Genomic DNA, 60,948 nt, shown 5'->3' on the forward strand with positions numbered 1-60,948 from the left:
TAGCAGCAACCAGTCTCCCCTCAGGAGAACCTGGAACTTTCTCCTAAATACAGAGATTCCTGTCTCAACCATGCAGCATTGAAAGTGCAGAGATACAACAGAAGTGGGGAAAGTTACATGGGCATTACATGTTCACTTCAGCCCTAAGAAGCACTTCAAGCTCGGAGACAAAATGTCCCTTCCAAAATCCCATGCATCAAAAGGCATTTGTAAATCCAAGTCTCACACATTGTACTTTAGTTAGAAGACCTTTGTCCTCTAGTGCTAACTGGTCTGAGGGATTGGTCCAGTCAGTAAAGCCTTGCAAGTGTGAAGACCTAACCCCAAGCGACATAACAAAGCCAAGCATGGTGTCATGTGCCTGTGATTCTGATGCTAGAGATACAGAGACAAGGACAGTCCCTGGGCTCCCTAGCCAGCTTAGCCTAATTCACCAGCTCCAGGTCAATAAAAGACCTATCTCAAAAAAAAAAAAAAAAAAAAAAAAAAAAAAAAAAAAAAAAAGGTAGACAGAATTTCTGAAGTCTTCATCCAGTTGTCCTTCTGCACATGTACACACACATGCGTGCATACACATGACACATGAGCACACACAGGCATTAAAGACAGTACTATAAAACCTGATTCACAGAGAGCTCACATAAACTCAGGGACAGTATATTTCAGATTGATTGTTCCTCATGGCTTATACTATGATCAATGGCCAATGATCTGATTTCAGCTTTAACAATTCATAAACTATTTTATATATTGACCTAAGACCCTAAAGATGCACGGACATTAAGCACACTAAACTCCCAAGAGACTGCTCTTTAAGCTCGAACATCAAGTATAACAATATGGCACAAAGCTGCCCACAGAGGGGGAACCTATTTCCTCTGACTTCCCGGGCAACCCAAACAGCAGGGTGGATGTTTACCAAAGGAAAGTGTAGGCTGTGTGGTTTTCTCACAGGAGTCTTTATGAAGCAAGGCTGTCTTGCTGAGAGCATCCTTCTCCTTAGCCCTTGATGAGTCAAAGTCTTAGTCCAGATGATGAAGTCATTCTTACCCTATGACTGCTGGGGGGAAAAGGACTCCCCTTCCTTTGGGAAATAGAATTGCAACACAAACCTTTGCTCTTCAACTTCTATGTACTGATATCCACCAACTGCATCTTAAACCAGCACAGGGTGCTTTAAATCCGTTCTGATGGAACTGGATACCATCTGATAACTTGTAAATAACTAACCACTGCCATAGCTTCATAACAGAGACAGAGAAACAGATTCATTGTTTAAAAACAAAAACAAACAAACGAAAAAGCAATGCATGGGTCTTGAGCATGCCCCTTCCTGGTCTGATTACATTACTAACACTTGAGCACAGGTTATCTTTCACTCCAACCTTTTTAGAGTCTTTAATGCTTTGATGTCTTCATCATCTCACTGTGAACTGAGAACAGATATGTCAATAATCTCAGTGGTACTTATTACAGTTATTACAGTGCGGGGGGGGGGGGGGGGGGGATGGTACCTAAACACTGACTCCAAAGTACTCCACAACTAACAGCATTGCGTATAGCTGCAAGTCACTCCTGGCTACAGAAGCCACCCTGCTCTGTGGCGCAAAGAAGCAGAAGACTGGAAGGGCTCAGAAGTTCCGGCCTGAAGCAGGAGCTCTGCCTGGGGAGGTGAGGTGGTGCCCCTTCCTGAAAATGCCTTCACTACACTCAAGTGTCTGAAATCCTCTTTACTTTTGTGACTGACTAAATCGGCATTTTTATTGAACTGATTCAATCCCATATGTTATAGGCTAAGTGATCTCAAAGTTCAATGACTAATAAAGGCAGAGCTTCATTTTAATCCTGAGTAGGAAGTCCTGGGGACGACAATGAGAGGTTAATGAGGTGTCCCTGCCCTCCATACCATGCCCCTTTCATGACTGGGTCTTATACATCAGCTCCTGCACCCTCCACCTCATCTGCATGGTAGGCAGTATGCCCTAAGGGGAAGAAGTGTGTATTTCCCATTTCTTTCAAGAATGTGGATAGAGCTCACAAGGCATCTGCTGGTTATAAAGGTGCAGCTTGCTGCAAGTGAACCTGGGAAATATTGTCCAGTAGGAGCAAAGAGTGTGCAGCCATGAACAGGAGGTTGAAAATTGACGATGGAAAAGGAAGCAGGTGCCAGTTGTCATGACCTTGGTGTTTTTGACAATCACTCTGCCTAGCTGATGCATCAAGGGGTGGCCATGACTACTGTAAGACAGCAACTGCAGTTGGGGTGAGTATGACAGAGCTTACTGATATTTTTTTAAGCAGGAAATGCCAAGTGTCAGGAAGAATTGGAATCGCTGAGCATCATGGGTGTGAGTGTGAAAAGACTCAGCCATGGAGGCAAACGTTGCGATAATAGCTCAAAAAGTTAAAATGGAATCATTGTGTAGTGTACCTACTCCACTTCTGGACAAATAACCAAAATAACTGAAAACGAGTTCCTAAAATGTGTACATAGTGGAATATTCACAACTGCTTAAATTTGGTAACAACCCAAGGTGCCTTCAACAGATAAGCAGACAAGCAAAATGTGGGTATACGCATAAATGGGGCTATTAGCCTTAAAAAGATAGGGGATCCAGAAACTCTATGACCTGGATAAACCTTAAGGACACCGAGCTATCATCTTTATAAACTAAAAAAGGGGAAAATGTGCCCTTCCCCGAGCCTTGAGCAAGCCTGAGAGACCTTGCTTACCACAACAGACCAAGTGATAGGATCTAGGTGGAGTTACCCACCTTGGCTGCAGGGGACTTAGAAGAACTACCCCTGGGCTTGCCTTGAGATATCTTTGGCATAGTCCAAGAACAGATTATAGATTATCCCCGCCCATCTCTGGCTGAAACCTGGAGAGGTTTTGGGTTGGGCCTTCCCCTTTAAATTGAGAGCTGAACATTAAAGCTTTGAGCCTTGAGCAGAAAAAAAAAAAAAAGACACTGAACTATGAGATTAGCAACACACACAGAAAGACACACTCCGGTGCTTCTACATGAGGTGTATAGCATAGTCAAGACCACAGGGACTGGCGTGTGGGAAAGCATCACTGCTTACTACTTTATGAACCCTGAACAGCTGTTGGGGGTTCTACACTGTAATCTGTTAACTGTACACTTAAAAAAAAAATTGGGGAAATAAGACGGCACATTTTATGATATGGATATTTTGCCAGAATGAAAAGAAGAATCATGGGGGTTACCTTCTGTTGTTCACCTGCATGCACCAAGTCTCTCCTAAGTTTTAAATCTAAATATTCAACTGGAGACTCGTAAGAACTCTACATGGCAGAGCATTTGCCTCTTTGAAAAATAAGGAGGATGAACTATGAAGCCCTGCCTCAAAAAAAAAAAAAAAAAAAAAAAAAAAAAAAAAAAAAAACCAGGAAAATGAGGTGTCCTGCACCAAGATGTCTGGCAAGGAAGCAATAGGTCACGCCTGTGGTGCATGCAGTCTTCCTGTGACTACTGAATGGACATGTCATTTCAGCCCTTTCCACAAGAGGCTTTCCATGTGTATGGGTTTGCTTCATTCTCATAATAACCTTGTGGTACATTTACAGACAGGAAATTGGATTTTTAAAATTCAATAACTTTGTTTAAGTCATACAGTCAGTCAGTAGGGGACAGAGAGCAGTTTTTAACCCAGGCAGTCTTCAGCCTTTCCCACAGCCTAAAACAGAGTCAAGGCCCAGACCTATATAAACACAAAGTACTACAGACAGTGGGGAGCAGCATAAGCCAGCAAGATTCTGTTTCATCTTCTAACAATCTTTCTATTCTGCCTTCTAATTCAACAAAAGCACCCTGCAATATAAAATTAAAACAACTCAACCACCATGAACCATGGGATGGAGGTGGAGGGCTCTGGGGCGGGGGGGGGGGGGGCGGGGGAAGGCTGCAGAACTACATTTGTTCTGTCTGGTGAGTCATCTTTGTCCACTGTCTGGTATAAATGTTGTTTTGTCTCCATGTGACCCTGAGGGGTATTTAAGGTTGTACCTAGAGATATCCTGAGTCTGTCATCTTTGTCTGACTATAAAAATAAAACCCAATGGCATGCTACAGTAACGGCACACGGGATGAGTGTGTGGAGGTGGAAGGCATAAGAAATAAGGAGTAACAGGAAGTTTCTTAGCCAAACAACCACAATGCCTTCCTTTCTTCCCACCATGTATGTGATATGTACACACCCTCAACCCTACTTAGAAAGAGCTCCCGGTGTCCAGGAACATTCCCACACTTCGGACACTTGTAAGTGGGGCAAATCTTAGAAAAATATTATAAAGTGTATTCTTTACTGTCAACACCACCCCTGTGTCCTTTCTGAACCAGCTTGGAGGCATCGCCAAGCTTTCCTCTTCATGGCCGTCATCCTGTCTCAGTCTCTGCTGAAGCTCAGCCATCTCATTTGTTCATTCTGAATGCTTACCGTGACCTAGGCAGTATGTTAGGTTCTTAAGACATCAGAAAGGAGCTGGGCAGTGGTGGCACATGCCTTTAATCCCAGCACTTGGGAGGCAGAGGCAGGCGGATTTCTGAGTTCCAGGCCAGCCTGGTCTGCAGAGTGAGTTCCAGGACAGCCAGGATTACACAGAGAAACCCTGTCTCAAAAAACAACAACAAAAAAAAGACAACAGAAAGGAAACAGATGACAAGCCCTCATTTTGAGAAGTTTACACTCTAGTGGGGTCAGGCAGAAAGTAAGCAATACAGTACAAAAGATTCTAGTTTGTTAGAAGCTTGTTAGTACTATGTAGAGAGATGGGGTGGAGTTGGACACAGAATTTAGAATGAAGGAGATGAGGAGAGAAGGAACATTCACACTTCACAGGTGTGTCTTGAAGCTTTAATAGTGTGATCAGAAGGAATGACACTAAAAAAGCATTGGGGAAAATTGGGAGCTACTGAGCATGTGCCATGTGGCTGAGGGAAGAAATGAAGCAGAAGGGAGAGCTATTGAAGCCTTAGGCGAGGGATCGTGAAGAGTTTGAGATCTGGGAGGAAGGAGCAGGTGCATGAGAGTGAGTGGTGGAGATGTGAGAAATAAATAGTGGAAGATGAGGAGATGAGGTCAGCAAGATCCTGGACCACAACGTCCTGTAGGCCAGTAGAAGCCTGTGTGTGTGTGTGTGTGTGTATGCGCGTTTGTATGCATCAGTGTGTGGGGGTCAGTGTGTGTGGGTTAGTATATGTGTGTCAGTGTGTGAGGCTGTGTGTCAGTGTGTGTCTGAGTGTGTCTGAGTGTGTGTGTTATGTTGGGGTGGGGCACACACACACAGACTCAAGAGGAACATACAGTCGAAGCAATAACTTTGTGGGAGGGCCAATGATATCTAAAGTGTTTTCATCACACAGAATGTAAATGTCTCCCCTAAAATGGCTTCCTCACAGCTGAAGACTCTGCTCTAACGTCTCACCTCCCCTTACCTACTAGTCACCTATATAGAAGGGCATATGACTGCGCTATAAGATACAGCCAGGGTGAGATGGTGTTCACCACACAGTCTAACAAGATGAGCAGCCAACTCTTTGTGGTCATCAATCATATCTACCATTTATGTAGCAGCCATGTATACACATGTGCACATGCACGTACGAACACGAGCCCATACATACATCAGACCCATACACAGGCAAATACGTAGGTAATTTTAAAATTGGTTAATTAAAAGGTAGCTGATAGAACATTGAATGTAGTGAAATCTAGGGGTAAAAATATTCAGAGGATAAAACAGGGATTCTTTAAGAGGAAGTCAAGAGTGCTGGGTGATCACAAGCCACAGAGAGAAGCTGGCACACTCTAACAAAATGGCCAAGGGGAGGACAGGAACAGCCACCGTGCCACAGTGATTCCTGCAGCCTTGCGTTCTGAGACCCTCTATGAGGGACAGCCCTTATGGTGGACAGCTAACACACATGTGCTATGTGCGGCACTTAACAAGCACAACCTAGAAATCCAGCTGTGTGGTTTGTAGACACAGTTCCAAGTTGACAAACAGGGACAAGACTCTTCCACCAGCTGAGTAGTGCTTCAGAATCTCACAAGGCCCTGTGGTCAGTGTCTCTTCCCGTGAATTTTAGGTCACCTGTGATGACATCACATCAAGGCAAAGAGGGAGCAAGTAGCTGTAAAGGAAAGTGCTGGCTCCGTCACAGGGCAAAGTTTCTCAGCACAGGGCTGGGGAGGGAGATATGTGAGGGGGAACTCAACCCAGATAAATGTCTCTATCCGCAGAGATGCTAAGAGATCTTCCCAGGCAAACCAGCCCAAAATTCTCAAGACTTTAATACAAGTCGCCCTCACTGGGATCCTGCAGTCACAGACAACCCTGCTGTGTCACAGCACACTGGCCTTGGTTCATTCCCGCGCTGAGTCAATGGCTTCAGTTCCTTCACAATCTCAGAACTAGCTAGGGCTGGGAGCTGGCTCAGCGGTTAAGAGTACTCACTGCACAAGCAGGAGGATCCAAGAACAGATGACAGCACCCATATAACCAACAGGCTATGGCTCTGCGTGCCTGTAACTCCAGCAAAGACAGAAAGACTGGTGGAGCCTCCTGCCTGGCGATCTAGCTGAAAACAGCAAGCTCCATGTTCAGCAAGACTCTGCCTCCAAGTAATCAGGCAGAGGGTGATGGGGGAAGACACTGAGACACTGAACACCTTTCTCTGGCCTCTGCATTTGTATACAGGCATGTGCACCCACCTGTGTGTGTGTGTGTGTGTGTGTGTGTGTGTGTGTGTGTGTGTGTGTGTGTGTGTATGCATACACTACCCACATACACCACAATTATACATTCATAGACATAAAAATAAATATGTGATAATCAGATTTTAAACACTAACTCTGTGGAGAGTGACATATCTGTGCTTGTGAAATCACAACTAGACTAGCAATAAAATCTAGTGAACAAATAAGAGCTAAGTTTCAGAATTCTGATAAGTCACTCTCCACCTTCCACGCCTTTGCAGCGACCACATAAATGTTTTTTACACAGATGAGCAACCACGTAATATTAATCAGCCTTGTTAATGTGATTAAGAGCTCTCACCCCTATGGGACAGTTCTAACTGTGCAAATGGACTGGATGTCTCCCCTACCCTTAGACAAAAGGTAAGCTATTCCTTCCTGTGTCTTGTGAAATAGAGACAGAGTGTGGAAACACACCTGCCTATTTGGCTCAATAATTAAGTCTTGTCTGGCCGTAGTGTAAAAATAGGTATCCCTGTGTCTGAACATGAAAATAGACCTTTCCTAACAAAAGCCAGAAGTTGCACTGCTAAAAAGATGTTTACTTTTGTGAAAAAGTCCTTTCCTCTGGGGATAATTTTGGGACCATGTAGGTGTCTGGGGGAGGGGGGTTAAGCAGGTATATAAGGCTCAGAGACCAAGCTGTGACTGTGCTTCCTGCTGAGAGCGGGTGCGAGCAGTCACGTGTGAGTCACGTGTGGGGACAAGGATGTGTCCTGTGCATTTTCCCCCTTTTGAAAGTTTTAGCTGACATGACAGTGACTATAATTTTCAGCGTTTGTGGAGCTCTGGATGCTCACTCGGTCAACATCTATCCTTTCGGTGGATAAATCCTTTCGGAGGAGCTGGCATGGTTGCCCCCTGTAATATCCTCATGAATGAACAAAACCTCTGACCTTAAAGAAATCTTTAGTAAAAATAAGAAAGGCCAGGTGTAGCAGTACACTTCTGTAATCCCTACCCTTGGGACACAGAGGCAGGGGGTCTGGAGTTCAAGGCCAGCCTGAGGTACATAGTAAGTTTGAGGCTAGACTGGGATACATAAAACCGTCTCAAGAAATAAATAGGTAAGCGGATGGATGTGATTACAATTATAAATGTCTACAGCACACAGGGTCATGAGTGAAACAAAAAACGGAACAGGAAGACACTGGGAATATAAACGAAAAGTGGGAAATGTTTTAGACTTTGTAGACCAAACAGTCTTTCAACTCTGCAGTCATGTCAAGATGTAACAATGTAAGTGTGGCGTTGTTCCAGGAAACCGTTATGTGCAGATACAGGTGGCTTTAGGTCACAATTCGCTCACCCTTAAGATAAAGTAAGAGAAGAAAAAGCATGGGCTCAAGGAAATCATGGGTTTTAAATTGGGTTATTGGGACCTCATAGAAAAAAAGAATATTCTGCCCCAAGGTAGAACAAAAGATGGAAAAATCAGGGTGGTGTTCATACAGAGTACAGATAGTTCAAGAGGAAAGTCCTATGGCAGAGATGCCTCTGGTATGTTTACCACGCTACAAGGAAACATTGGCTGGCTGAAGTGAAACAAATGAGCAACTCTGCCCATCCCTTCCCACCTGGTATCTCCAGCTCATCTTCTGCTTTCCTCCTGTTTCCCTCTTTTAGTAAAAGAAACTTTTTCCCTCTTTCAGAAAGAGAAACTATGTTGCCATAGTGAGTAAGGGATCTTTCCTGACTTCAGAAAAGTAAGAGGCATCAACTCATTGTGAGTTGTTTCCACTGTGGCCTGGATTCAACTCAATAGAATAACAGCAGATGAAGGCCAGTGTAGGGAAAAAAAACTGATGGTTCTACTCGCTTGGCTTGAACAGCGCTTCCCGTGGCTGGAACGCAGGAACGCAGAGAAGTCCTCAGAGAAAGTGCCGGGTTCCAAGAGCTTTATTGACATGGCAGATGATAGATGGTCTATTTGTGCACCCCCCCACTTAGGCCAGGGCAGGCCTGACTTAAATAGGGAGGGAGAGAGGAGGGACTGGAAAAGAATTCTTAATTAGCTACGCCCTCTGGCCTTTAGGTAACTCATTAATATGGAAATCTGAGGCCTGTGGTCATGCCTTCCACCTGTGGAGAGTGATTGACTGTAAGGTGCAGGTCAAATGGAGGTCTTAGACAGCATGTCAGTACCCTGGTTCTGGGAGCATGGCTGAACATCTGCCATTGCCCCATTGGGGTCCGGGTTCAAAGCCTATGCCACACCAAAAACCAAGACACCCTTTCACGGCCCACAGGCCAGAACACGTGAGCCCAGACACACCTCCGGCCGCCCTTTACCAGCACATGCAAACCTCACAGCACAAAGTCTCATGACCCATAAGTGACCACAAAGTACCACCTCGCTGGCCCTGTGTCCTGTTCATTCCTGATGTGGTTTTTAAAGAGGCAGATGGCTTGAAGCATTCACAGACCAGAAGGCAGAGCTGTAGTTTTAAATGCCATTAAACTAGTCTCTTAAGAGACTCTCTTACGATGCTGATGCTATGGAGAAACAATCACCAGAGCAAACCCGGGCCACCTCAGGGGTTCATGGGCTTACTAGCATGAAACAGCACACCACACGTGCAGCCGTGAATGACACCCATGGGCCTGAGGGAACCTGGTGGTGGCTGTGGCGGCAGAGGCGGCGGCGGTGGTGTGTAAAATGTATCTTCATTTGGTTCCAGGTGCAATCTACATGTGCTGCAACTAGGAATAAGGAAGCTTCACTTACACCCTGTCTTGTCTCACAAAAAAGTTTCTGGATTGAGGAATGTCAAGTCAAAGTTCAGAATGAGGAATTCTAAGGTTTCAAAGGCAGATCTTCCTCGGGATTCTGGCTTAATGCAAATGGAAAATAACAGAGAAACTGGGACCACACGTCCTTCAAGCTCTTTGTAAATAAATGTTCTAGTCAGGATTCGGCTTGCTGGACAGTGAAGAATGGAAGGTCGTATTCTCCGTGAGCACAGTGAGTTCAGACCCTGCTCATCCTTAGCTGAAGAAGGTGGGATAAACGCAATGAACACTGTTTGTTGAGCTTCCCCCACTCACTCTGGTGAAACAATGCCAAGGTAGTCCAGCTCTCTCCTTAGGGCTGACAGAGGCTCATACCCCCCTCTTGTGGCTGCTTGAAAACAGTGTCCTGTACATGGGAGCAAATGAGAAAGCAAGTAGGTTTAGGTAAGTCAGGAGGCAGGGGAATTGTGCATTCTTCGTCCTTTTATGATTTCAGATCATTTCGAAAATTTCGTGATATATAATACATTGAACCAAAAGTCATGAACACTTGCATTAAACAGGAAGGAACAATGTGGGGGAAGAAGAAATCAATAGATTTAAGTGTTTGCCAATGCAAGAGGTCAGAATTCTGTTAGAAACAATCCCTGTTTGAAAGCACCTAGTATGACAGAGAGGCCCTCTGTACCTATGAACATGATATAGGACAGAAAGTGGGGAGCCAGGGGAAAAGGGAAATGGCATTCTGGGTGGGACGCCAAGGGGTCAATGGATAACCTGCTAACCCCTTATCTGAGATAAGGATTTGAACTTCCTCAGGGCAGCTTTCAACATGAGACAATTTTACCTGGCTCAGGTATATAGAACAAATATTCAGAAGTAGGGAGATGGATCATTCAGCAAAGTGCTTGCCAAATAAGCATTAAGATCTGAATTCATTTTCCCACATACAAAGCCAGGCAGAGACAGGAAGATCCCTGGGGCTTGGTGGCCAGCCAGCCTAGCCTAAATTGGTGAGCCCCGGATCTCAGTGGGATGCTTTGTCTTACAACACAAGGTAGATGGCTACTGGGGATCAAGACGTGAGGTTGATCAGACAGATGCACGCTCACACACCCACAAATATACACACAAAGTGTGCAAAAAAAAATGAACTAGCTATATTATTCAAACATTCAATATTAAATCATAAGAGAACATAAAATAATTTCTGACATACATATTTTACCATGTAGTAAAGATGAGATAATTTATACACTAATTAAATAGGATTGTTTTTTATGATACTCAAGTCAGCCACTGTAGCAGCAATGACCCCTTGCATGCTGAGGAATGAAGGCAGGAAAACTTAGCTTTTTTTTTTTTTTGTACTTGAGCCAGAGCAGAAAGCCCTGCATGTACAGGTGAAATGCTGCTGTCCATAACACACTTGAGTCTGGAGTCCAAGCTGAGGTTTTGTTCATTGATGCTACGTGGGGTGAGGGCAGGTGGGATGAACTCACTTTCTCTTATGTTCCAGAGCCACTGCTACTATGAAGCTAGCTATGTGACATAGCACCTACATTACATGCTTGACTCTGAGCTAATATTTAGTCCTGCACATTCAGAAACCTTGTATAGCTCCAAAACTTTAGGGACCCTCACATTTGATTTAAGAAGCTGTGGCTTAGCATACGTGAGGCCCTGGGTCCAGTTCCTAATCCTGCCTCACAGTCCTCTTGCATGCCCTCTCCGCCATGACAGCCTGCATCCAACTGTCAGTCCAGACAAACCTTCCTTCCTTCCTCAAGTGCCTTTTGTCAGACATCCTGCCTCATAAATGAGAAAAGCAGGTGACACACATGAGTGAGATCTGGAGCAGGGAAGAAAAACTGGAACTGAGGTCAAAACTCAATGTATAGTGGCCCAAACCAGCTCTTAGGTCCACCTTCTCTGGCCCACAGTGGATCTGCCCATGTCTAACAGATGAATTTGTAGATTCTGGCTTCTCTTTAAAACAGGAAGACTATGTGGCAGCCTCAGACTGTGATTTCTCCATGACAGACTACAAGAGTTGATGGCAGCTGCTAACTTCAGACAGATTGCATCTTCTAGTCCCAAGTCCTATGAGCTCCTTCTTGTCCTCCTGACAAAGGCCAGTGCTGGATGCCAGTCATCCTCCATGGGTGTGAGCATGTGTGCACGCATTCATGCATATGTGTGTACACTTGTGTGCATGTACATGTGTGTGTACACATGTGTGGATCCATGTGTGTGTGTGTAAATGTGCAGTGGTATGAGTGGATCATGGAAGACAATTTTGTGCCAACTGTCCCCTCCATCCACCTCCACCTGAGCTGAATTCGAGGAAGTTCCCAGGTTCCCCGGCTTCTGAAGGAAAAGCCTTCAGCCTCTCGGCCATGTTGTCAACCTAAATTGTATGGGTTTTTAAAGTGTGAAACATATTTCATTTAATTGGTGAGGCTATTTAGTCAAGAAGGAGGTCAGGCGTTTTAAAATAAGACTGAAATGGATGAGGCCCTTATATATCAGAGGGCAGGAATTGGAGTACATTTAGGGAAAACGTTCAAAAGGCTCCTTAGGGAATGAAAATGAAAATAAATTTCTGGAAAACACTAGAATACTCAGTACAGGCATTACACCAACCACGCATTTGGTCTCCTTCTCAGTAGCCATCTAATGCCAGTATAGATGCCACCAAGCCCTTAGCTAAATTCACTAACATTTGCTAAAGACCCAGCTCAGCTGTGGTAACCATGCACATTAAACCAGCAAGATCTCCCTGCCTATGCTAGCTCTCTCAGAACTAAGAACCCATGCTGGCTGGAGCCAGTTTCTGCTACAAGCACCCTTCCTTGGTCAAAAAATGTACTGTGGGAGCTAACGCTGCAGCTAAGAAAACACCAGACGGACTTGGAGGAGGAAGCTGTAGCTAATAGCAGAATGACCTCACCCATGGGAAGGCTGGACTGTAATGTCCTGTCTCCATGTGTCTAACACACCCTGCTAGTCAAATGCAAAGACACAACAGAATCCAGCTGCATCTCCCTGGAACAAAAGGTCAAAACCCGGGGCAAGTTGGTAAATGGAGCTAGATACCCAAGTCTTCCCTGTAAAGTCTGAGCAAGAGGGACGCTCTGTAGTTTGCGTGGCTAGCACACAGCCAACACGGGGATTGTGTGAGCAGCTGCAACTGCAGGGCTTGGATGCATTTCATCTCAGTCTGCTCCAAACCAGCATTCCTCATAGAGTGCACCAGCAGTTCATGTGAAAAGAGGAGGCGTTCTGTATCCTATTACCTCTATGGCAGTCTCTGGCAGTGTCTAGCCTCCTGGTTGGTGGACATCATCATACTCATTATTTATTATGGTAACATATTAGGTAAAACACTGCAGTAATATCGTCCCTTCCCCTCTCAGTGAACCTAACAGATGGAAGTCGTCACCATCCACATTTGCCAGGTGATTGTGTCTAAGCTCAGAGAGGTTGAGTAACTTGCCGAAGGTCACAGAGCTCAGGAGCATCAGAAGCCAGGATATGAACTCAGTCATGATTCATTGTTTCCTGCTAAACTTCTTCCAGATAGAGTAAAGGCTAGGAACATGCCCTCAGGGGAGCTGTGTGGAACTAAGCTGGGAGCCAGCGAACCTTGCTCCTTCAGAGGCTTCTTTGAGGTCCTTAGAGGGCAGCCATTAGGACCAAAGGATAAGAAAATGACAGACATTGCATTTCAACTCCAAATACCCTTAAGTTCAGAATTAACCAAGTTCTAAATCAAGGTGCTGGAATAGATAGCTTCAGGCAAGTTTCTGGGATGGACAGAGTTGTCTTGCACGCTTGCAATGGAGTTAGCAGAACATGCTTCAGGCCACATGTCATCAAAACTTTCAGACAGAAAAGAAGATTTCCGACACTGTAATAGAAGAGTTCAGGTAAAACAGAAGAAAACAGAACAGAATTCTTAGTAAAAACCCGTTCACATGTACGTGTGAAATATTAAGAGAGTCAGCTGTGGACTTTGAGAACAGCCTTAAGTCATTCCACAAGAGGGAAACCTGTGTTAAGTTTTGTGTCTTCCTCCTTCTTTAACTCTGAGCTTTTAGCCCCTCGCCTCAAAGTTGCACCCAGACACCCTCTTTTTTGAACACCCTCAGAGGTATCTCACGTGCCTACCCCATGACATCCCTTGCTCCATTTCTTGCTGTGACTCCTCTGGGGACAGACATCACCTGCTTACATGAGATTGGTACCACGAGGGCCGGTAGTTTGGCCACCTGTCACCAGGTATCACCACCATCTGACAAGCCCTACTGTGTTCTCCAGACACCTCCCTTCTAAGGGACACTGCTGCCATTACTGCCCTCTGCCAGCCTCCCCAGGACTCCTGTCTCTACCAAGTTCTGCCACTACCAATCACTGAGAATATCAACACCATGTCCTCCTACCCAAGCTGGACCTTGCTAAAAGGCTCAGAGCATAACTTCAATGCCAAAATGGCTCCCTGTGCTCTGAATCCATCTGTATGCAAAAGCTCACTATTTTTCTGTTACACTCGGTCATATGTCTGTTTGCACTGGTCCCACATGCCTGTGGGTCCTCAAGAGATTCAATTAAAATGGCTTGCCCTGCCTGTTTAAATGAAGCATCCTTCCTTCAAGGATGCTGTGATCTAGTCCTCTGAGGGTTGGGGCGGGGTCACATCTAAGAGAATTAAATAAGCCTATTACCCTAGCAACGACCTTCTGGGGCTGTTCTTGTCTGCTTAGCTTCCTGTTCCCTTAGAAGGAGCCTTTCCAAGGAGCTAAATGGACATCCCAGTCAACTTTAAGACCGGTCCAAATTTATGTGGTAATGTGTAAAACAAGGCTCAAACTGACCCAAAAGTAAAGATCTGAGCTAACTGCAAGTACAAATATCATTTGAAATTTCACTAAATATTAAACTGAACTATAACTGATAATTCTTTCACAGCTTTGGACTACAGCCTTATTACCCATCTTCCAGAGGATGCTGTAGGAAACAAGACGAACTTTAATATTCTAAAGAGCTGCTGCTTTACATAGTAGCTTATGTGTTTTTATATGATGGTCAGTCTGGCAAGAATTAGAATGACCATGGAAACACATTGTGGATGTGGCTGTGGGAGTGTCTCCAGAAAAGTGTAACGACCCCACCCCCTTGATTGCCTGCTGCATCACCTCAGGGGTGACATGAGCAAAGAGCCAGCCAGTCCTTAACTTCTACAGACACAATGTGACCAGCCAGCTCATGTTCCTGTCACATGCCCTCCCCCCCCCCAGCCTTGAGCTCTACCCTTCAAACTGTGAACCAAACCAAACCCTTCTTCCTCCAGGAGCTTCTCATTAGGAATTTGGTCACAACAAGAAAGTGACTAATGAAGAACATTTTGAGTCTTTTACTTCATTCTTTAGAGTCAGGCTTGCAGCCCAGCACGTAGTAGGATAAACTGTAACTTCAAAACATGTGTTCAGCCTCAGTTCCTGGGGCCTGCGAATCTGACCTGACATGGGAGCAGATTTTGTAGATGCTGTCAAGCTAAGATCAGGTTTTATTATATTAGAGTGAACCCTACATTCAGTGGCTGGTGTCCTTTTAAAAAATGAAGAGGTCTTGGGCGAGAGACAGGGCTCAAAAGTTCAGAGTACTTCCTCCCCTTCTAGGGGGTCAAGGCTTGGGTCCCAGCACCCAACTCAGGCAACTGACAAAGACCTATGACTTGAGCTTCAGAGGACCTAGCATCCTCCTCTGGCCTCCATGGGCACTGAACAAATGTCACACACACACACACACACACACACACACACACACACTTAGACACACATTCATACACATAAATAAAAATATTTTTTTAATTAAAAAGACCTAGAGATTTAGAGGAGACCTGGACAGACAAGGTCATGTGAAGGCAGAACTGTCATAGCTGCAAAACAAATAACGCAAAAACCACTGGGAGCCACCAGGCAGGAAGGCTGTAGGGAGACATTCCCCATTAACCTATGGGAACAGCACAGATTTGAGTCTTTCACATTTAGCCTCTTGAATTCATAACAAAACAAAAGTAAGTTCTTACATTTTGAAGCCAGGCAAATTTATGGTGATATGTTATGCATCCTTCCAAACTAAACTGGTTCTGGCAGTGAGAATGGTGGGCTGTCTTAGTTACTTTTCTGTTGCTGTGATACCATGACCAAGGCAACTTACAGAAGACAGGGATTGCTAGAGGCTTGCTGTTCCAGAGGGACTGGAGCCCACCCACTGCCACCATGGTAATGCCACCATGGCATTAGGCAAGCAGGCAAGGCACTGGAGCACCAGCTGAGAGCTTACATCCCCTTCCAAAACCAGAATAGCAAAGTATTTTGAAACTCCAAAGCCAACCCCCAGAGACACACCTCTTCCAACAAGGCCACACCTCTTAATCCTTCTCAAACAGTTCCATCCAATACTAGGGTCCACATATTCAAACAGGACTGTGGGAGCCATTATCATTCAAAACACCACAGGTGCCACCAAAATAAATTTCGATGGATATTAAAGCGGTTTTGAATAATTGCAGTAGTTGGAAGAATTTTGAAACATAAAGAATGCTTAGATGGCCGTGAAAGATTGTTGAGAGAAATACTGATGAATGAAAATGAGGATATGACCACACCTGCGTATGGCTGAGGAGAAAGTTTTTATTGTAGATATGAGGTAGAGTACAGGCAGAGGCATCTGGAAGAGTCCAGACTGAACATGGCCAGCAGAAAGACCAGGCCAGCAGAAGCTGGGGGTGGGGGGAGCAAGAGAGAAAGAAAAAAGAGAGGGAAGAGGAGAGAGGGGCCAGGAACCAAGAGCACCTACAGTGTATAGCCACAAAGGCTGGTTATATAGGAAAAAGAAGCTGGAGGTAGGGAAGCAAAGCTCGGGGCCTGGAAAGGTTTAGGGTAGAGGGTCAGGGTGAGAAGTGGTGAGTGTTAGATGAAGCGGTACATTCCCGGATGGACCACACCAAGAGATCTCACAGCACAGATCTCACCGGAGAGGCCTTTACTGACAGAGGCGCCTCTGAAGGAGGGGTGAGGGGAAGAAGTGAGGAAGAGAGAAAGGGCTATGGATCAGGGTCTGTGTCTTTTATCCAGGCAGTGATGTAGGTAACTAAAGCCTGTGGTGCGCAGGTGACGCAGTAACGCATGCGCAGTGGGGGTGTGCAACAGTTCGGATGCTGACACTAAGAGGGGCCAGGATCCTCCACAAGTACCAATGATACTGAGAGCCTAATGGCCAGTGTCCCCTTTGCTATGTTAAACAGGCACCTCAGTTAGCTCTTTGTCCTGAGGTTCTGTGAGACCTAACAGCGGACTTTAAAGAGAGTCTACTAAGAGCACAAAAAGAAAGAGCTGGAGCTGAAGATAAATGTGTCCTCTTAGTCATCTCAGTTACATTTCATCACGACTCAAACATTCACAGAAATATGTGTGCTTCTGGGGAGGGCTAAGAAAGAAATGCTGCGTGTTACTGAACCCTGGAGGAAAAGCCATACTTGCTACACGGTATCGCAAACCTGGAGTCTGTTCCACTGCTCGACAGAAAGCAGAACTCATAAGTGAGAAACGTCACTATTAGCTGAGGATATTTCCAAATGAGGCGTGGGAAGTGTGGCCTGATTTCCATTTGCTGTTTATAGTGAGAAGTGAGAGGAAAGATATAAACAGAGAAAGAAACCATTAAGCAACTTGGAGATTTTGAAAAGTCTCAGCAAAATATGAGCTAGTAAAGACATGAGAAAGTGCCCTCGAGAGAACAGCACAGATGCAGTTTAACAATACAGACTGGGTGTGCGACTCTGAGCAAGAGATCTAACCATCTCCTCTAGCACAAAGCAGAAACACAGATGGTGTGTCCTGGACACAGCTTGGTTGGTGGCTTGGAGCCCATGAACTGCATAATAAATCAGCACGGTTTTAAGACTGTGACATCAACAAATATAGTGGCCTGTTAGTGAAATGGGCAGACACAAGACAAGGAAAGCTATGGGGCTTTCAAGATTCTTCATAGGTGCCAACTGATGTGTTTATAAAAAGATAAAGAGATAAAGAGAGTATGTTCTGAGGGTGTGTGGAGAGGTATGGGGGAAGGAGATGTCTCAGCGGGCCCATGCTGAGGAATCTCTTCCCCCTAAGGGACCAGCCACATGACAATATAATATAGAATAGAGTTTATTAGGGCATAGGGAAGGGATCCAGGAGGGTAGTATAGGCAGAGAGGGAGGGAGGGAGGGAGGGAGGGAGGGAGGGAGAGAGAGAGAGAGAGAGAGAGAGAGAGAGAGAGAGAGAGAGAGAGAAAGGAAGAAGAGGAGGAGGAGGAGAAGAAGAAGAAGGGAAGGGAGGGGGAGGGGGAGGGGAGGGGGAGGGGGGAGTGGGAGGGGAAGGGGAAGGGGAAGGGAAAAGGGAGGCTGAGAGGAAAAGAAGAAGCAAGAGGGGAGCAAGAGAGGGCAGTGGTGGCACACGCCTTTAATCCCAGCACTTGGGAGGCAGAGGCAGGCGGATTTCTGAGTTCCAGGACAGCCAGGGCTACACAGAGAAACCCTGTCTCAAAAAAAAAAAAAAAAAAAAAAAAAAGAGGAACAAGAGAGTAAGAGGTCAAGAGAAAGAGGAAGGGCAAGCAGCTCCTTTTATAGTGGACCAGGCCTACCTGGCTGTTGCCAGGTAACTGTGGGAGTGGAGTGTAGACAAAATGCTAACACCAATGTGTCTTCCGTCAGGGCAAGGGAAGAGTGCTCCTGTTGAAGTTAATTTGTCTCCTCTCAAAATCCTTTCAGATATCTCAGAATTGGACTCTATTTAGAGTTAGGATCTTTAACATAAGTAAAGTAAAATCCCTAATCCAATATGGCCACTGTTCTTAGAGGAAGAGAAGAACACAGACACACAGAACAAAGACCATGAGAGAACAGAAGAATAGAACAGCTCTCCACAAACTGAGGATAGAGTCCTAGACCAATATCTGGATCTTAAGAGTTCTGTCGCTATGATGAAATACGTATCTGTTGTTTTAAGCCATCTGGGCCTCAGGATCTGTTGTGACAGCCCTGGCAATTCCAAAGGTAACAGAAGGGCTGCTGGGATCCCCACAGACCCAGAGACCATAAAAGCCTCTGCAGACCAGGGGCCAGAGCACAGAGCCATCAAAGATCATCTAGCCTGAAGCACTGTGGCACTTGGTCCTGCTGAGCTTTGAACTTATTTGAGGTAAATGATACAATTTTCTCTCTCAGAACAAGAATGTCTCCTATTTCATCATAGTTTGGAAGCCAGATAATATCTTTTCTCCCTGAATAAGTCTTCCACATCCCTAGTCTAAATGTCTCAGAGGGTTGGTGCTTTTTGAATTGATCATATTTCTATGAGATTAGAGACTTGGAATTGATGGTGGCTGGACTAAGCATTTGAAACACATGACTGGGGCTGGAGAGCCGGTGCAATGGCTAAGAAAAGGTCAGTTCCCAGCATTGGCATGATGGCTCACAACCACCTGAAACTCCAGTTCCCAGAGATCCAACACCCACTTTCTGACCTCTGTGGACACCAGGCATGCATGGGGCCCACATACATTTGTGCTGGCAAAACACTCATACACATAAAATGAAATGGATAATTCAAACATTTGAAAGTGAAATACATTAAGAATATTGAGGTGGCATGAATTGCCATGTCATGTTGAGAAGAGGTGAATTTGGGGGACCAGAGGGCAGACTATACTTGAATTTTAACCCCCAAATGTTCATTAATCTCTGACTCTGGAACCTGTGAGAACAACCTCATTTGAAAGTGGATCTCTGTAAATGTGATCGATGTAAAATTACATCATTACCAAATTATGACAAACTCACTCCAAAGACTGGTGTCCATATAAGGAGAAGCAAATCCACAGAGATTAAGGACAGATAAAGCCATGTGAACACAGAAGCAGAAATGGCTTGATGTAGCTACAAGCCAACACTTGTCAGGGATCCTGAGAGCCGGCCAAGAGAGGACAATACAGAAAGGATTCTCAAACAGCATCTGAAAGGGGCATGTGCCTAGCGACATCTCAACGGTGGCCTTTCAGCCTTCAGAACTCACTTCTGTCCTTTAGGCTCTCCGAGTTTATAGAAAGCTGTTGGGACAACCTTAGGAATGGGGCCTATAGCTCCATAGAATCCTGTGATTGGCATTGTTCTATGCTAAGATAAGCTTTTTTTATTTTTTTTATTTTTTTTTTTAGAATCTACAAGGTGAGGAGATTCAGAAGCACTAAAGTTATTTTACCTTATTGTATTATTTCACTTTGTATTTTATCGTGTGTAAATGCGAGGGGCAGCATGCAGCGATGCACATTTGTAGGTCAAAGGAATTGCTTCTCTCCTTGCACCTTTATGCTGGTTCTGGCAATGAGGTCCTGTTGCCAGGCTTGAGTGACAAGAGCCATCACCCAGTGAGCCATATTCATGGTCCAGTTTTTTAAATTTTTAATTGACACACAACAACATCACATCTTCACCGTACCTAACATGATGTACCTAGCATGAAGTATTGTCCTGTGTTGCCCAATGACAGGAACACATTCGAAAGAACATGTCATTAGTTGATATCACTGTCCAAACACAGAGGGATGTACACAAACTAAGGTCACTATCACATTACAAGGCAACACAGCTTAATGGGACCGCCACTGTATATTTGCCCCATCACTGGCTGAAACATTGTATATGATGCTTGATGCTACACAATAGTTAAATCTAACAAACCATCAAATGTGTTAACTTACATTGTTACCATGCTGAGGTGAGAACACAAAACATCTACTCTTTTCCCAATCTGTACGCTGTCACTTTCTCCTATTGGCAATGACCTTTGCCTTACAGAAGCTTTTCAGTTTCAGAAGGTCCCATTTATCAATTGTTGATCTTAGAGTCTGAGCCATTTGTGTTCTGTTCAGGAAATCCCTCCACCCACCCCAACCCCCCATGCCAATCAGTTCAAAGCTCTTTCCCACTTTCTCTTCTATTATATTTCATGTATCTGGTTTTACACTGAGGTCCTTAATCTATTTGGACTTGAGCTTTGTGCAAGGTGATAAATATGGATCTATTTTCATTCTTCTACATGCAGACCACCAGTTAGACCAGCACCATTTATTGAAGATGCTTTCTTTTTTTTCCACTAATTGTTTTTAGCTTCTTTGTCAAAGATCAACTGTCCATAGGTGTGTGAGCTTATTTCTGTGTCTTTGATTCTATTCCATTGATTGTCCTGTCTGTCTCTGTACCAATACCATGTGGTCTTTATCATTATTAATTTGTAGTACAGCTTGAGGTCACAAATGGTGATTCCCCCAGAAGATCTTTTATTGTCGAGAATTGTTTTGGCTATCCTGGTTTGTTTGTTGTTATTGTTATTTTTCCATATGAAGTTGAGAATCGCTCTTGCTCTTTCCATGTCTATGAAGAATTGTGTTGGAATTTGATGGGAATTGCATTCAGCCTGTGAATTGCTTTTGGTAAGATGGTCATTTTCAGAATGTTAATCCTACCAATCCATGAGTATTTTGTCACATCAAGTGAAAGGTAATGTGTGGAGTGTTGGGAGCCCTTAGTGAACGTGAAAGAGACATGAAGCCCTGGTGAATGTGTATTGTTGACGTGAGGGTAGCCATGTTACACAGCCAGATGACTCAGACCCATGGGGCTGCCATGCCTTCCCCAGTTCAGGCTCAGGGAGTTGGCAAAGCTTTCCTCTAGGCTGTGTACAGACGTTGACAATGTGCACAGAGAATGTTAGCTGCCTCTTCTGTGATAACCATGGAGCCCTCCTACCAAGGCTAGCTAAACCTGCCTACTTGTTCAGCTGCTTACCTTGAACCTGCCTGCTCAGTTCACGTGTATACATATGTGTGAAGTTTCCAGGATGCTGCTGCAGTGGTGCCCTGTGTCAGAGTAGCACCGTGTACCTGATTCCCACTTTTCTGTATGTGTCTGTGTGTCTGTCCATTTCCTCATTATACCAGACATTTCCAAAACCAAGCTGTGCAAGACATGGAGCTGACACATTATTCTGACTGGAGGAAAGGGACATTTTGTTGTGATTTTTATCTGCATTTGCTGATGATCAGAAGTCCATCTTTTATACACTTCATTTCTATGTCTCCATCTGTAGGTCTCCTACTGAAAAAACGGCTTTTGCACATTTTGGGTTTTTCTGTTTTGTTTTTGCTGTCAAGTTATTTAAATTTTTGTGTATTTTATATATTAAAATTTTATATTTCTGTTGTCCAGTTTGCTCAACTATTTTTATGCCTTACAAATTTGCTGGACACCCCCCCATGTGTGTGTGTGTATGTGTGTGTGTTCATTTTCAAGCCTCACACATGCAAGGCCAGTGTTCTACTTCTGACCTGCATCCTCAGCTCATAGAATCGGCTCTCATTTTTCCTTCCTTGTCTTCTACCACCGCCATCTTTTATTTGCTCTACTTTGTAAAATGTCCCTCCTGCTTCACCTATATTATTTTCTTCCCTTTTCCTGTTGAAAAACAGAGTTTTCTGTTTCTGTGTTATTTTTGTGTGTCCATAACCTAAATCCCTGACCTAAACAGTTGAAGGGAAGGAAAATTGCTTTGGCTCATGGATTCAGAGAATCGCTGCCGGGAAGGTTTGGTGGGCTCGAGACGTGCTTAGCAGTGGAGGTATGAGGCAGATGCTGTTCACACAGCAGTGGATGAGAAAGTAGAGCAGCTGGAACCATGGACATATCACCGGAAGGCCCTTCCCACGTGATCTCCTTATTCTGGCCAGAGCCTACTTCCTGAAGTTTTCATAGACCCCCAAAAAAACGTCACAACCAGCTAAGCAATGGGTACTCAAAACACAGACCTGTAGGGACCATTTTAGACTCAAGTCAGAAGAACTTCCACTCCTGAGGACAGTCTGTTTTCTAGTTCTCTGGCCTATGGTTCCTCTTCAGCGTAGGAACATAATCCACAATCTCCCACGGAAGTCAGGTGTGGTCACATGACTCATTACTCCATATAATGCAGGTAGAAGTGATGTGCACCATACCTGGGCAGATGTTCTAAAAACTGCTTGCCATTTATTTTCTTCCCCAAAGGGGCCGGGTCGCCAGTATAAGGATGAGACACAACTGCAGCAGGTTCACAGTGCATCTGGTCTGCAGTGCATGGAGTCCTCAGTGCATGGGGTCCTCAGTGCATGGGGACCTCAGTGCAGCAGTCTGCAGTGCAGCAGCAGGTCCGCAGTGCAGTGGGTCCCTAGTACACAGGAAGCACAAATTAAATAAATAAATAAATAAATAAATAAATAAATAAATCCCTGTGCTACTGTAAGTCCCTCTCATAGAAGAACTGTTTGTCAACCAAGCACCTCTTGTACTTCTGAACCTTCTATGGCAAAACCTTCTAGAACTGTCTTTACCTAATTAAGGCTGAACTGCTCAGTCTGACAGATAAAAAGTTCCTAATCCTAACTAATCTTTCTCTTTTAGTTTTATTATTTTTTATTAATGTACTCTTTTAAAAAAAAAAAAAACTATTTACTTATTTATTTTTATTTTATGTGTTTTGGTGTTCTACCTACAGTCCCCTAAAACTAGGGTCACAGACAGTCAAGAGCTGCCATGTGGTTGCTGGGAACTGAACCTGGGTCCTCTGGAAGAGCAGCCAGTGCTGCAACTGCTGAGCCATCTCTACAGCCCCTTGTTTTTATTTTTTATTTGTCTGTTTGTTTATTGGTTTTTGGAGGCGATTCTTAGAAAAACAGCGGTGAATTGCAATAACCTCATTATACTCAGCAAAACTCGGGGTACATCTGGCCATCCCCTGATTGTATATCGGCTCCTCTGTGTCGAGGCTTCCATTCAGACTTGACAGAGATCGAGAGTATGAAGGATTGAGGGGCTGGCTGAAAGAGAGGCCTTGGTAAACTCCCACTGAGCACAGTCAGGAGCTAACCCAGGAAACTGAAGACTGAACAGAGACAAATGATTCAGTGCAGGGTCCTCCAGTGGTGGGTGCAGGCACAGCTGGGCCAGAGTTAAGACCAGAGCGTAGTCTCAGAAGGAAGACCCACAGGGAGCTTGTACCAAGGAGAGTATCAAAATCACAGTGCAGTATCATGGAGGGAAAAGTCATTTCTCGCCCAGGTTCCCATGTTGACATTTTAACCTCTAACGTCGCTGTACTTAGAGACACAACTTGGAAGAGGTAAGAAATAAGGAATGAGGTGAGGTTGAGGCCCTGAAAGCCAAGAAGGGCCGAGGGAAAGGGGGGGCCGAGGGAAAGGAAGCATGGCAGGCACGCCTTGGATTTGGGTGGACTCCAGCCTCCACATTCGTAGTTTAAACCACACGGTTGATGGTATTTTGTTATTGGTGATGTGTTTATAAAAAGATAAAGAGAGGGGAATTATGTTTTATGAAGGTGTAGTCAAGTGTGGGGGAAGGGGATGCCCCTGCGGGCCCATGCTGAGGCATCCCTTCCCTCTGAGGGACCAGCCCCACAAGGGTATAGTATAAAATAGAGATTATTCAGGGCATGAGGAGGGGAGTTAAGAGGGTAGTAGAGACAGAGAAAGGCAGAGAGAAGGGGAAGACAGAGAGAGGGAGGGAGGAAGGGAGGGAGGGAGGGAAGAGCAAGAGAAAGCAAGAGAGCTTTACCAGTTTTTCTGTCTGTTAACATGGTTTGATTTGTTCCACATGCAGAAGCCTTGGTTGTGGAATGAAAGCCTTGGGTGAAATGTGCTCTCTAAGCTTTCCCTTGAAATAGGGTTCTTAACCTTCCTGGAAGTGGGCCAGGAAGCTGGAGCGGATCCACAGACAACTCTGCTGGTTAAACAGAGTGTCATGTTGTCATGTGTCAGATCTCCTGACCAAAGTTGACATCCCGATATCATCTCACATGCAATCATAAAGTCTACTCTTTACTGAGGTTCTGGTGCTCTCATGGAGAGAGCCTGCAAACTTTCTGGGTCGGCTTCCAGCTCCATCTGTTACTTGGCTATTGTTGCAGGTTCATTGTTCCCAGCATGGAAAGCTGTAAACTCTTCTAAACGTGACAGCCCCATGAAACAGGAAGAGCCTGGGGCTCTGCCAGTGAACATTCCAGAAATAAAGCCATGCTTAATGACACCGTGAAGTCAACCCCTTTTGTTTGTTTTGAGTCAGTATCCGCTTACCTCCTTTGTGTGAGTTTGTAGTCATATATCGCAATGTCTTGAAGTTCTTAAGCTTGAACAGTAGATCTCTCTAGTCAAAAAACTGAGTCAAAATCCTCAAGCTTTAGGAGTGAAACTTACTCTCATCATACATAAAATTACATTTAAGTCTTAATTCCAGTTTGCCTTGAACAATCAGTCTGCAAGGAACTTTGTTTTCAGCATTTCAACAAAATATGTCTAATTTAGTATTAGAAAAAAAATTGAGTTAGTCAAGATGGTTTTTTTTTTTTTTTTAGCACTCTCCAACTAAAACTTTCTCTTTACTCTCATGGAATTAATCTCATTGCCTGGAATCAAACTCATAGAGCCATCTCAAATAAATGGAGAATGTGAGTTAAAATAAGTTAATTTTTGAAGTCCGTGAGAAAATTCTTTAACTAAAAAAAGTCAAATCCTTTTCTATATGACCTGACTGGTCTCACTGCTCCATGATCCCTCAGGACACCATTGCAGAAATGGTGCCAGGGTCCTCTATGCTAGGACTAGGGAGATGCATGCAGACGTGTGCAGAGGCCCTGAAGGAAACAAAGCCTTGTCCCTTCCTCAGAGGAGCTGCTCACACTGAAGACCTGAGCTGAGGAAAAAACATCCCATTGTCTGAGGCATCAAGACGTCACATCCTCAGCCCTTTTTTCTATTAGGAGCAGTGATCCTGATCCCAGACACCGACACGTGTGCCCTTCCCAGCTGAAAGGGGTCTGGCAAACTGCCCAGCTTCCTCTGTTCCCAGACTTCCCCGCTGCACAACAGAGATAAGTGTTGTTACCTTTCTCTTTCAGGGTTCTGAAAATAAGTGAAACAAATGTTCTGGGGTCCGCAGAGAGGACTGGCCGAGGCACGTCGGCAAACTTCATAAGCTCGGTGTTTTATTTGCTTCACTTTGCTTTTTGCTTTTATCGGTCTGTTTGCCTGTTGATTTTGTCACACACTCAGAAAGCCTAAATTATGTTAAATGACAACTTCTCATCCAATATTAATGGAGAATGTATAGTATCGGAAGCATTTAGGCTGGTCACCTGGAGAAGAGAAGGGCATCATTTACCCCTCAGGGAACCGCTTGCTCATTTGGGAGGCAAGGAGAGAACCACTTTACATTACAGTTAGAGACCCAGAAGAAAGCACTTAGTCTCTCTGTGCTTTGCTGCTGTCTGACATAAACCAAAACAGTTAAGAGTTGTTGAGTGTCTACTACATGGTAGGAGTTTTATGCAGTTTGTTTGCATCGAATTATTTAAAATCAGAACAATTGCCTGAGATGAATGCTATGATCATTCCCACATCTGTAGCTTCATTTTATAGGTAAGAAAGCAGATGCTGAGAGGTTATAACTCGCTCCTGGGTGTACAGTTAGGGTGTGTGGAAGCCAAGAAGAAAATCCAAGCTGCCTGGTCTTAAATCCTGTACACTTAACATTACTCTAACCTATCTTTAAAATGGGAACATAGTAAAACCTCCAAAGACTTGTCAGACTCAAGTTACGTGATGCATAGAGAGCTGTTAGTGTGGGGCCCGACACACAATAAATGTGCAATAAATACAGACACAGCCATTGAAATGATTACACACATGCATACAGAAGCCTTTAAACTCAGCACCCAGGAGGCAGAGGCAGACAGCTCTCTGTGAGTTACAGATTAGCCAGAGCTATATAGTGAGACCCTGCCTCAATAAATAAACGCCAAAGTGCAAAGTCAGAAATAAGCACTTCTGCAGTCTGTTTCCCAGGAAGACCTTTTCTTGTACAGTACAGCACCATCATGGGATTACAGATGACTGGGCTGGGGAGGAGCAGGCTGTGAATCACAGCTTCTCTAAATCAACACGCTCTAAAGAGCTGCAGCTTCAATCTCCAGAGCTGCTCATGAGCAGGACGATGAAAGCAGCCGGAATGGTTCCCTGTTAACATTCAGGCTGCGGTCATGAGGACGGTTTCCAATCGAGCAATCTAAAAATGCATCTGCTGCAGTCATCTTTCTGTCCTTTGCAGCCGCCTAGGAATAAACAATAGTGTGAAGTCTCTTTTCAATGTCTCAGAATCACAACCCCCGAGGGATCCTGATCATACGATCTCTCAGAGTTGTTTGAAGGAAAAAAAAAAATGCATGAAGAGCCAAATGCTTACACTCTGGCCAAGCTAGGAGCCTATGAGAAGGAGAGGCTGGGGAGGGCTGTTCACTCCATGCATGCTGCAGAATTAGCTCTCTCCCTCTGGGTCTGCTCTGCCTGCAAAGCTCAGCAGCACGGAGGGGGTGAGGGAGCGAGATCCAGGGATCTGCAACAGAAACCATGACAGCCTGAATACCCTGTGGTGCCAACCTCCAAATTCTCATCTGTCACTTCAGACCCTGACTGGCCGACAGAGCAGCAGAATTTCAACTCCAATAAACTTGAATGTGCTTCTAGGCAAAGAAGCCAAGCTAAGGAGGAGGGGGGTTGGAAGAGCTTCTCTTGGGCATTTGTCAAACTTTTACCTCCTGGCTGTGTGCAAAGAGGGCATTCAACTTCAGCTTCAAGCTACCCGGGCTCTGGATCTAGCCACCTCTCAGCAGGTAAATGTTAAATTTGCTTGGATTGCCCAACTGCATGTGTTAAACTGACTTCCTTGATCTAAAAAGACTGCTTGATGATTCTGCTTAAATAATTCAAAGCCATGTGTTTATTTTTAAAATCCCATTTTGAGTGATTTATATGAGGGAGGGGGAGAGAATTTTACTTTGTGTGGTCATGTCTCTTTACCTCCTACAAAATTAAATTAATAAAACCATAGTTTTAGTAATGACCAAACCAGAAGAATAGATTTCAAAATCAAAAATGTGTGTTTGCCATGTTTAAATTACCTAGACTTATCTGTCATTGTCACAGACCTGATAGCAGTACAGAAGTAGACCGCTTTGGTTTTTTTTAGTTAGGAAATCTCTCTAACAGTATATTCTTCTTCGGTTATTTTCAAATTACCCCTTCCCTAACAGTTTTAACGGATGTCTCTCGCCTCCTACTAACTGTCATTCGTTAAGAGGTACACAAGGGGACATGGACTATGCCCAGTTCCTATTATGTCTTCTGTCGAAAAACAAAATGCTCAAGGAGAATTAGGAGCTAACAACTGTGCTGTCTCTGAAACGGTTCGCCCATCTGGCTTTTCCCAAGTGCAGCATTTACTTCGAGCCTTGCTTGCTCGTTCCTTCAGGAACTAGATCACTCTGCAAGGAGAAAACTATAACCCTGCTTTCAGCTGCCAATCAATGCCGTTGAAAAGGTACCCGAGAAGTCCTGCAGTAGAGTCTCATCTGCAGTGCCTTTTGTCTGCAAAGAGGTTAAATATGCCACCTTGACACTGCAGACTCCTCTGGGGCAGGCTCAAGCTACACTGAATAGAAATGTGCCCACACTGAAGAAAAAAAAACAATTATCCTTTCCTTTCTCTTAGCTCTTGGGATTTTGTTTGCAGTTTATAGCTTGATCAGCTAAATCTTTGTTTCTGACTGGTTTCCTTTGTTTTTCTTAAAGACCACCTATTAGGAAAGATTTAAATTTTGGATCATCTAATGCAGTCCAGCAAGGTAGAGCAGTCTGTTTCCTCTGCTTATCAATCACCAGACAGGACTTCCCACATCTAGGGAAAGAATGTGTGTGTTGTTTGAAGACAGAGCCCCCACCCCCACTTATTTTCAAAGAGTTTTTGTACAACCATTGGGCAGTTAGAGTGCTGGGGTGTTTTCCTTGCCCTTCATTGTATCTCCAGCAGGCTCTTATAACACAGGCCCACAGTAAAACAATAAATAGTGGTGACAGATGAGGTGCGTGGTGGAACATCTGGAGAACTCCAAAATGTCCCTTACGTTCTCTCTTGACCCGAGTTCTTTCTCAGCTGACGTGCAGCCAGACGTGGACACGGATGCTTTAGTTAAGTTTAGTACAATGTCCAAAACATATTGGATGATATAAACAGCTTGTCAAAAGGCTTGAGGTGTGTTAGACTTTCTTATCATCCTGGAACAACCTTTAGTGGGGGGAAAAAAGCCATAAATCCAGGAGAAGCTCTTCCAGGTCTCCCAGGATGCTTTCTGCAAAAGCGCCAGTTGTGATAATTACCACCACCTAGCCACGGCCTGTTTCGTTGTCATGAACATCAAAGGATGTACAGAACTCGAGAAGAAAGCGACTGCTTCAGAGACAGCCAATCTAATTAGCATGAGAAAGAGGAAATGGGCTCTGGTTCATACATGCTGACCATATAGCTCTGACTTACATTAGACTACATACATGTGGTTTATATGCCCATTGTCACAAGAAATAGCTCAGGGACTCTGGACAAATGACTTTGCCTTTTTATGCCATAAGAACCCTTTGTCATAATCATAAATCAGAATCATAAAAACAATAGATACTACAGAGATTGGATGGGAGAATTAACTGAAAAAAGGATGTATCATTAACATTCTGTCTAAATCCCACCCCCACCCCCACAGTTACCTGGCAATAGACAGGTAGGCCTGGCCCACTATAAAAGGGCTGCTTGCCCCTCCTCCCTCTCTTAATCTCTTGATCTCCTGTTCTCTTGCCTCTTGCTCCCCCTCTGTCCCCTTGCCCCTCCCCCCTTCCCTTGCCCCTCTCTCCACATGCTCATGGCAGGCCTCTACTTCTTTTCTCTTCTTTTCTCTTCTTCTTTCTTCTTCTTCTTCTTCTTCTTCTTCTTCTTCTTCTTCTTCTTCTTCTTCTTCTTCTTCTCTCTCTCTCTCTCTCTCTCTCTCTCTCTCTCTCTCTCTCTGTCTTTCTCTGCCTCTACTACCCTCTAAGCTCCCCTCCCCATGCCCTGAATAAACTCTGTTCTATACTATACAGTCCTGTGGCTAGTCCCTCAGGGGGAAGGAATGCCTCAGCATGGGCCCACTGAGGCACCCCCTTCACCCATACCTCACCACACACCCACAAAACATATCCCAAATCTCTTTATCTTTTTATAAATCTATCATGTATGCCTCGTATATATATTAATGATACCAAATACAAAAGTATTGGTCTGGCTTTATTTCACTACTTAAACTCTGGAAGAGCATGGATTTAGGCTTTCCCTTGTGCTTGTATGCTCTGCTCTAAGAATCTTCAGAAATCAGACTGAAGTTTCCAAGACAGCATAGAGAGTGGACAGACATGGCTGCTGAGTCCAATATGACCAACCCCACCCCCACCCCCACCCCCAAGCTGTGCGAGCTTGGCCAGTCACATCTCACCTCCAAGGCTCAGCTAACCACCTCTTAGGCAAATGATACCCACAGGTGATTTTGTTATAAGGATCAGATGAGGTATTTATTAAACACAAGTAAGTACGGCCCCAACCAGAACACTAGACTCACCAAAAAATTTACCAACTACTGTTGGAAATCCCATACCCTAAGCTATCTATTATGAATTTGGAATGAGGCTTCTAGTAGCAAAATTAGGAAAGAAGAAGGAAATATTCTTAAGTTATTTTTTTCTTTATTCAAAGAAACATAAAAGAAACCATCTTAGGACCTTAGCACAAGGTGTTTGTTAAGTCTCCCTGCTTTTATCATTTAGCAGCTTCTGCAATGGCCAAGTCTAATGGAAGGGACCTCCCTCAGTGCCAACCCTCCGGAGGCTCGGAGGAGCCATGCCAGTCTGCAGTCTGCCCTGCTTGAGGGCTTTGCTTGGACCAGGAGAAAAGGCCCCAACATGCTTTTTTCAGATCTTTCTTGAAGGCAAGAATAGAGGTTTTGACTTGCTCTGGGGGTGTTCTCTCTGTTGACAGGCAAACAAAAAGGCTTTTTTGGTGGTGGTTGTTGTGTTTTTTGTAAACCTCTCCCCTATGTTCCTAGCATTGAGATGTCAGCTGCTTTTCCTGGCTGCAGTAAAGTAGGAGCTGCCTGTTGTCATAGTGATGAAAGGGTATAGAGGGAGCCTCGAGTCTTGACCAGCTCTGTGAAACAGCCCTCGCTGGCCTTAAAATGCTTCTGTGGAGATGAGGTCTCCAGTCCTGGCTCATTTCTTTCCCATTATGCGACCAACTTAAGTGCATCGGTAGCTAAATGTTTCCTTTAAAGATTCAGTGAATAGGAGGTATTGAACTAAAAGGTAAAGCAGAAGCCATCTCCCATGGGTGCAAGGACAAAGAACCCGTAAGGGAAAGGAGAAATGGCTGGTCACCTCGCTTGCTTGCTGAAACACAGCTGTCATTACTCAGCATCCAACCTGCATTTCAAAAGCCTCAGTTTCTCCCCCCCCCCACCCCCCCCCCCCGTGGTTGAAGAGGGTGATAAAGCAAATCCTACTAAGCACCCACCCAGTACCTCATGCTCTTCAAGAGGTCAGCGCTGGCAGGGATGGCCCTTTTGAACTTGGAGTCTCCCAGAGAGTAAAACAGCCTCAGAAGAATCATTGCTTCATTGTGGACCAATGAATTTGTAAAGAAAAAAAGAAAGGAAATAGCTATCCACTTAGGAGTTAATCGGGTTTGTTTGTTTATTTATTTATTTTACACTTAAAGAGAAAAAAAAAAAAACGTCTTTTAATACTTAGATGAAGGTGTAAGACATTTCGTCTTCCCTAAAATGTTAACTTCCACAACATCTGTTTCTCGGGTGACTTTTAGGTCAGACAATTGCTTAACTGCTATTTTTATCTGATGCCTCAAGGCACTGATGCATGCAGTGCCCCTTATCCAGTGAAATGCCAGGGAGGCAGCAAGGAGCAAGGCAGGGCTCCTCGGCTGTGTGTAGGGAAACGGTCATTAATCAAACCATCCCAGGAATGGAAACTGCATATGCAAGCATAAGGTGACCTTGAGACCAAAGCCACCTTCATTTCTCTGGTGGTTTTGGCTAAACTAAATGTACAGATGAGCAGTGTAAGGCAATGTATCAAGATGTCTAACTCAATTTATGGAGATTTTAAATACCTTTCCATGTTAATCATTTTCTGTATTTTATTATCTCACACTTCCTGAGTTCTGTGGAGAGTCTTACATCTGAGTCTGTCTGGACTGGATCCACCCTGTAGCAGACTGACAGTGAGCTCCTCGATCTGGAAGATTATGATTTACCTTTGAAAACCCGCTGACTCTGAGAGTAGCCCCGGGCACAAGTACTTGTCCGCATTCTAATTACTTACCGGCAGGCCTCTTCCGGTGCTCACTAAAGCTTACGTAAAACCACCTAACACTGAGACTGAGGCTGTAGAATTGTGTCATTTCAAACCCCGTAGTGATGAAATCATGCCTTTAGCTTTATGATCAAATCTGCTTTATTTCTTTTCTCGCCCACTTTGTCAAGGTTGCAGGGAATGAAAGCAGGCAAAGCTTGAGGCCACTTCAGATTGGTTTCCTAAACAGCACTTTATTGCTCAAAATGAAGTAATTGAGACCATGTACATTAGTGAGAGAGACTACAGGAGCATCTACAATGAATCAATCTGTTTATACAGCTTGGGTTTTGCTGGTAAAAAAAAAAAAAATCACACTGTATCTGAACACACATTGTATGTAACGGTGTGCTGAGACCTTGGTTGCATTGGTAAAGCATGTTTGTTCTAAGAGAGTTGGTGCTTAACCTCAAGGTTGAAAGTGGCTTCTCCCTGCCCCTCCCTTCCTTCCCCTCCTCCCCCATCTGAAGGCTAAACAGAGGTTAATTGTGTGTGGCAGGGTAGCTGGGGGGAATAAATGTGAACATCTTATGGGCAGACCTTAGAACAGGAAGGACCTATATGACAATTTGATGGACAACCAATCAAATCATTAAGGGCCTATAGCAAATTCATGGCTTGGAGTTTATTGCTAGGGTGTTTTCTATACTTTATTTAGAAATAGCTGAGAGGAGTTAACAAACAACAGTCCAGACTGCCTTACATGGATAGTTGGTTTTCAAAACGTCAGAAGTCCACAGAATTGACGTTACAAACATTTCTGAATTAATGTTCATTTTGATTAGAGACCTGTCTGCTCCTGACAGCTTTCTGTCTTGGATTCTAAGAAGAAATTGAGCATCCTTGGAGTTACTCCAGTTGTAGTGAGACAGCCACTAGGCAAGAATTGCCTCTTTCCATCTACAGACAAATTACTGTCCAGAAAAGGACACACTTGCAGAATTGCAGACTGATTATATCTGCCAAGACAGAGTAATCAGCCCTTAATAATTCTGCACCACTAAAGTCTGTCAGACGATCCTGGGCCAGAAGGCTGAAGATCAGATGCTCCAATGTTTTGTAGTATAGGGAGTGTCCAGGTGTTTAGTGGTCTCTATAAATTGGCAAAGTTTTAGTAGCTATGCTTTGTGCTTCCCATAATTTCAGTTAACTCAGTCATTCTGGATTTCTGATGGGGTTGAAAACATACAGTCTCATAGCCAATCCTGGCTATTTACTTTGAGAGAAAAAATTTGAGTAGATGGTGAAGACCCCCATACTCGGGAGACCCTTCCTCAAGCCCCCGGAATCGCGACCACCCAAAGATCACAAGAAACCATACCTGGATGCAATCAGCAGAGGTTTATTAGGGAAAGAGCTGGCAGCCAGCGGTCTGACCAGGTACTCGCGCTGGAGTCAAGGTCCGACCCCCTCGGCCAGTCCTTGGAGGGTTTTAAAGGGAAAAACCACAAACCAGGGGAGTGGGATGGGGTTGTTAAAGATACAAAACATGAAAACAGTGGAACAATTCAGAGGTATTCACTCTAAATGATTAGTGTCATGTGGAAATCGCCCTGCATTCTTCTCAAAAATGTGGTTTTTACCATGCCATTGTGCCCTATCCGGCCATTTCAGATTGCTATCTTTACTTTTTCCGGCTATAGGGCTAGGGCCCCACCTAGGTGGTAGCATCTTTATCTGTAATCAGGAATGTCTTCCTGCCTTGGGCGAGGCTTGAGGAATGTAATCCAGCAAGTGTCCTTCACCTGGAATGTGAAGGCCTGAAATCTTATTTTCAGTTCTGTAAGGCAAAAAATCTACACATATTTCATAAAATGGCCTTTATAATTTTTCACTCTACAATGGTTTTCAGCTGACATTCATTCTAAAGCCAAGAAAAAAGCCAGGTTCAGAACTAAGTGTTTTAGTTAAGAGAGATAACAGAGGTTCTGGTTAGTCAACAAAATGATGGACTGGGTATGAGGACTATCTTGTACCTCACTGGTACAAATTGGTATAATTATGCTCTAATTGTATTTTGAGAGAAAAGTTTTATTTTAACAGGAAGGTGATATGTAGGAGGAGCTAAGGTGAGAGGAGGAGAAGGAGTAAGGAGAGGAGGAGGAGTAAGGAGAGGAGGAGAAGGAGTAAGGAGAGGAGGAGAAGGAGTAAGGAGAGGAGGAGAAGAAGGAGAGGAGAAGCTAGGTGATGAGAGAAAGAAAGAGAGAGAAGGGGGGGGACATGGAGGCAGATGTTCACATGTCTCCACCAGTCAAAGATAGTTGATATATCTAGGTTGGGTATTGGGTTACACTTCTATTGAACATTACCAAACTTATAAAGCCTTTGATTAACATTCTAAAAAAAAAAATTGTATAAAAGCAAAAAGGAAAAGGGGGCATGGGATAGGGGTTTTCTAGGGAGGGGAAATGGGGAAAGGGGATGGCATCTGAAATGTAAATAAAATATCCAATAAAAGTTAAAAACAGAAAGAAAGAAAGAAAGAAAGAAAGAAAGAAAGAAAGAAGAGATGAAAGAGATGCAGATCTTCAATTTCCCACAAAGCTGCACTTCAGCACTAAGTATGAGGACTCTGTCTGATTTGGGCAAGGGCAGCTCAACATGCCTGTGGATTTCTGGTTAGATTCAAAGCCCTGATAGCCATGAGCCTTGTCTACCCCAAATGAAAATCCACGTGATAGGAGATTCGATTGGGAAAGTATAGGTTTCTGTGGTCTGGGAAAGTGAGAATGTCGCTCACTCTCAGAATAGGCACACCTTGATGTCGGACGGTGACTCAGCAGAAAACTCAAAATAGGTGAGCTTAGTGTGATCCTTCAGATGATTTTAATGCCGAGCTGTAGACCTCTCCCTGGAGACTCATTAATACTTTAAAAGCCCCAAAGCGCCAGTGTTTGCTCTAGATCAGGTAGCAGCATGCATTTGGTAGCTGAAATATGACTAAAGGATTTGCTCTGGGATAGCAAAGCCTGTGACTCTCCCGTAAGACTAGGGAAGCGTTCTGGGTCTGACTATGAAGAGCCTAAATAGTCATGTGTTTACTACCCAGCCAGAAAGGAAATTTTCCATAGCTACAGTAACTACTAAAAATAGTGGCCTACAGGCTTCCTCTGATACAAACAACCTCAACAGAAGATACCTGGCCTTATTTGGAAGTGTGGATGTCCATGTTCCAGGAAATAAAATGTTAATAAGGAGACACAGGGAAAGCAGAGAGGATAGTCAAAGCAAGGGTTTCCCTGCTTTAGGGTCACTGGTAAGTCTTTCTCAGGTCCCCAACTTGAAACAAAGATGAACAGATCACATGGCTGTCTGCCTTTGAGACCAGGTCCTGATGGCAGTCTCCACCATCAGGAAGGGAAGGAGTTCAACTGTCTGGTGACTCAAGGCAAAATAAGGCAGGAGGCAAAACTGTCAGCACCCACATTTCCACATAGCACAATGTGACCTGCAGAAAAGAGGAATCTTTCAGAGGTGGCAAGTGCAGTGGCCCTGGCTTTTAAAGCAAGGAAGAGAAAGGTAGAGCAGTAACAATAACCAAAGGTCAAAAACCATGAGGGTTATGCCAAGCAGGATTGAGTGCCTAAGTAGTCTAGAATTTAAGAAGTAAAATTTAACTTACTTTAAATGTATATATGTTCTAAGTAACACGGTGATTTAATTGTTCTTTTTAAAAAAAAAAAAAAAGATACAAACTAGAAAGAAATCAATATAAAAGTCTACTCTGCCTTACTATAAATGTCTACAAAATGTTACAGAGACTGAAATGGAAACAATTATAACCACAAAAGAACACACAGTGAATTGACTATTTAATCTGGATGGAGAGTGATGTTCTAGTGTGTGCCAAACTTTAGACACCCTACCCACTAGGAGACAGACGCTTCTAGACAGAGTTAGAGACGATTTGAGGGCTTCCATTAAGGGAAATGGCCCCTTCTAGCTTCCCATCTTCAGTCTGGAGGACCCTCCTCTTGTTCTCATAGGCCATGGCTGTCACAAGTTGGGCCACTCACTGTGCCTTGCAGACCCGTGTCTCCAGGCTTGTCTGGACGCTATTTCCATCTGAAGAATAGGACATTCCAGCTTCTTGGCTTGCTTTTCCAAGCGTGGAGCTTGGAGGACCTGCTAAGAAATCTAACTACTACTTCTTTTCATGGTAAAATCCAATTACAGCCTCTCCCACGGTGAAAGGCAATTCTCTTAACACAAGAAGAAGCCAAACAGAGGGTCTGTGTGCTCTTCCCGGTTACAATAGCATAACTCTTTCCACAGGTGACTATACAGAGAGGTTACAAGAACCTTGGCTAGAAATACTTGTCATGACCTATTGCTATCCCTTTGCCCCTGAAAAGGAAAAAAAAATTTACATGTGTTACCAGGAATTTGAGGAAATTGTCTAAAGATCTATTAGCTATAACAAAGTAAGTTTTGAGCTAGCATCTACTCTCTTCACACAACTTTTTTTTTTTTTTTTTTTTTTTTTTTTTTTTTTTTAGTTAAGCAAAGATGACTTTTCCAGAGCTAAAGAGATGCTTAACCACTGAGAGCACTTGCTGTTCTTCCAGGAACTCTTGAATTCAGATCCTAACACCAACAGCTAAGGGCTCACAACTGACTAACTCCAACTCCAGGGGATCCAACACTCTCTCTAACCTCAGCTTGCAGTTACAGACACACACACACATACACATAAAGAGAAATAAATTTGAGTATTTTATTTGTTTTGTTTTTTGAGACAGGGTTTCTCTGTATAGTCCTGGCTGTCCTGGAACTCACTCTGTAGACCAGGCTGGCCTCGAATTCAGAAATCCGCCTGCCTCTGCCTCCCAAGTGCTGGGATTAAAGGCGTGCGCCACCACCGCCCGGCAATTTGAGTATTTTACAAAGATGGATTTCCCCTGTTGAACCTGGAAGGCAAAGTTAAGTAAGTCAATAATAGAATAAGTTATGTAGGCCAGTATTTCCCCATAATCTGTTTGTGACCACACTATGTGCTGCCTGCCACACTATGTGCTACCACCATCATAGCACCTCTTCACTGGTGGATAGTGCAAAATAGTGATGTGATCTGGAGAACAGTCTCCCTGACTTCTTCAAACCCAACTGAAATGGAGACAAGTTTATTTATAGAAATATGTATTTTATAAATACTTGAGTATAAATTGGCTAAAATAATGAAATTGTGCATTCCATCCAAATCTCTGTGACACACTACAACATAACCACTGAAATGTGTCTAGTGTCCAGATTTGTAACTTATGAAGAAAAGAATAGGCGGATGTTTGATTTGCCTACAAACATCCATCCCACTACTGGGTTTTAAACAAAAACAAATGGAATGCAGGTTTAGAAGTGTCTGCTTTTTATAATAGCATAAACTTTACCCTAAGTGAAGTACCCATGCTTTGAGTTAATAAATCTGCTACACACACACACACACACACACACACACACACAAAGGACTACTCAGAGTGCTTTCATCAGTCATCTTCAGGGGCTGAAAAAAAAAATCACAAGAATTTACCTTCTTTGTGGCAGTGGATGTCTGTAACATACCACCAGCCTGGCCAAATAGTCATGCTATGTTGTCACGCTGAAGCCATTTGTAATTCTGGGGCAAGCCACTCCACCAATCTTTTATTGGCTACAAACAAACAAACAAACAAAAAACCTTGATTTAATTCTCTCTGAATTAATGCAGCATTCTGTTGGCATTCAGAGAAACAAAACCCAAGTGTCTTTCTTTCTTCCTTCCTACCCCGGCTCTAGCATGCAGGCATCACTACATCCGAAGCCATTACACTGGAGTGCAGCTTAATCTCTATGCAAAAACTTCCAATAATTTCCTAAAACAGGGAGAGAATAAAACACTAGAAACTTGTTTAAAGCAAGGGAAACCTTTAGATTAGACCTCAGTGTTACCAGCCACCTTTATTCAGTAGTTTTCTGAACAGATGATGGAAGGGTTCAATGACATCTCCTTGTAATCTGACAGTCTTGATTTTTTTTTTCTGGGCAAGAATGTATATATTACCCATAGCCTGAAATCTAGATGGTGTAGACTTTGTTGTTGTTCTTCCCGTGAGGGCCACGGGAAGCCAGCGCATGCTTCCGTTGTGTTTGGTTTTTTGTCTCTGTGTTTTTCTCAAACCCTGTGTGTTTGAAGACTGACTGTAGTCAGGTCTGAGATTGGGTCATGTTGGAGACGATGTTTAATTTACCTTACTTACTGTTTCCAGCATCTCAAGAGCAAAGCAGGAAGGGCTCCAGGAATCCATAGTCTAGTTCTTGAAGGTCGTGGGCACATTATTTTGTATGTACTATGAAGCCAGAATTGTCATTAAAAAAAAAAAAAAAAGTCCAACATCCACTATTAATTAACCAAAATGCAATTATATTTGAATAAAATTGTACATGTCCTAGGACAAAGCATAGCATGAAAGGGGCTAGTGTAAAAGTAAACAGAACAAAACAAAATGAATGAACTACACAGTATCTAAAGGGCCCAGGGCATGGCATCCCCTGGAACATGAGATCGGAAGATATCCAAACCTATCCCCTAGAACATAAGATCGGAGGATACGCAAACCCACAACTCCTGCATTTTTTAATCAAAGGTTGTTATCAATCAAAAACACAGAGAGGAAATAATGGTTCCAGGCAAGAAACTCAAATTTGAGAACTCTAGAATATAATTCTGAGTTATTTATTAAAGTGTGGGCAGTGTGTGCAGAAGGATGGGGCTTTGGGGGACAGGGTAGTAAAAACTAAGTTCCTAAATAAAAGAGGAGGGAAAGTTCTCTGAACCCAGCTGAAAAAATGCTGTGAGAGAGTCATCAGGGAGGGCTATGTCACCTGAAGGGAGCTGCAAACTGCTAACCCTAGCCTTATTTGCCTTTAACTCTAACTTTCAGGGTTCCCTGTTGGCTGAACCCAACAGGAACTGGATAAAGAAACCTGTTGATCCCAATCCCATGGGCCCCACACAGCTGACGATGGGAGGGGGGTGGGAGAGAATCTTTTCCCAGAGTGGAGGGGAGCCTTGAAAGCCACAACTTGCTGAGAACCTGCTGTGCTTTCTCCTTGCTGAGGGGAGATTCCTCCTCAGGCAGAAGTAAAACTACAGCCTCTACATTTTCCCAAGAATTTCTCTAACTAGCTTCAGCCGGACCCCTCTTTAGGACTAGTTGCCTTCGCAGCTGTGAGTGGTGAGCTATACTGCATCACTGGGTAAGCAGCTGCAGTCTTCCTAAAGGTGTTGGCCCTGACCAGGCAACATGAGACACTCCCACTATGTGCTAAGTCCTGGAGGGACTACTCGGACTGCTTTCATTCCTGGCTCACACAAGAGCCAAGACCTCCTCAAAGCACACCAGTATTCCCCAAAGGCGCCTGGGACCACGAGAATCAGGCTACTTGGAACTGTGTCTAGGTATTATTTGCTGTTTTTCTTCATCCTGAAAGAGAAGTCCTCCAGTGAATAATTCCTGGTCCATTCACACAGTTGAAAGCACTTGAAATGCCTCTGAACTAGAAACGGGACAACTGACTTCTTTAATGAAAGGAACAATTTCCATTGAGGCCAAGAGCTTTATTTCATACTCGTGGAGTTAAACTACTAAGAGAAACTCAAAGAAAAGCAGTCAGAGGAGAAAAAAAAGCGCATTTGAGGGGGGAAAACTAGAGGGGAGGGGGGCAAAGAGATCTAAAGGTAGAAACAGGATATCTGATCACAGCCAGCCTGCAGGAGGGAACCGCCATGCTTTTAGCAACATGAGTACATCACTGTATCATTAAGTCCCACAGTATCATTCCTGGTGTCAAGTGCAAGGGGCCTTCAGAGGCGCCACACTGAGTTGTACAGGATTCGTGAAGCCAGGAGTTTGTATATTGTATGGAGCCTTCTTTGTTGAGATAAAAGAATCACAATCAGACTCTGAACTCCCTGTGGCTCATGCAAACAAGAACTCTAAAACTTGAGCTTCTTGGTTTTGTGATACATCTGTCACTCAAGTATCTAGTTAGATGATAAGATGATAGACAGATTGAGATAGGTAAGTTGATAGATGACTGATAGAGACATAAATGGATGGATAGACGATAGATAGACAGACAGACATAGGTAAGTTGATAGATACATAGTGAAAGATAGAAAAATCATAAGTTGATCCCCTGAACCCTACTCTTAAAAGCAAAGACATAAAAACCTGTAAGTCAAACACTGTGTTGCCTCAGTCCCAGGAAATTAGCTGACCATTTGAACAGATGGCCCTAACTAAACAAACCTTAAGATTCATGGTGTCAGGATGCTATGGGCCCGAGATTAGCTTGGCCGGGCTTTGAACTAACAGCCCTGAGACAGTTGGTGCCAGGATGCTAAAAGTTTGAGATAAGCCTGACCCCCTTGAACTGGAGCTCATGATATATAGTGTGAAACTGGTTCGAAATAGCCAATTATAAAGTGACACACCATCCATCTTAGGAATTTGAGATCAAATGTATCCATGACCTAGTGACCTGTTCCCCCTCCTTCCCCCTTCCCTAACTCCACTCTCAGCCTTCCCTCTTCCCTAACTCCACCCCCACCTGGTTTGTAGATTCACCCTTAAAAGCTGTAAACTTCTTTTGTTCTTTTGCTGAATTCCGCTGCCCCTGCACGGGCTTGAAGGAAAGACAGCCCTGGCTAGCCAGTAAACCTCTTGCGATTTGCATCAAGTTGTGTTTCTCGTGAGTGATTTGGGGTGCATCTGCAGTTCTCCACGGATAGGTGAGGTCCTTTTCATTTGGGTTTTACAATAGACATAGGTATAAATAAGTTGATAGAGACATAAATGAATAGATAAATGATTGATAGAGACATAGATACATAGATGATAGCTAGATAGAGATAAGTTGATGAGACATAAATAGATGGATAGATGATTGATAGACATACACAGACAGATAAATGAGAAATAATTTCAGATATTTACATCTAAAAGAATATGCAAAAATACTGTTGAGCAGTAAATAATGCAATGATGAAGATGCCTTCATGCACAGAGAAAGAGGAACAGAGCAAATGTTAAAACCTAATTCACAAAGAGTAAATACAACCAAAATGGCTTCCCTAATTACACTATGAGGTGGAGCAAGACAGAGGCATGCTAAAGGCCAATTCCTGAGGGGAAAACACTGAAAACAGCTTTGTGGGTCCGTGCCTCTCAGAGGGCGGGAACGAGACACTGGGAAATTAGCATGTGGTGTGATGAGGCGAGGAACTCTGAGAGGGATGTCGAAAAGGTTTGCCAAAGTGCTCATTGCAGTCTTACCCTGAAAAGCCTGTGGGATCCTCCAAACATAATTAAAGTAATCCCTCAATAACATGGCCCAGAAAAAGGGGGCTGTGCTCATTTCTTCTGAGTGAGAGAAGGGATTTGTGAGGATGTCCACGCAAAGTGCCCGTGTCCAGTGTCCATTGGGGTATGTATGATTTCCATGACCAGAATGGACTCAATGGCAAAACAGCCCAGGGGCAAAGTGAAGTGTTGGCGAAGTTCTCCTTGGTGGGCAGCGCTGAGGAATGGAGGTGACATCACAGGTGGAATACCCAAGTGGTACACAGGGAGAGCACTGGCTTGCAGTGTTAGCTACTATTAAGACTGTGAAAAGAAGGTACTTTTTTCAATAAAATTATACTTTAGGAAGCACTAAAAGACTCAACTTTTATTCCAATCATCTATTGCGGAATACCACAGTGACCCCAAACAGTAGTCGTTATAACATCTCTAGACTTTATGGATCAGCAATCTGGTCTGATCAAGAGTGTCACTCACAGGTCAGGGAGCTTTACCAAGGACACCTGAAAACCTGAGATCATCAGGAGTGGCAAACGATGTCTTCAATTGCTTAACAGTCTCTGGCAAGCGGCTCGGGTCACCTGAAACAACTGTTTCAAGAGAGAAAGATTAGACTTCTGTGACCTGGATGCAGAAGTTTGGAACATGCCTGCTACCACGATCACCCATCAAGCAAGTCACTGAAAACAGCCCAGATTTGAGGACAGAAATGAGACTACATTCAAAGAAGAGCAGCAAAAACCTCACCATAATGTTCCGACATAGGGAAATGTAAAAAGTGATCTCCAGACAGCTAAACAGCATCTCTTAGGATATGAGTGATATCTATCCGGCTTTGCTTCCTAGTAGGATATCTCTTTCTGCTGCCAAATGATTCATCTGGATATGGCACATACTGAATAGCCAATGGCAGAATTCTAGACGTTTCAGATTCTCAATGCTGGTTTTCCCTAGGAAAGCTTTGCCCATAGCATGAGTCTAGCTGGACCCTTTTAAAGTCTCAGCTTAAGTCTTCCGTCTGGGAAAAGGCATCCTGTTCTGTACCAGAGGAAAAGGCTCCCTACCAAACCCCAACTTCAGCCTCTCTGGGTTTATGTCGATAAACACTGGTGTGTAAGAAAGACCATAAGAGCACTCAGTGTCAAGAGGATTTTAAGTCTGTGGGTTATTAATGACTATAGTTGTTACTAAACTGTTTTCTGCCTTGGAGTCTTTCGAGAAACTGGCAGTTCCTCACTTCCTTGTCATTGGTATGGGGAGTCCCAGATGGCTAGATGTTCCCATTTGGGTCTCATGGGAAAGACTACTTCTTTGCCTGTTGTGTAGATGAAAAAATGACTTGACCGAGGTCTCTGGGCAGTTGGGAAGCAGTTCCTGTCTACAGTTCCGACTCTACTTCCCTACCCACTGCTTGTAGCCGCCCGCGGCCATAAGTCAACTGGATTCACCTGAAAGGGGGGCTGGGAATGAAAGGGGAAGGACGGCGAGAAGAGATGAGGCCAAGACAAAGTTCTCTGATCAAGGCCCAAAGCTTTAATGTTCAGCTCTCAATTTAAAGGGGAAGACCCAACCCACAACCCCTCCTGGTTTCAGATGGGTGGGATAATCCATAGTCAGTTCCAGGTCATGGCCGGAGAGGTCTCAAGGCAAGCCCAGGGGCAGTTCTGCTGTGTTCCGGGCAGCCAAGGTGGGTAACTCCACCTAGATCCCGTCACTTGACCTTGCTGTGGCAACCAAGGTCTCTCAGTCCTGCTCATGGCGGGGAGAGTACAACTGCTCTTCCCAACATGCTGCTCTGAGCAGGCTGATAGGCCTGGAGAAGAGCTTCCATCACCTCATCTCCACGGCACAGAACTGAGTCATCCAGTATAATTCCACACACGCAAAATCTTGTCTCTCACCGCATCTCTCATCTAGAGTTTCATCTGGGTCTTTCTGAAAACAAAGTCTTCGTTTGTACAAACAGCACACGGAGTCTGAATGTCTCAAAATAAAAGATTTTTACACTTATCCCAGAATAAACGGCATTCGTCCTACTGAGCAAGGACATCGTGGTTTTCATCTTCAGAGTACTCTGCAAGCATCAGCCAGTTAAGCCTCCTGAATCTTCAGGCTGGCAGTTGTTTTCAAAGCATCTCACATTTCCTCGGATGGTTGTCTGCTTCTTTATACAAATCAGCACATTCAAATCAGAACCTACAGACCATGAAATTGTTCCCCTCAATGTGAGATAAACACAGTGCCCTTGGCGCCTCAGCATGCCCAGTGGTTGATCTTAAGGGCAAGGAACACACAAGAACTATCTCCTGTTTTTTTGGTTTTTTTTTTGTTTTTTTTAATATTAGACAAGCAAGTACTTACCGATGGCTTACTGGTAGTGTGTCACCTTCGATAGTTTTTGCATCATATTAAACATTACATTTTGAAATAAAGAAAAAAGACACTGCCTTTTTCAATGATTCTTTACAATTAGCACTCACTGAGAGAATCCAGGATTTTTAAACTATCATCAGTCTATTTACTCTAAATTTATCTTATTTTCACTCTTGATTCCATAAATGAAACATTGTTATTTAAATTGTTATTCTCTGAGAAGTTTATGTGTGAGTAATATATATACATCATTCTTACACCCTCTTCTTCCTCTTGGGTGTCCTCTTCCCCTGGGAAAATATTTATTTTTGATACAACAGTCAGAATATATTTCAGGGAAAAGATCGTCTGGAGGTTATGAAATGTATAGGGTTGCCATTGGTTTCCTAGTAAAACATTACACTGGAGCTGAACTGGAGGTCTCCATTTTCTCACTGTACATGGAAACATGAAGGATTAGGTTTTATGGTACTAAAATGAGGTAAGAGCTGAAATAAATATGCCCATTGAGATGCATAAGAATGGCATTCTACTAGAATGACAGTCACTTATAGAATGAACAATGTCCAAGTCACCCTTGTGAGATCTAGGAACCTTCCTGAAGGAAGCCTCCATGGTCGCTGATGCTGTCTTCTCTGTTTGCAGATCTAGCCAGCATGAAGGCTGTGCTTCTCCTCCTGTGTGCACTGGGAACTGCTGCCGCCATCCCGGTAAAGATCCTTTCTTCTGTGTTCTGTCTCTCTCTCTTCTGCCTGCATTTGGGAGCCATTGTCCTTGAGATGCTGAAGCAGGAGGCTCCATCTCAAGTTCCTGGCGAGCCTAAAAAGACCCAGTCCCAAATACACACACACACACACACACACACACACACATACACACACACACACACACACACTAGTTCTTTTAGGATGACTTTGGATTCTTTTTCATTCCAATTACATTCTTTATCGCCCAAGAAGTAAATGTATAAGTAAAAGGGAAAAAAATCAAGATAATATACTTTAAAAATATGTTTTTAAACAGTAAGGTAAAATAAATATGCAGCAGAAAATACTGTCATCTTATTAAACAGAGTGCACCCCAAACAAACAGCCAGGGAGAAATAAATTAACTTACAGATCTGTGGAAAAATAAAGAATTTAACATGTGTTACATAACCATTCTCCTCCAGTATTTTCTCCAAGATCAAATGTATGCTATCTGATTTCTCAGATTGAGATGCTCTCCTGATAATCTATAGTAATAAAAACAGGAATCAGCATGGTAGGACTATAAATGCTTTGGTGGTAATCATAGAATGGCTGCTACCTCATCTCTGGGCTGTCCAAGAAAGTGTGCTCCAAGTATGTATGACCAGAGCATCCTCTACTTCCTGTTCAGGCACACGCACCCCAACATCATCTACAAGTGATAAAGCCGCTGCACTTAAATCATACTCTTGGGGACCATGTCTCAGCCTGAGCACTGTAGAGAGGTTTCCTTTTAAGACAGATCCTTGTGATCATTACTGATGTCCCACAGATGGCCTGTGTCATCTTTCGTTTATGCCGTCTGGGTTTTTTTTTTTTTTCACCCAATGGAAGAACCAACCTCCTCTAAATAGACAAGCAATCGTCTCCTCTTCTCTGGTCTAAAATTCTGTCCTTGTGTTTTAGATGAATGGGAGCTGGTTTCTAACAGCTGAATCAGCGAAACCAAGCTCCCTGCAACCTTGATCAAGCAGTTCACGAGAGAAGGAATTTATGACAGACACTAAGAATCACGCTTATCTCATGTGGAGTGGTCCAGCTGAATTCACACACTGCACTCTGAAATTAGAGATATGGGACAAACTAACATCAAACAGAGTTCCCACAGAATTATCGTTTTTCTTCCGAAAATATGTTTTCCCTTTGGAGTGGTCATGGATTTAGCTTAGTAAACAGGCACCAAGAGTCTTTGAACCAAATGTTTGGTGACACGCCCACACATAGACACATGCCAGATGTTTCCTTTCTGGGACAATTTACTATAAGCAGACCCAGCCAGATGCTGAAAAGCTAAGTAACTTCACAAGACTGGCCAGCTTAAAATCCTGTAGGGTTTTCCAGTCCTGCTTGAATCCTTCAGCAACTCATAGTTTCTGTGTGGCTGGGAGATTCCAAGCAGACTCTCAAGAGGCCCTGAGAAATAAATACAGATGTGACCATGATAATGAAATACGATAATGAAATAGATTTCAATCACCAGAAACTTCTGAAAGAAATGAGTGGCCTGCTGTACTAGTGTGCACTTCTTGGACCTAGAAGGAACATGGAGGTTGAGGGAAGGAGAAGCTTTCAACAAGAAGCCTAAGCTCTCCTCTACCTCACACTGTCTCCCAAGACACTCTGAGGATAAGGGGATTTACCAAGACACTCTCCATTCTTTCTCATTCCCCTCTTCCCTTCGGCTTCTTTCAAAACATTTTTCAATGTTAATCCTCTCAGCTGAGAAGCCGGTGGAATGTAAAACAACAGTCAAATCCTCACAGATTCTGTACCCACCCGGCTCACTTCGTAGCCACCCTCAGCCCTCAGATAGCTGCCTTGGACAATGACAGAGCGTGTGTTATCCTCGGGGAACACTACAGTCAGGCAGAGTCATTGTTAACTCCTTGAACTTTACAAAATAGTTTACCTGCTCGCTCTGTGTTTCTGCTCACCTCGCCAGCAGTGGTACAAACCAGCCACTTGTCAGGCTCCAGCAGAGATTAACAAGCAGTCAATGCTTGAAGGGAGATTTCCCTCCAAATCCAGTTCCTCAGCTTCCCTGTGGTGCAGTGAGGCACTGCCCAGCTCTTCTTTGATGTCTGTAATCTTGAGGGAAGCCATTGCTCTTTGAAGCCAGACTCCAAGGTTGCTCTTGCCTATCGGGCTCCATTCCCTGTCCCAAGCAATCACTGAGTTAGTTCTAAATTAAATCGCTTTTTTAGTCAAAGTTGTTCTGATGCGTGTTGAAAGCAATGGGGCTCAGAAAATAAATAAGCAATTTAGCAAAAATTGTATAATCTTTTCTGCTAATTATCTGTGAGAACTTAAAAGCAGCCATGGGGCCAGACAATGCTATATCCCAAGGTTAATTTTGTTTTTTTGTTTTTTTTTTTCAACTTTGTACTAACTAACACTCTTCAAGGTTATAAAATATAACTGTTTTTGTCAATGTTTGAAAATTCTAAAACTCAAGGATGATCATTATTGGAATATTTTCAGCCAGTCTTTGTATATATAACCTTTTATAAATTTGACTATATATATATAATATAAATATATATATATTTATATTAGGTTTGCTTGTAGCCTAGAAAACTCTAGAGAATACCATTCATTAGTGTTTTAAGTAAAGATCCCAGTACTGGTAATAATGACAAGAACAACTCAGATTCTTTTCAGTTGTCATTTATATATTAGTAACATGAAGTCTTCACTTTTTCAGACAAGTGCAAGGTTTCTCTCTGATCATTCCAACCCAACTATCACAACACTGGTGACATCAGAAGATGCTACAGCCCCCATTGTCGGGGTTGAAGCTACAGCAGACATAGAAAACCAACCCAATGATAAGGTAAAACTAATCATTATATTAATATCATCATTTTTCATTTCCCCTGAGAATTCAGTATCAAAGCATGCTTACAAGTTTAATATATTCAGTTTCAGTTTAATTTTGTGAGTATGATAACCATACAAACTATCTGTAAACACTAAAAGTTACCAGTGCCTAATAGTATACTCCCTGCAGTGAAGTGTGATACAACCATTTCCTTTTACAAAATTCAAATTCAGGCTAAACCCGTTTCCTTGAATGGAAAGAACAACTCAAATATATTCATATGATAATGTCTGAAGAAACAGAAGGAAGAATGTTTAATGCTAGCTTTGTAGTGGTAAATAAGAATACCACGTCATTTGTTTCAAAAACAAACTTGTGTTCATTTAAGGCTGAAAAACCATCAGTGCTGAATTCAGAAGAGGAAACCCATGAGCAGTCAACAGAGCAGGACAAAACCTACAGCTTTGAGGTGGACCTGAAGGATGAGGAGGATGGGGATGGGGATTTAAGTGTAGACCCAACGGAAGGAGTGCTGGAGCTACAAGAAGGTACAAGTGAGCCTCAACAGAAAAGTCTCCCGGAGAACGCCGATTTCCCTGCTATTGTGCCCACTTCCTTTGTGGATCCTGACCAACATGCAAATGTCACAAAGGGAGAGGAGAGTCAGGAGCAACCTGTAAGTGACTCACACCAGCAACCGAACGAGAGCAGCAAGCAGACCCAAGACTTAATGGACGAAGAAAATCAGACACAAGGTCCAGGCATTCCCAATGAAGAAGAGGAAGAAGAGGAAGAACCAGAAGATATTGGTGCCCCCAGTGATAACCAAGAGGAGGGAAAAGAACCTCCCGAGGAGCAGCCTACCAGCAAGTGGGAAGGAAACGGAGACCAATCGGATGACACCTTAGAAGAAGAGTCCAGACAACCAACTCAGATAAGCAAGACACAGAAGAATCAATTTGAGCAAGGAAACCAAGGACAAGAGGGTGACTCTAATGCAGAAGGGGAGGAGGACAAGGCAGCAGGCAGCGAGGAACACGTTTCTCATACAGAGTCGCAGGGCCAAGAAGGGAAAGCTGTACTTGAAGCTATTGGCAACCAGAAGGACGCAGATGAAAAGACCCTTTCCACAGAACCTACCGATGCTGCCCCGGCGCCTAGGAATCACGGAGCCAGTGATAACGGGGGCGGCGATGACTCTAAGCATGGTGCAAGCGATGACTTTTTCAACCCCAGCCAGGAATTCCTAGAGGCTGAAAGGATGCATTCCCTCTCCTATTACCTCAAATACGGTGAGGAGACAACAGGCGAGAGTGAGAACCGGAGTGAGGCTGGAAACAACCAAGGGGTAAGCTTATTTACGACGACGCGACGCTTGTCCAATAAATTAACCGAGAATAGTCACAACTGCTCTGCATGCTCCCGCACCCGTGTGTGTGTGTGTGTGTGTGTGTGTGTGTGTGTGTGTGTGTGTGTGTGTACATTGCTAAAATAGAGGGCAGGCTAAGGCTAAGCATCCTTCATGTGACACGACTGACACCAAAGGCATTGTGATTGTTTCTGGAATTTGGAAATTGCATATACATAACAAGATATCTGGAAAATAGAATCTATGTTTAAGCACAAAATTTATTCAATTTACATATACTCTCTATGTGTGTATGTAACTTAAGTATAATTTTATACGATATATTTTATGTGTCTCTTTTAACTGTGACCTGTCACATGAAGTCGTATGTCAAGTCTCTAGTGACCGTATCAGCTCTCAAACAGGAGCTGGATTTTGGAGAATTACATAGTTCACGTGCTTAGATTATGGATTCTCACCTTGTGCAATCATATATTTTTCTGCCTGTCTCCATCATTAGACTGAAAACATGTTTTATTTGGCCTCCTGTTAGAAGCCAACCTTGAATTTGAGGTGACAGTTATTTGAGAAGTACAAGACACAAAGAGATAGAAATGTAAACATTACACAAGAAAGAAAAAGAAGCTATCAACAAGACCCTCATTAAATTCATAAAATAACTAACAAACAAACAAACAGGCACCTCCCAAAGATTATTCCATTTAAGAGCAAGGGAGCTGGCACACTTCTTTTGTCTGGGCCTTGCTAGAGGGGTAATAATTCCCCCCAGAACATCCAGTCTGTCCTTTGAATAGGTCACATAGATGTCTACAGTTGAGGGAGCTCAGAAATGTAAGCAGTAGAATTAAAAATCCATAAAGCTGTCTGGTGATGGTAACGCACGCCTTCGATCCCAGCACTTGAGAGGCAGAGGCAGGCGGAACTCTGAGTTCAAAGCCAGCCTGGTCTACAGAGTGAGTTTCAGGACTCAGATAAACCCTGTCTCTGAAATAAATAAATGAAACAAACACACACACAACTCCATCCTTGGAGATGGCTAGAAATTTTGACAGACCTGAAGAATGCGCTGCTGTTTCAAAAGCTGGGGTCACGATAATCCTGCTGAGCCCCGGAGTCTGTCAGAATATCCCCAACAGAATCAGAGAGCCAGCAACATTTTTAAAATTTACCATAAAAATTAAAGTGCTACTCTATTACACAAACACACACCCAGATGAAAACCCGGACGTTGCAGTATGGAGAAAGCAAGATTCTGCTTTGATTTGGTCGTTTAATCATCTTGGACTTTCTGGAAGCTTCCTAGCCACACCCCCACAGAAACTGACCCCGTTTGGGGTGGTGGTACCCTAAGTCCTCAGACCTCTCCTGCCACTCTAAGGTAGGAAGTTTCTTATACCTCAAAACCTGCTGAGAAAGTTTTACCAACACCTCCATGTGGATGACTGATGGACCCCTAGTCTCCGGGCAGAATCCCAAGATAATGTTATGGGGACAGTGTTTTCCCGACTCTGAAGGGGTGATCCTACCTCACATGTGGCGACTCTTGCTCTCCAAGAGTTACTGTCTTGCTCTGCAGTTGCAGGGGTTTTCCAATTGAGATCTGAACATGAACGGCTCTGCAGAGGTAGGCATGGCTCCATGGAGGTATGCACGGCTCTGTGGAGGCATGCTCAGCTCTGCAGATATAGTCACAGTTCTTCAGAAGTATACACAGCCCTGTGAATGTATGCATGGCTTTGCGGAGGTATACACAGCTCTGCAGAGGTAGGCATGGCTCTGTGGAGGTAGGCACAAGTTTTTGGTGGTAGGCACAGTTCCTCAGAGGTATGCACAGCCCTGTGGAGGTATACATAGTGCACAGTAAGACAGAAAGCAAATTACTGCTCTCTTGATAGCACTGAAATTCTGCTCTTCTTCTTTTCAAAGGCCAAGAAGGCTGAAAGCTCACCAAATGCTGAACCTTCAGATGAGGGCAACTCAGGGGGGCACAGTGCTGGTAAGTGGATGCTTTGTGACCTGCAGCTGGTCTGGGGGGATGAGATCTACCATTTAGGTTAGCACCCCTTTTATTATGACCCAGAAATCCACATCCCTAGCCTCCCCAAGGGAGTAGTTTATAAAGTGTTGGTATTTCTAATATGTGTTTGATAAACTGTGGGTCAGTGTGCTTATAAACTAAAAGACCTGTTGGGATTGTACTCAGAGCTATCTGTGTCCCCCCTCCCACAGACCCCACCCCGCTTTCAGTTCTGAGGATTGATTCTGCTGCTTATCCTCAAACCCATCCTTCCCCAACCACAAACATCTTTAATTTCAATAAACTAAATTCTCCTGGCTTAGCTTCAGAGCTCTCTGCACCGCATTTTCTACACCTGAGATTCTGAGGATCTTAGACAAGCCAAGAAAAGCTGGCAGCTCCAATCTACTCTGTTGTAAGAAGATATCTAAACTCCTGTGCACACGTCTGATGCCAGAGACTCCATCTGCAGATTAGCATATCAATTAAAGTGGTTGCCAGCATCTTCCTGCTCCCATATTCTCTGCGATCTGACTTCCTGTCTTATTTTGTTAAAATGAAGCTGACCGTCTGGATGACTTTGTGTTTAATACACAATTTCTCTGTGTCTCTGTTCCCTTTCCAATCTTTCCTATTAGATTCTTGCATGAACTTCCAATGTAAAAGGGGACACACTTGCAAAACTGATCAACAAGGGAAACCCCACTGTGTTTGCCAAGATCCAGAGACTTGTCCTCCTGCAAAAATCCTTGATCAAGTAAGTATTCTGAAGAGTAGTCCCTAAGCTACACCTCCAAAACTCTAGTTTATTGAGTGAAAATAGTTTGCAATTGAATCTATTTTATGATTAGGGATACAGGTTATTTAATATTTGAAGAAATATTGAATAGGAACAGATACCACAGAAATCAAAGTATTTGAACTGTGCCATAAAAAAGTATAGTTGGGTCGAGGAGATAGCCCTGTGGTAAAAGCCTTCTGTGTAGGTCTAAGGACGGGATTTCGGATCCGCAGTACCCACATAACTGCTAGTTGGGAGTGGTAACTACAAGACACTCAGAAGGCAGAGATGGGGCTCACTAGATCAAGCTGACTGAGAAGACTAGTGGTATAGATGAGCTCTGGCTTCAACTGAGAGAATCTGCCTCAGCAAATAAGGTGAGGAGAGATCAAAGAGAACTCCCTAAGCCCCTCCCACCATCAGCCTAATCCCCGCCCACCATCAGCCTAATCCCCCCGCACATCTTCCGCGAAGGCTCTCCCAACATCAGTGTAAGTCTCCCCCCCACACACACACACATGTATGTGCATCGCTGTGCATACATACGGAAACACAGAGTGTACTGTGTGCCTTACACCCGTAGCACATAAAATACATACATTTCAATTTTAAAAGATGGTGCCAGCATTCAAGGAGGAGAAATTTTGAATTCCTTCTATCCTTGGGACATTTACAATTACAGTTCTATGGAGATCTACCTGGAGCTAAGTTATCGTCATTGACTTAACTTAGTAGGTTTTTTTTTAGTGCCAGATTGGAGAATTGCTATTTTAATAGACCCTACCAGAGCACATCTTTGACATGGCACATTCACCCGGTGTTCTGTGAGTGCCGCGGAAGTGTTCTCCAGTGAGTATCTGGTTCCATCACCGCTCCTTGCTTTCCTTGCCTAGGCTTGTGGCACTGACAACCAGACCTACGCCAGCTCCTGTCACCTGTTTGCTACGAAGTGCATGCTGGAAGGGACCAAAAAGGGACACCAACTGCAGTTGGATTATTTTGGAGCTTGCAAATGTAAGACACTGACTACTACTGCCAAACAGCATTTGTGGGTGAATTTGGGGTGATTTTTGTGCCTCTCTGAATTCTATATATACTGACAAAAAAAAAAAAAAAAAGAGGTTATATAGTTATTAGAGCAGTCTGAAACTAAGACCAAGTCAGGAATTCCCAGGCCCTAATCATAGGAGATTCTGATTCAATGAGACCACGTTGGAAGCATAGTTTTGTTTTACTGTTTGTTTTTTCAAGAAACCTAGACAATTCCAATCCTCCCACCCCACCAAGTTCAGAGGCACCATTGTAATAAGCACTTACAGACATGAAAGATGAGGATGTTCTGAATACTTCTGCCCAATTTAACTTCTTTGTCGAGAATTGTACTGCAGCAAATGCTTCCAGAAGTCAGAAGTTGCTTAACACCATCTTTCAGGATTTTCTCAGTTGTGTCTGGCTCCCACACTGGTACAGCCTGCTCATGTTTCTGCTTCTCCTCGGTTTCTACACCCACAAGTCTGTTGGGCCCCTTGGTGTAAAGTGTTAGCCTCTGACTTGCTCTGTCCACTAATGTGGACAAATTCATCTATGTACCTTCTAAGCAGAAGCCCATGAAGGCTGGTATGCTCCTCTGTGTTCTCTCAGCTTGTCACCACACACTCTGAAGCCTTGTGTTGAGGTAGTAGCCATATTGTTGAGCCCCAGGGAGACTGTGGTGAAATGAGCCCTCTTGGCAGCTGGTACAGAATTGGACGGTCTGGGAACAGGCATGGGAACATCTTTAAATGCAGAGATGTAATGTGATTTGCTACTGCACGGGAGCTCAGCTCAACTCTATCTTCTGGGGCTCATCAACAACCCAAGTGACCTCCATTTCTAAATTCCTGGTCCTTGGTTTTACAGCATTGGTCGTCAGTCCTTTACAGCATGTCAAAATTATTTAGAGATGTCTTAAAACATCCTGATACCCAGGCACAAAAAAATACCCAACAACTTGGAGCATGTCAAGAGCTTCCTGTGACTTGTTATTTGAAGTATGGTCACGTGCTTTCTGCTTACCACAGCTATTCCTGCTTGTACGGACTTCGAAGTGGCTCAGTTTCCCCTGCGGATGAGAGACTGGCTCAAAAATATCCTCATGCAGCTTTACGAACCGAATCCCAAACATAGCGGCTATCTGAATGAAAAGCAAAGAAGCAAAGTAAGCTACGGGCAGTCTGCTGCCCAAGTGTCTCTCCTTAGGACCTGAGTGGGGAAGGGCATGGTAGGAGCTCGCATAGCAGAGGAATCTACTCTGCTTTTCTGCATATAGTTAGCCTGCACGCATTAACATTGTGCAGTGCTTACCTTCCCTGTCACAACCTTCATGATATGGCTAAACTACCCACATTCTACCCAAGGGCAGTGTCCTGGAAAGTGTCCCCTTAGTTGTGTCTACACAACTAAAACTACAGAAAGTTCTGATGGAGCAAAGTTAACAAATTCGGCATTTATGCGATCAGTTTCCCATGACTGAAACAAACACTGGAAATAATACAACTTAAAGAAGAAAGGTCCCTTGGCTCCCTGTTTTCGGAGTTCTAGTTTGTGACTGAGATTGGCTGTGTTGCTTTGGGTCTGAGATAAGACAGTATCTTGTGGCAGAGAACATGTATTCACTTCATGGTGGACCAGGGAGCAAAACAAGAAAAAGGTGCTGGGGTCCCCACATCCCCTTCAGGGGCGAGTGCCCTCATATGACCAGGAAGCATCCCTATCTCTGAACGGTTCCACCACCACCATGAGTGCCATGGGCTGGGGACTGAGCCTTTGGGGATTTAGTCATGGGCCGTTTCTGCTATAAGGAGAATTAATAGCTCATAATGTCAGCAACATGTAAAGGTTTAAAGTGCAGAACATTGATTCCAGGAGTTTCAAGAGAAGATTAGTTCATCAGGTAGTTATTGACTACATCCTAGATTCCGGAATTGACCTATGTTCTCAAGATACAACAATGGACACATAAAATTTTCACCTTAAAAAGTTTACATTCAAGGCGAAGGGGCAGATTACTATAAAAAATAAGTTCATGTGTGCACAATGTCTGGCAATAAACTGGAATTTTATTCTGCTGGGTTGTTATAAACAAAAATAAAGATAAAGAAAGGCAGGCTGGCTGGCTGTATTGATTAGAATCCATTTTATCTGAACCAGGCTTCGTGTCCTGGGCAGGTTTCTTCTGTCTGTTACTCTTCAAGTACGATTGACACGTGACAGTCCTACAACAGTCACCTGGTATCTGACAATCTTCTCCCTTCTTAATCTCAGGTCAAGAAAATTTACCTGGATGAGAAGAGACTCTTGGCAGGAGACCATCCCATTGAACTTCTCTTGAGGGACTTTAAGAAAAACTACCATATGTATGTGTATCCTGTGCACTGGCAGTTCAATGAACTGGATCAGCATCCTGCGGACAGGTAGAAACCCTTTACGTTTTCTGGTGTAATGATATCTATGTGAAACGGAACTTGAGCTCCAGTTGGGAACGTTTCCAGCTTCATTTTCAAATACTAAATATAAACCATCGTGTTAGAAATCTAATTAAAAATCACTTAAAAAAATAATTGAACGTGTCAGCAGCACAGTTCCCAAATTACCATACTGAGTTTCCTTATTAAATCTCTGAGTTTCCCACAGAGATGCCTTCAGTTCTCATTCATGAACTAAATCCCCAAGGTAATCTATCGGCCCAACTTGGGTCAAGTGCCACTTCTAGGACAACCCAGGCTAGCCAGGAAGTGACAACTCTCGCAGACACAACTTCTGGATTCACATTCAGAGATGGGGATTGGAGGATTCCCAGTGAAGGGGTGAACTTTGGGCACCATAACCCGTTCTTGCCTACAGCTTTTTGATTGACTTACACAGTGACTTCATAGAAGAAAACGTCTTTGGTGATCGAGACTTAAGTCCTCATGTACAAGCCATGCAGTTAGCTGACTGTCATTGTCCTCTTGCAGGATCTTGACACATTCCGAACTTGCTCCTCTGAGAGCTTCCCTGGTGCCCATGGAACACTGCATAACACGCTTCTTTGAGGAGTGTGACCCCAACAAGGATAAGCACATCACCTTGAAAGAATGGGGCCACTGCTTTGGAATTAAAGAAGGTAAGTTCATTATCAAAGAGCCATGTCTTTTTCTTCTTCAGACAAACACTGAGTCCTGTAGCCTGACAGCAAGATCCTGATGTTAGGTGTGTGAGTGTGTGTGTGTGTGCATGCATGTGTGCATGTGTGTGTGTGTTCATGTATGGGGTGCATAGTGAGATTCTGATGGGGGTGGAGGGGTTATCTACCGATACCTTGAAATTCAGAACCCGCCAACTCAACACGGATCTTACGTCACAAGCACTATCTAGAAAGGTTGATAGCTGCATCTTCAGTAACAGGTGAAGGCAAGGATGGTTTTTATTATCCTTACAATAGCTAATTTAAATTTGCACACTGTTGTACTGAATTGTGTCTTAATTTACTCCCTTTCCTTTTCTTAAGAGTTGACTTTCAAAAAAAAAAAAAAAAAAGTTGACTTTCATGAGTCAAAATACTTAGTAATCAGTTATGAGATATGCCCCAACAGTGTGCATTGAAACTCTTCATAGAATGCAGATCAAGTAACCATCAGAGTGAACATCAGAGAGAAAAAGAGGCAGGCAGACAGACAGACAAGCAGGCAGACAGAGACAGAGAGAGAAATTGCCCAACCAAGAAGATGGTTCCTTCAATACACTATTTGTCGTGTGAGCATGAAGACCTGAGTTTGATCAACCACACCCGTGTAAGAATGCCAGGCATGTTGGCAAGGATTTGTCATCATAGTGCTGACTGGGTCTCTGGGACTTCCTGGACAGCAAGTGTAGTCTCCTTACAAAGGTCCAGACCATGGAAAGGCCACATCTCAAGATGGGTAAAGGGACTGGAGAAACAGCTCAGTGGTTCAGAGTACTTGCTGCTCTGGAAGAGGACTCAGGTTCAATTCCCAGCACTAAGTAGAGGCTCACAACTGCCTGCAGCTGCAGTTCTTAGGGACCTGATAGTCCTGACCTCCAAAGGCCCCTGCATGCACGTGATGTACATATCTGGACTCAGGAACACACAGACACATACTCGTAAAAAAAGAAAATAATGTTTGCTGTGTGTGTGTGTGTGTGTGTGTGTGTGTGTGTGTGTGTATACAGGCCTTTAATCCCAGGACTCAGGAGGCAGAGGTAGGTAGATCTCTGTGTGTTCCAGACCAGCCTGGTCTACATACTGAGTTCCAGGCCAGTCAGTGCAGCATCAAAAAATCTTGTCTCAAAACACAACAATAACAACAACAACTAGGAAAATACTGAGGAAGAACACTGAGGTTGTCTTCTGGCCTCCATGCACACCTGTGCATTTGTAGCTCCCTACCTCACCATGCACACACAGAGATGCTTTATGGATATATTTAAAACACATATGGATGAATATACATTCAAGCAGTAAAAAAAGCAAGATCATCAAAGGTCAAAGAGGTTATCTGTGTGACCTTCACCCTAGAAGTGAGACCTGATAGTGTCAGAACTGAGCGGTTTATAGATCAGCTGCTGTAAGATCCTGCGGCTGTAAACAGTTGTCTGAATAAACTTGGTGATGAGCCTGTTTCTGTGAGCACCCCGCCATACTACATAATACATCATCCCCAGATTAGGAGCTTAACCTCCTGTCAGGGTCAGGAGAATGAAAGTCACTGGCCTGGACGGGTCTGGCTTAGGGTCATGTGACCAATCTGTGAGCTAGTGTAGTGGACATCTGCAGGATCAGCTTCTAAGACTGGGCTGTCTGCAGCTGGCTTCAGGCCCCCACCATGTGGTAGCCACCTGCAGCATGGGGCCTGGCTTCTCCCTTAGTAACCCATGGCTGAAGTCCATGTCACCCCATCACGTTCTGTCAGTCACACAGGACAGACAACCCTGTCTCATTGTAGGGGAATACGGGCCATGAGGGATCATGGACCTTGACAATACTGATAAGGAATTAATATTTCTAATAACTTATTAGACTCAGACTGAGACAAAAATGTCAGTTTCCTTTCTAACACCTATGCTTCAAGTAGAATATTTATATACTCAAAGATATCTACTTCAAGGAGAATATTTATATATTCAAATATATCCCTGTCAAATGGTTAAGTCTGTCTGTTCAACTCCTTGCTGAAGAGACAATGCATAGTGGCATGAAGAACTAAGGTGGGCTAGGACATTTCTGTATACATCTTCTTACAGGACTTGGGATTTTAAAGACCTGATTTTAAAAAGAGAGAGAATTTGCATAAAGGCCACTTACTTAAGGAAACAGTTTTGTTTCTCTGGATTCTTTGCCAAAATGTCTGCAAGTTCTTGCACAGCCTCCCAAGGCTCTGCAGTTGGAGGAGCAAGAGAGGTCAAAGCCCAGTGACTTGCAAAACTACTAATTGTCTTGTTTGTCACTGTGGTCTGGCTGGTGTGATGCTATTTTGAAGTCGGGAGATTATCACATACCAAGTCAATAAGGCCGTCATTAAATGTTCCATTAGAATAAGCAAACCAGTTATCACGTTGGAATACAGCAGGGCGGGACACAGAGAGAATGGCATTTCTTTATAACTGTACTCTCTGCCCTGTGGAAGCTACTGCAAGCACAGAAGGAGAAAATAAACTTTAGCCAGCATTTTCCTGAATTTCAGCTGCCTGTGATCTAAACTAGCCATGCCCCTATGGCATAGCTCCGCCATTAGCCAGGGCATCAGGGCATGCCACCTGCCCTAAGTCCCATCTCATCTTTAGCTGTAAAAACAAAGTTTGGAAAAGTTGTGGGAGGATCTTCATTTATTTAGCTCTGATGATGTACCATGTCTTAGTTAGGGTTTCTACTGAGATGATCAACAGCGTAACCAACAACATGGGGGAAAGGGCTCCTTCCATCTTACAAGTCTCAAGTCACATGATCCCTGAGGGAAGTCAAGCAGGACAGGCACTTGTAGGAAGGAGCTGATACAGAGGCCATGGAGAATGCTACTTACTGGCTTGCTCTCCAGAACCCAGAACCACCTGCTGGCGGGGAAGCCCCACTCACAGTGTCTGGATCCTTCCATATCAATCAACAATGAAGAAGATGCCCCCACAGGCTTGTCTACAGGCCAATCTGGTGGGAACATTTTCTCAACTGATTTTCCCTCTTCCCAGATGATTCCAGCCTGTGTTGAGTTGACAAAAAAAAAAAAAAAAAACAACCCAACCAATATTCCACCTGTTGACATCTACTCCCTTCCAAAGGAAACTACTAGGGCAATAACTGAGACCACACAGGCTCTCCTAAGCCCTTTAAAGACTTTATTTTAAGAGTGTTGGGACATCAACAAACAGGAGAGTCCTATGGTTATATTGTAGAAAGAATAAAGAGCAGCTGAGGATCTTGTGGTAAAACCAGGAGTAGATTAGAACCTGATTCCAAAATGGCTGTGGGGAAGAAGGCAAGATGGTCAAGAAGTCTTAAAAATGGATGCATACCCAGCCTGGAATATAAGGAGGCAAAGGCTGGTGGGAAACATCAGGCAGGAAGCAGACAGCTGAGAGAATCCAGAGAATGGCCGCAGTGTCCCCATGCCTGCCTTGGGCCCAGCAAGACAGCTGGAAGCACTTTGCTCTGAGGTAGGAAACAGAAGGCCAGAAGCAGATTTGGGTTGATGACAAATTCCATTTAGGCATGCTGAAATTTTAATTTAATTACTTGTAAGACAGATGCAATCCATAGCTCAACATTGAGTCTGGGTTTCAACAGAGAGTTTAGAAATTGAGATACATACTTGGGAAGTTGTGGATATAATTCAGTGGTAGAATTCTTACCTCTCACATGCATGGCCCTGGGTTTATCCCCAGGGGGAGAAAGAGAGAGATGGGCATACGGGAGGAAGCAATTGAAACTAAGGAAGGGGGTTATTATGCCAAAGAAACTTTATTAAGTGATCAGGGAGAGGTCTATAGTTGAACACCAAGGAATTACAAAGTGTGGATTACAGACAGTAGAGAAGGGGTTCAGAAAGGAGAATGAGCAGTCACCCCCAAAATGAGGGACTGCAAGAGAGTTCTGTGTCAAAGAAGGTGGTGCAAAGGAGAGGAGGAGACAATGCTGATTGTAGGAAGATCCAAAGAGGAAAAAGTTTACAGTTCCATTGATGAAGAAGTAGGAATGCCCAGGCAGTCATGACACAGCGATCCTGGTCCAGAATGTGCACTGGGAATCTGGGAGGGCGAGGCTGTGTCTGCCATCCATGCAGCAGCAGGTATGGCTGCAGATGACGCCACTCAAACTTTAGCCAAGCTGCACCTAGACCCACTCTGCAGCATTTCAGCCGCCCTCCTTACATGGCACTTCTTGCTCTGTTCCTCCCGATCGCCTGCCCTTCCTTCTTTGATGGTTCTCAATGGTACAAAGAATTTCAGAAGAACTGCCTAAGGATCCATATGACAGCTGTCTACCCCAGGGATTCTGGTTCCAGAAGCCAGGGGTGAAACCTAGAAACATTTTCAAAAGTTCAAATTATGATGAGAATCTCTCATACCGACTTCTTAGGTGGTTTCGCTCAATCATGGCTCTAACCTTCCTTGCTTGGATTTGTGGCTTTTCAGATGACTTTCTAAAACTTTGTCTGTCTGTCTGTCTGTCTGTCTGTCTGTCTATTTATTTATTTATTTACTTATTTTTTGCAGAAGACATAGATGAAAACCTCCTCTTTTGAGTTAAGATTTGAGAGAATTGGAACTTTCCACCTGCCTCGCCTGCTTTAACCGCTTCGGAAATACGAGCAGCCATGCCACTCTTCATTCCTATGTAGCAAAACATGTGTTTGCATGTGAGAGAAGACAATGATAGTAATTGCTTCTTGGTAATATATATATATTTGAGCCAGGCACTTAACATTAACTTAGGAATAAAAGTTTAAAATTAAGTAGAGTCGATGTCTGTAAAAGACTGTCTTGTCTGGGGACAGTTACCCATGGCAATGTAACTCTGTGCATCTGCATTTATAACTAATAATCATAAACTATTAAAAAAAAACAGTGTTCATATTGTCCATAACACCTATGCATGCTAAGGAAGTGGGCACTGCTCTTTTGAGATCATTTTCAGTGTCTTGATGTTCAAATAAAAAGTCTATAGAACCTCAAATGTCTGCTCAAGATTATTTCCAGTTTTAAAACAATCAAATGTAAAAGACCAACCCAGGGCCTACATTAGAGAATAAAATGGAACTGTGCTTGTTAACTAATGGAAATTTTTTTTAAAAAAAGTATTTTTAAAGGAAAGATGGAGGTGTTTTCTGCAGCAAAAGAAAATTGTTACAAACTAATTGTAAATGCCTTTTGTCATTATGTACGATGTAATGGGGAGAGAGGGGAATGAGTTGAACTCAACTGCTTTTTAGCCAAGTTTAGTTTAAAATGTGGGTGATTCTACATTGCTTTATCTAACCAATTCAAAACTCTGTGCAGTGGGGCATGTGCATTGGAAAGGCAG

The 60,948-nt window shown here is 43.7% G+C and overlaps 1 protein-coding gene across 1 annotated transcript; it reads left to right on the plus strand.

The window, feature by feature from the left end:
* Positions 1 to 26,649: 26,649 nt before the first annotated feature.
* On the plus strand, positions 26,650 to 60,600 carry Sparcl1 (SPARC like 1). Its single transcript, XM_076926322.1, has 11 exons — positions 26,650 to 27,335; positions 44,304 to 44,368; positions 47,112 to 47,240; positions 47,617 to 48,576; positions 50,524 to 50,593; positions 51,253 to 51,371; positions 52,289 to 52,409; positions 53,456 to 53,592; positions 54,699 to 54,847; positions 55,391 to 55,539; positions 60,141 to 60,600. The coding sequence occupies exons 2-11, from the start codon at positions 44,315 to 44,317 to the stop codon at positions 60,167 to 60,169; spliced, it is 1,917 nt and encodes a 638-aa protein (XP_076782437.1). The 5' UTR covers positions 26,650 to 27,335; positions 44,304 to 44,314; the 3' UTR covers positions 60,170 to 60,600.
* Positions 60,601 to 60,948: the final 348 nt, after the last annotated feature.

Source organism: Arvicanthis niloticus, chromosome 27 (genome assembly GCF_011762505.2).
Source record: "Arvicanthis niloticus isolate mArvNil1 chromosome 27, mArvNil1.pat.X, whole genome shotgun sequence".
Classification (NCBI taxonomy): domain Eukaryota; kingdom Metazoa; phylum Chordata; class Mammalia; order Rodentia; family Muridae; genus Arvicanthis; species Arvicanthis niloticus.

Coding starts and splice junctions, on each gene's coding strand:
- Sparcl1 (XM_076926322.1), top strand. CDS start 44,315: ATGAAGGCTGTGCTTCTCCTCCTGTGTGCACTGGGAACTGCTGCCGCC. Junction 47,241..47,616: donor AAAACCAACCCAATGATAAG/GTAAAACTAATC, acceptor TGTTCATTTAAG/GCTGAAAAACCATCAGTGCT. Junction 51,372..52,288: donor CTGCAAAAATCCTTGATCAA/GTAAGTATTCTG, acceptor TTCCTTGCCTAG/GCTTGTGGCACTGACAACCA.